General features: G+C 43.9%; 1 protein-coding gene across 1 annotated transcript; it reads right to left on the bottom strand.

The window, feature by feature from the left end:
* Nucleotides 1–4,476: 4,476 nt before the first annotated feature.
* LOC112260774 (GTP-binding protein REM 2-like) lies at nt 4,477–36,613 on the bottom strand. Its single transcript, XM_042328904.1, has 5 exons — nt 36,349–36,613; nt 34,533–34,848; nt 33,706–33,779; nt 21,894–22,071; nt 4,477–4,949 (listed from the first exon to the last, which is right to left on the bottom strand). The coding sequence occupies exons 1-5, from the start codon at nt 36,358–36,360 to the stop codon at nt 4,624–4,626; spliced, it is 906 nt and encodes a 301-aa protein (XP_042184838.1). The 5' UTR covers nt 36,361–36,613; the 3' UTR covers nt 4,477–4,623.
* Between the last annotated feature and the right edge of the window lie 20,729 nt (nt 36,614–57,342).

Below are 57,342 nucleotides of genomic sequence, written 5' to 3'. Positions count from 1 at the left end.
CGTCATCTTCTCTTATACAGAGCCTTCGGAAAGTATTCAAACCCCTTGACTTTTTCCACATTTTGCTACGTTACAGCCTTGTTCTAAAATGGATTAAATAAAAACAATTCCTCATCAATCTACACACAATGCCACATAATGAAAAAGTGAAAACAAGTTTTTAGAGATTTTTGCAAATGTATTAAAAATAATAAACATAAATACCTTATTCACATAAGTATTCAGACCGTTTGCTATGAGACCTGAAATTGAGCTCAGGTGCATCCTGTTTCCATTGATCCTCCTTGAGATATTAATACAACTTGATTGGAGTCCACCTGTGTTATATTCAATTGATTGTACATGATTTGGAAAGGCACACACCTGTTTATATAAGGTCCCACAGTTGACAGTGCATGTCAGAGCAAAAACCAAGCCATGAGGTCAAAGGAATTGTCCATAGAGCTTGGAGACAAGATTGTGTCGAGGCATAGATCTGGGGAAGGGTACCAAACAATGTCTGCAGCATTGAAGTTTCCAAAGAACACAGTGGCCTCTATCATTCTTAAATGGACTCTTCCTAGAGCTGGCCGCCCGGCCAAACTGAGCAATCAGGGGAGAAGGGCCTTGGTCAGGGAGGTGGCCAAGAACCCGATGGTCACTGACAGAGCTCTAGAGTTCCTCTGTGAAGATGGTAGAAACTTCCAGAAGACAACCATCTCTGCAGCACTCCACCAATCAGGCCTGTATGGTAGAGTGGCCAGACGGAAGCCACTCCTCAGTAAACGGCATATGACAGCCCACTTGTAGTTTGCCAAAAGGCACCTAAAGACACTCAGACCATGAGAAACAAGATTCTCTGGTCTGATGAAACCAAGATTGAACTCTTTGGCCTGAATGCCAAGCATCATGTCTGGAGGAAACCTGGCACCATCCCTATGGTGAAGCACGGTGGTGGCAGCATCATGCTTTGGGGATGCTTTTCAGTGGTAGGGACTGGGAGACTAGTCAGGATCGAGGGAAACATGAACGGAGCAAAGTACAGAGAGATCCTTGATGTAAACCTGCTCCAGAGCACTCAGAATCTCAGACTGGGGCGAAGATTCACCTTCCAACAGGACAACAACCCTAAGCACACAGCCAAGACAACGCAGGAGTGGCTTCGGGACAAGTCTCTGTCCTTTAGTGGCACAGCAAGAGCCCAATCTTAAACCCGATCAAATCAAATCAAATTTGATTGGTTACATACACATGGTTAGCAGATGTTAATGTGAGTGTAGCGAAATGCTTGTGCTTCTAGTTCTGACCATGCAATAATATCTAACAAGTAATCTAACTATTTCACAACAACTACCTTATACACACAAGTGTAAAGGAATGAATAAGAATATGTACATGTAAATATATGGAGGAGCGATGGCCGTGTAGCATAGGCAAGATGCAGTAGATGGTATAGAGTAGAGTATATACATATGAGATGAGTAATGTGGGGTATGAAAACATTATATAAAGTGGTATTGTTTAAAGTGGCCAGTGATACATTTATTACATCCAAAGTTTTATTATTAAAGTGGCTAGAGATTTGAGTCAGTATGTTGGCAGCAGCCACTCAATGTTAGTGATGGCTGTTTAACAGTCTGATGGCCTTGAGATAGAAGCTGTTTTTCAGTCTCTCTGTCCCAGCTTTGATGCACCTGTACTGACCGCGTCTTCTGGATGGTAGCGGGGTGAACAGGCAGTGGCTCGGGTGGTTGTTGTCCTTGATTATCCTTTTGGCCTTCCTGTTACATCGGGTGGTGTAGGCGTCCTGGAGGGCAGGTAGTTTGCCCCCGGTGATGCGTTGTGCAGACTTCACAACCCTCTGGAGAGCCTTGCGGTTGTGGGCGATGCAGTTGCCGTACCAGGCTGTGATACAGCCCGACAGGATGCTCTCGATTGTGCATCTGTAAAAGTTTGTGAGTGTTTTTGGTGACAAGCCAAATTTCTTCAGGCTCCTGGGGTTGAAGAGACGCTGTTGAGCCTTCTTCACTACGCTGTCTGTGTGGGTGGACCATTTCAGTTTGTCTGTGATGTGTACGCAGAGGAACTTACAACTTTCCACCTTCTCCACTACTGTCCCGTCGATGTGGAAAGGGGGGTGCTCCCTCTGCTGTTTCCTGAAGTCCACGATCATCTCCTTTGTTTTGTTGACGTTGAGAGTGAGGTTATTTTCCTGACACCACACTCCGAGGGCCCTCACCTCCTCCCTGTAGGCTGTCTCGTCATTGTTGGTAATCAAGCCTACCACTGTAGTGTCGTCAGCAAACTTGATGATTGAGTTGGAGGCGTGCGTGGCCACGCAGTCATGGGTGAACAGCGAGTACAGGAGAGGGCTGAGAACTCACCCTTGTGGGGCCCCAGTGTTGAGGATAAGCTGGGTGGAGATATTGTTTCCTACCCTCACCACCTGGGTGCGGCCCATCAGAAAGTCCAGGACCCAGTTGCACAGGGCGGGTTCGAGACCCAGGATCTTGAGCTTAAAGAGGAGTTTGGAGGGTACTATGGTGTTAAATGAAGAGCTGTAGTCGATGAACAGCATTCTTACATAGGTATTCCTCTTGTCCAGTATTCCTCTTATCGATCTAACTTCTCTGGAGAGACCTGAAAATGGCTGTGCAGCAACACTCCCCATCCAACCTGACAGAGCTTGAGAGGATCTACTGAGAAGAATGGGAGAAACTCCCCAAATACAGGTGTGCCAAGCTTGTAGGGTCATACAAAAGACTCAATGCTGTAATCGCTACCAAAGGTGCTTCAACAAAGTACTGAGTAAATGGTCTAAATACTTATGTAAATGTGATATTTCAGTTTTTTATTTTTAACACATTTGTAAAAAAAAAAAAAAAATGTTTTAGCTTCGTCATTATGGGGTATTGTGTGTAGATTTATGAGGGGGAAAAACGATTTAATCAATTTTAGAATAAGGCTTTAACGTAACAAAATGTGAAAAATGTCAAGGGTTCTTAATACTTTCCGAAAGGCACTGTATAATATATATTCCTGTGTTCCTCTAGCAAGCCAATGTGCTCTGACTCAGTCAGCAGTTATTGGAGTGGGTTCTACCAGTCTGTGGATTCTGCCAGTCTGTGGGTTCTACCAGTCTGTGGATTCTGCCAGTCTGGGGTTCTTGCCAGTCTGTGGATTCTGCCAGTCTGGGGTTCTTGCCAGTCTGTGGCTTCTCTCAGTCTGTGGGTTCTGTCAGTCTGTAGGTTCTGCCAGTCTGTGGGTTCTGCCAGTCTGTGGGTTCTGCCAGTCTGTGGGTTCTGCCAGAGTTTTCCCTGTTAGGTCTGGGCCCTAGTTACAAGTATTCCTTACTTCTATTAATTTAGAGTGATTTACTTATCGCTAGGCTCTGCAGTAGCTGCATATATATAAGTAAAGCCTGTAGTTTTTCCTGGTGAGGAAAATCTCCTTGCCCAATTAAATAGGATCATGATTGAGTGCAGGGATGTTTAGCATTGAGTCAATGTAAAGGAGAGTGTAGTGGGATACGTGGCCAGATTCCATATAACCGCAAGACTTGAGTTTGCATTCACTTTCAAAATAGCTCCTGTAATATATGACCTGCTCCAACCAAGTTCTCTCATCTATGGGATTATTGAGCACTACCTGCTCTACAGAAGAAAAAAAATCTCCAAAAGCAATACCTGATAGAAAGGGATTATGCATCAGCGACATTAAATCTGATCGGTATAAAAAGTGCAAGATGAGGCTTTTGAAAAGGGCATTGCATTGGAGATCACAGGGGAGGGATAGTATACCATAGCTTCCGGCCAATAAGAAGTAAATCCAGGATGTTGTTATTATAATTATATGAGCCTACTGGGCAAGTCTTATCACTGCAAATCTATTCACTGTGTAACATCATGCTTTTAAACAGGGACTTAGGTCTACATTAGATCTCTATCCGTCTCTACATAATCATTAGGTCTACATTAGATCTCTATCAGTCTCTACATAATCATTAGGTCTATATTAGATCTCTATCAGTCTCTACATAATCATTAGGTCTACATTAGATCTCTATCAATCTCTACATAATCATTAGGTCTATATTAGATCTATATCAGTCTCTACATAATCAGACACTACATGCCTCTTGGGTGTATTAATTTGTGAGCAATTCTTTTCCATCTTGCACATTTTCCAATCACCGTTTTTCCTTCTTGATTCATTAATCTTTCTCCAATATCACTCTTCATTGTTTTTTTCTCTCTCATTGCGTAATGAGTCGTCTCGTATCCATCTCATCTCGCAATTCTGATGACTTCATCTCTCTCTCTCTCTCTCTCTCTCTCTCTCTCTCTCTCTCTCTCTCTCTCTCTCTCTCTCTCTCTCTCTCTCTCTCTCTCTCTCTCTCTCTCTCTCTCTCTCTCTCTCTCTCTCTCTCTCTCTCTCTCTCTCTCTCTCTCTCTCTCTCTCTCTCTCTCTCTCTCTCTCTCTCTCTCTCTCTCTCTCTCTCTCTCTCTCTCTCTCTCTCTCTCTCTCTCTCTCTCTCTCTCTCATTTTCCCCTTCCATAACTTATCTCCCATCCCCTGTTGTCCTCCTTCATTCTATCCCCGTTTCACACACCTCCCATCCCCTCTCTCTGTCTGTCTGATGTGTCACATTGCACTGAGGTCATGGCAGGAGCGTGATTTCTGTCGGAGGATCTTGCTCCCCCGGTGCCTGCTCATCTCCCTGTATTGGCCTCGGTCCCTGTCTCCTCGGCCGTAGGAGCGTGGCACCAGGCCAGTCAGGAAGCGCTTGGCCTTGCTGGTCAGGCTCTCCCTGCGCCCCGCCCCGGGGTCCCCCTCCGTCCAGCCTGGCCCCACGCAGTCACCCCTGGCAGCCTTCACTGCCCCCTCCAGCAACTCGGTGGTGCCGTGGTCCAGGGAGGCAGACAGCTCCAGATATTGGCAGTCATACATCATGGCACTGGAGTGGGCCTCTGGAACACAGAGAGAGGGGCGAGGGATGTAGCAATAGAGAGATACCATGGCAGCCATGTTTAGTGGAAAGGTCAGTTGGGCTTATCCTAATATCTACTACATATAACAGCTGATTGAATGGAGTCTTAACCTGTTAAGAGCGGAATGAAAATGACATTTTTTTTTTATGGAGCTGTCACATACACAGCAGATGTTAATGCGTTCTCATTTCTGTTGAGCCGAGGCAGGGAGGAGCCACAATAAGATGAGACCACCGTGAGATTATAGTGTTGTGGTGGCAGTGGCTGAGGTGGGAAGAGGATAGGAGTAGAGGAGGGGAGTAGAGAGGAGAGTGAGCGAGAGAGAGAGCAAGAGGGAGAGAGAGAGCAAGGACAAAGAAGGAGAGAGGGAGGAGGGGAGGAGAGAGGGAGGAAGGGGGTATCAGAGGGAGGAGGGGTGACAGAGGGAGGAGGGGTGACAGAGGGAGGAGGGGTGGCAGAGGGAGGAGGGGGTATCAGAGGGAGGAGGGGGTATCAGAGGGAGGAGGGGTGAGGGGGGAGGGGGTATCAGAGGGAGGAGGGGTGACAGAGGGAGGAGGGGTGACAGAGGGAGGAGGGGGTATCAGAGGAAGGGGTGACAGAGGGAGGAGGGGTGACAGAGGGAGGAGGGGGTATCAGAGGGAGGAGGGGTGACAGAGGGAAGAGGTATAGGGAGAAGGCAGACTAAGCATTAGAGAGAGCAGTAGATATTAAACAACAGCATTGTGTTATTAATGATGGTTAGAGCTCAGTGAAAGCTGCTGTGGGGAGGATGGCTCATAATAATGGCTGGAACAAAGCAAATGGAATGGCATCAAACTATGTGTTGGATGTATTTGATACCATTCCCCCTATTCCGCTCCAGCCATTACCAAGAGCCTGTCCTCCCCAATTAAGGTGGTAGCGCTTCGACCCTCAATTAGCAAATGAATGAATAACATTTTATATATATATATATATATATATATAAAAAATGTTATATATACACACACACACACACACACACACACACACACACACACACACACACACACACACACACACACACACACACACACACACACACACACACACACACACACACACACACACACACACACACACACATTCGGAAAGTATTCAGGCCCCTTTCCTTTTTCCACAGTTTGTTATGTTACAGCCTTATTCTAAAATGTATAAATATCACATAATACCCATAATGACAAAGTGGTTTTAAAAATAACCCTTTGCTATGAGACTTGAAATTGAGCTCAGGTGCATCCTGTTTCCATTTATCATCCTTGAGATGTTTCTACAACTTGATTGGAGTTCACCTGTGGTAAATTAAATTGATTGGACATGATTTGGAAAGGCACACACCTGTCTATATAACATCCCACAGTTGAAATTGCATGTCAGAGCAAAAAAAGAGAAGGAATTGTCCGTGGAGCTCCGAGACAGGATTGTGTCGAGGCACAGATCTGGGGACGAGTACCAAAATCATTCTGAGGCATTGAAGGTCCCCAAGAACACAGTGGCCTCCATCATTCTTAAATGTAAGAAATGTGGAACCATCAAGACTCTTCCTTGGGCTGGCCGCCTGGCCTGAGCAATCAGGGGAGAAGGGCCTTGGACAGGGAGGTGACCAAGAACCCGATGGTACATTTTTTTATGTTATTTAACTTTTAATTAACTAGGCAAGTCAGTTAAGAACACATTCTTATTTACAATGACAGCCTACCAAAAGGTCTCCTTATGGGGATGGGGGCTGGGATTCAAAATAAAAATAAAGGACAAAACACACATCACAACAAGAGAGACAACACAACACTACATAAAGAGAGACAACACAACACTACATAAAGAGAGACAACACAACACTACATAAAGAGAGACCTAAGACAACAACATAGCATGGCAGCAACACATGACAACACAGCATGGTAGAAACACAACATGACAACAAGAGAGACAACACAACATGACAACAAGAGAGACAACACAACACTACATAAAGAGACCTAAGACAACAACATAGCATGGCAGCAACACATGACAACACATTATGGTAGAAACACAACATGACAACAACATGGTAGCAACACAACATTACATAAAGAGAGACCTAAGACAACAACATAGCAAGGCAGCAACACATGACAACACATTATGGTAGAAACACAACATGACAACAACATGGTAGCAACACAACATGGCAGCAGCACGACATGGTAGCAGCACAATAGATAGTACAAACATTATTGGGCTCAGACAATAGCACAAAGGGGAAGAAGGTAGAGACAACAATACATCACGCAAAGCAGCCACAACTGTCCAGTTTGAGTGTTTGTTGCAGCTCGTTCCAGTCGCTAGCTGCGGTGGTCACTCTGACAGAGCTCCAGAATTCCTCTGTGGAGATGGGAGAACCTTCCAGAAGGACAACCATCTCTGCAGCACTCCACCAATCAGACCTTTATGGTAGAGTGGCCAGACAGAAGCCACTTCTCAGTAAAAGGCACATGATAGCCTGCATGGAGTTTGCCAAAAGGCACCTAATGACTCTCAGACCATGAGAAACAAGATTATCTAGGTCTGAGATTGATCAGAGATTGATTAGTTGCTCAGCCCCCACCCTGTTTCTGCGCCCTCAACTTCTGGACCTGTCTCAGTGCTGTTGTGCTGTTTGTTGCTACTTGGCTATTTGTTTTTTGTTTTTTAGTTGTTTTACATTTAATACATTTACCAACATCTTAGTTTTTTCCTCACTCAAGTTTTTCACTCCGGACGCTTTATCTGCACATGGTTCTACAGGACCTCCATCAGCCAAAGCTAAGTAGTAACATTAACACTATGCCATCTAATTGCAGTCGCTGCATTCATAATATACAGGAGAACTATCACCTTATGGTGAGGATAGCCACGTTGCTAACACAGCTTCAAATGCAATTGTTAGGCAAGGGTCATTTATGTGTAGGAAAGGATGAAATAGCATCTGTGCCACCAGTAAGTACAGATAGTATATAAATCCCCTCGCACAGTCCCTGCAGCCGGACAATTTTCTCAAGGCTTCTGGAATGAAATGGTGTCGGCATAACCGGTATCGTTCAGCCGACAGCAACAAGTCGGAGTCAGGAGCCTTCTCAGGTCTCTCAACCACTGAGTCTGAGCTGCCGAAGCCTCCCACCATTAGCTCTGACAAATTGAAAACCCTAGTCATTGGCGACTCTTTTACCCGTAATATTAGACTTAAAAAGAATACACTGTTTACCAGGGGGCAGGGCTACCGGCATAAAGGCTAATCTGAAGATGGTGCTGGCCAAGGCTAAAACTGGCTAGTGTAGAAATGTAGGTTTGGCAAAAAAAACATTTTATGTTATTTAACTCGGCAAGTCAGTTAAGAACAAATTCTTATTTTCAATGACAGCCTAGGAACAGTGGGTTAACTGCCTGTTCAGGGGCAGAACAACAGATTTGGGATTTGAACTTGCAACCTACCGGTTGCTAGTCCACCACTCTAATCACTAGGCTACCCTGTCGCCCCACATGGTGGTGTTCGCCTTAGTAATCTCACTTGAATAAATACCTCCATTCCTGACATTATTGAAAGAGATTGTGATAGCTCGCATCTCAAAATAGGGTTACTTAATGTTAGATCCCTCACTTCCAAGGCAGTCATAGTCAAAGAACTAATCACTGATCATAATCTTGATGTGATTGGCCTGACTGAAACATGGCTCAAACCTGATGAATTTATTGTGTTAAATGAGGACTCTCCTCTTGGTTACGCTAGTGACCATATACCCCGCACAGCCCGCAAAGGCAGAGGTGTTGCTAACATTTATGACAGCAATTTCAATTTACAACCCAATTTACAGCCTAATCAGTCATTTTTATAGCTACTGTTTACAGGCCTCGTGGGCAGTATACAGCGTTCTTCACCGAGTTCCCTTAATTCATATCGGACCTTGTATTCATGGCAGATAATATTCACATTTTCGGTGACTTTAATATTCACATGGCTTTCGGAGCATTATCGACTCCGGACCTACTCATTGCCACAGTCATACCCTGGATCTAGTTTTATCCCGTGGAATACATATTGTGGATCTTAATGTTTTTTTCTCATAATCCTGGACTATCGGACCACCAGTTGATTACGTTTGCAATCACAACAAATAATCTGCTCAGACGCCAACCAAGGATCATCAAATGAAGTGCTATAAATTCTCGAACAACCCAAAGATTCCTAGATGCCCTTCCAGACTCCCTCCACTTACCCATGGACGTTGGAGTACAAAAATGGGTTAACCTAACTGAGGAACTTAACCTTGCGTAATACCCTAGATGCAGTCGTACCCCTAAAAACAAGAAACATTTGTCACAAGAAATTTGCTCCATGGTATACAGAAAATACCCGAGCCTTAAAACAAGCTTCCAATAAATTGGAACGGAAATGGTGCTCCACCAAACTAGAAGTCTTCCGACTAGCTTGGAAAGACGGTACCGTGCAGTATCGAAGAGCCCTCACTGCTGCTTGATCATCCTATTTTTCCAACCTAATTGAGGAGAATAAGATACTGTCGCAAAGCTAACTAAAAAGCAGCATTAAACAAGAGAGGATAGCTTTCATTTCAGCAGTGATAAATTCATGAACTTCTTTGATGAAAAGATCATGATTATTAGAAAGCAAATTACAGACTCCAATTTGAATCTTTGTATTTCTCCAAAGCTCAGTAGTCCTGAGTTTGCGCAGAACTGCCAGGACCTAGGATCAATGGAGACACTCAATTAAAAAAAATCCTGTATCTCTTGTCAAATTCATGGAAATAGTCATGGCCTCTAAACTGTCAAGCTGCATACTGGACCCTATTCCAACTAAACTACTGAAAAAGCTACTTCCTGTGCTTGGCCCTCCTATGTTGAACATAATAAATGATTCCCTATCCACTGGATGTGTACCAGTCATAAAGCCTCTCTTGTAAAAGCCAGACCTTGACCAGGAAAATGTATATCGGACTATATTGAATCTCCCATTCCTCAATTTTTGTTGTTGTTGAAAAAGCTGTTTCGCAGCAACTCACTGCCTTCCTGAAGACAAACAATGTATACGAAATGCTTCAGTCTGGTTTTAGACCCCATCATAGCACTGAGACTGCACTTGTGAAGGTGGTAAATGACCTTTTAATGGTGTCAAACCAAGGCTCTGCATCTGTCCTCTTGCTCCTAGACCTTAGTGTTGCTTTTGACACCATCGATCACCACATTCTTTTGGAGAGATTAGAAACCCTAATTGGTCTACAAGGACAAGTTCTTGCCTGGTTTAGATCTTATCTGTCAGAAAGATATCAGTCTCTGTGGATGGTTTGTCCTCTGACAAATCAATTGTAAGTTCTCTCAAGGTTCCGTTTTAGGACCACTATTGTTTCCACTATATATATATTCTACCTCTTCGTGATGTCGTTCGTATACGCAATGTCAACTTTCACTGCTATGTTGTACAGACAACACTTGGCTGTACAATTCGAAGCCCCAAAATTGCCTACCCTGGAAGCCTGTGTTCCAGACATAAGGAAGTGGATGTCGGCAAATGTTTTACTTTTAATCTCAGACAAAACAGCGATGCTAGTTCTAGGTCCCAAGAAACAAAGAGATCTGCTGTTGGATCTGACAATTATTTAGATTTTTTTTAACCTTTATTTAAAAATAGGCAAGTCATTTAATAACAAATTCTTATTTACAATGACGACCTACACCAGCCAAACCCGGACAATGCTGGGCCAAATGTGTACCGCCCTATGGGACTCCGAATTACGGCCAGTTGTGATACAGCCTGGATTCAAACCAGGGTATCTGTAGTGACACCTCTAAGGCAGTGCACTGAGATGCACTGCCTTAGACTGCTGCGCCACTTGATAGTTGTACAGTCATCTCAAATAAAACTGAAGGACCTCGGCGTTACTCTGGACACTGATCTCTCTTTTGATGAACATATCAAGAATATCTCAAGGACAGCGTTTTCCATATTCGTAACGTTGCAAAAACCTGAAACATTTGTCCAAAAATGATGCAGAAAAGCTAATACATGCTTTTGTCACTTCTAGATTAGACTACTGCAATGCTCTACTCTCTGGCTACCCAGATAAAGCACTAAATAAACTTCTGTTAGTGCTAAACATGGCTGCTAGAGTCCTGACTAGAACCCACATTTTTTATCATATTACTCGAATGCTAGCTTCTCTACATTGGCTTCCTGTTAAGGCTAGGGCTAATTTAAAACTTGTTAGGGCTAGGGTCCTTTTTTCTCAATTTCCGACTTACTGACGTGCCCAAAGAAAACTGCCTGTTGCTCAGGCCCTGAAGCCAGGATATGCATATAATTGGTACTATTGGAAAGAAGACACTTTAAGTTTGTAGAAATGTTAAAATAACGTAGGAGATTTTAACACAATAGATATGGTAGGAGAAAATACAAAGAAAAACCAACATATTTTATTTTTTGAGAGCCCATGCTCTTCCAATAGAATGTATAGGTAAAAGATGAAATCTAGCTCCCAGTATGCAATTCCTATGGCTTCCACTGGGTGTCAGTAGTCTTTGTTCAAGGTTTCAGGCTTGTTTCTTCCAAAACGAGGAAGAATTATGAGTTTTACCACAGGGATACAGACTTTAAAACTCATGTATGCGCCGTGACGAGGAGGAGACGCACCTGCTAATATCAGTTTTCCTATTAAACATACTTCTTTCCGTATGAAATATTATAGTTTAGTTACATTTTAGGGTATCTGAGGATTGCATAGAAACATATTTTGACTTGTTTTAACAAAGTTTAGCATTAGCATTTTGGATTCCTTTCTCTGCATGTTGAACGGGTGGATTACTCAAATCGATGGCATCAAACTAAACAGACTTTTTGGGATATAAAGGATTTTATCTAACAAAACGACACTACATGTTGTAGCTGGGACCCTTTGGATGACAAATCAGAGGAAGATTTTCAAGATATTCAAGTTAATATTTAATTGCTATTTGTGAATTTATGAAACCTGTGCTGGTGGAAAAATATTTTGATGTAGGGCTCCATCCTCAAACAATCGCATGGCATGCTTTCGCTGTAAAGCCTACTGTAAATCGGACAGTGCAGTTAGATTAACAAGAATCTACGTTTTTAACCGATATAAGACTGTATGTACCTAAATGTTTACTAAATGTTTACTATCCATATTTTTTTCCCGTGGAAGTTGTCCCGCTGGTGGGACGCCTAGCTATATTAATTAAAGGACTTACTGCTAACCTACAAATCATTACATGGGCCTTGCTACCTATATTTCCGATTTGGTCCTGCCGTACATGCCTAAACGTATGCTACGGTCACAAGATGCAGGCCTCCTTATTGTCCCTAGAATTTCTAAGCAAACTGCTGGAGGCAGGGCTTTCTCCTATAGACCTCAATTTTTATGGAATTATCTGATTATCCATGTGAGAGATGCAGACTCAGTCTTGACCTTTAAGTCTTTACTGAAGACTCTCTTCAGTAGGTCCTATGATTGAGTGTAGTCTGGCCCAGAGGTGCGAAGGTGAACGGCAAGGCACTGGGGTGCGTCACTTGAGTAGGTTGAGTCACAGACGTGATCTTCCTGTCCGGTTTTGCGCCCCCTCGGGCTTGTGCTGTGGGGGAGATCTTCGTGGGCTATACTCAGCCTTGTCTCAGGGATGTAAGTTGGTGATCTGTTGATATCCCTCTAGTGGTGAGGGGGCTGTGCTTTGGAAAAGTGGGTGGGGTTATATCCTGCCTGGTTGGCCCTGTCCCGGTGTATCGTCGGACAGGGACACCGTGTCCCCGGACCCACGCGGCTCAGTATCAAGTATCTACAGTGGGGAGAACAAGTATTTGATACACTGCCGATTTGGCAGGTTTCCCTACTTACAAAGCACCCATCTGGACAAGAGGAATACCTATGTGAGAATGCTGTTCATCGACTACAGCTCGGCATTCAACACCATAGTACCCTCCAAGCTCGTCATCAAGCTCGAGACCCTGGGTCTCGACCCCGCCCTGTGCAACTGGGTACTGGACTTCCTGACGGGCCGCCCCCAGGTGGTGAGGGTAGGCAACAACATCTCCTCCCCGCTGATCCTCAACACTGGGGCCCCACAAGGGTGCGTTCTGAGCCCTCTCCTGTACTCCCTGTTCACCCACGACTGTGTGGCCACGCACGCCTCCAACTCAATCATCAAGTTTGCGGACGACACAACAGTGGTAGGCTTGATTACCAACAACGACGAGACGGCCTACAGGGAGGAGGTGAGGGCCCTCGGAGTGTGGTGTCAGGAAAATAACCTCACACTCAACGTCAACAAAACTAAGGAGATGATTGTGGACTTCAGGAAACAGCAGAGGGAACACCCCCTATCCACATCGATGGAACAGTAGTGGAGAGGGTAGCAAGTTTTAAGTTCCTCGGCATACACATCACAGACAAACTGAATTGGTCCACTCACACAGACAGCATCGTGAAGAAGGCGCAGCAGCGCCTCTTCAACCTCAGGAGGCTGAAGAAATTAGGCTTGTCACCAAAAGCACTCACAAACTTCTACAGATGCACAATCGAGAGCATCCTGGCGGGCTGTATCACCGCCTGGTACGGCAACTGCTCCGCCCTCAACCGTAAGGCTCTCCAGAGGGTAGTGAGGTCTGCACAACGCATCACCGGGGGCAAACTACCTGCCCTCCACGACACCTACACCACCCGATGTTACAGGAAGGCCATAAAGATCATCAAGGACATCAACCACCCGAGCCACTGCCTGTTCACCCCGCTATCATCCAGAAGGCGAGGTCAGTACAGGTGCATCAAAAGCTGGGACCGAGAGACTGAAAAACAGCTTCTATCTCAAGGCCATCAGACTGTTAAACAGCCACCACTAACATTGAGTGGCTGCTGCCAACACACTGTCAACGACACTGACTCAACTCCAGCCACTTTAATAATGGGAACTGATGGGAAATGATGTAAATATATCACTAGCCACTTTAAACAATGCTACCTTATATAATGTTACTTACCCTACATTATTCATCTCATATGCATACGTATATACTGTACTCTATATCATCGACTGCATCCTTATGTAATACATGTATCACTAGCCACTTTAACTATGCCACTTTGTTTACATACTCATCTCATATGTATATACTGTACTCGATACCATTTACCGTATCTTGCCTATGCTGCTCTGTACCATCACTCATTCATATATCCTTATGTACATATTCTTTATCCCCTTACACTGTGTATAAGACAGTAGTTTTGGAATTGTTAGTTAGATTACTTGTTGGTTATTACTGCACTGTCGGAACTAGAAGCACAAGCATTTCGCTACACTCGCATTAACATCTGCTAACCATGTGTATGTGACAAATAAAATTTGATTTGATTTGATGTAGAGGTCTGTAATTTTTATCATAGGTACACTTCAACTGTGAGAGACGGAATCTAAAACAAAAATCCAGAAAATCACATTGTATGATTTTTAAGTAATTAATTTGCATTTTATTGCATGACATAAGTACATCAGAAAATCAGAACTTAATATTTGGTACAGAAACCTTTGTTTGCAATTACAGAGATCATATGTTTCCTGTAGTTCTTGACCAGGTTTACACACACTGCAGCAGGGATTTTGGCCCACTCCTCCATACAGACTTTCTCCAGATCCTTCAGGTTTCGGGGCTGTCGCTGGGCAATACGGACTTTCAGCTCCCTCCAAAGATTTTCTATTGGGTTCAGGCCACTCCAGGACCTTGAGATGCTTCTTACGGAGCCACTCCTTAGTTGCCCTGGCTGTGTGTTTCCGGTCATTGTCATGCTGGAAGACCCAGCCACGACCCATCTTCAATGCTCTTACTGTGGGAAGGAGGTTGTTGGCCAAGATCTCGCGATACATGGCCCCATCCTCCCCTCAATACGGTGCAGTCGTCCTGTCCCCTTTGCAGAAAAGCATCCCCAAAGAATGTTTCCACCTCCATGCTTCATGGTTGGGATGGTGTTCTTGGAGTTGTACTCATCCTTCTTCTTCCTCCAAACACGGCGAGTGGAGTTTAGACCAAAAAGCTCTATTTTTGTCTCATCAGACCACATGACCTTCTCCCATTCCTCCTCTGGATCATCCAGATGGTCATTGGCAAACTTCAGACGGGCCTGGACATGCGCTGGCTTGAGCAGGGGGACCTTACGAGCGCTGCAGGATTTTAATCCATGACGGCGTAGTGTGTTACTAATGGTTTTCTTTGAGACTGTGGTCCCAACTCTCTTCAGGTCATTGACCAGGTCCTGCCGTGTAGTTCTGGGCTGATCCCTCACCTTCCTCATGATCATTGATGCCCCATGAGGTGAGATCTTGCATGGAGCCCCAGACCGAGGGTGATTGACCGTCATCTTGAACTTCTTCCATTTTCTAATAATTGCTCCAACAGTTGTTGCCTTGAAGTGTACCTATGATAAAAATTACAGACCTCTACATGCTTTGTAAGTAGGAAACACTGCCGATTTTGCAGGTTATCAAATACTTGTTCTCCCCACTGTATGCTGCAATAGTCTATGTTCCGGGGGGCTAGAGTCAGTCTGTTATATCTGGTGAAATTCTCCTGTCTTATCTGGTGTCCTGTGAATTTAAGTATGCTCCCTCTAATTCTCCCTCTCTCCCTCCCGGAGGACCGGAGCACTTGGATCATGCCTCAGGACTACCTAGCCTGATAAATCCACAGTCCACCTGGTCATGCTGCTGCTCCAGTTTCAACTGTTCTGTCTGTGGCTCGGGAACCCTGACCTGTTCACCGGACATTCTACCTTGTCACGGACCTGCTGTTTTCGAATCTCTCTCTCTACCTCACCTGCTGTCTCGACCTCTGAATGCTCGGCTATGAAAAGCCAACTGACATTCACTCCTGAGGTACTGACCTGCTGCACCCTCTACAACCACTGGGATTATTATTTGACCCTGCGGGTCATCTATGAACGTTTGAACATCTTGAAGAACAATCTGGCCTTAAATGACCATGTACTCTTATAATCTCCACCCGGCACAGCCAGAAGAAGACTGGCCACCCCTCAGAGCTTGGTTCCTCTCTAGGTTTCTTGCTAGGGTCCTGCCTTTCTATGAAGTTTTTCCTAACCACCGTGCTTCTACATCTGCATTGCTTGCTGTTTGGAGTTTTAGGCTGAGTTTCTGTATAGACCTTTGTGACATCTACTGATGTAAAAAGGGCTTTACAAATACATTTGATTGATTGAACTCTTTGGCCTGAATGCCAAGGATTGCGTCTGGAGGAAACCTGGCACCATCCTTACAGTGAAACATGGCGGTGGCAGCATCATGCTGAGGGGATGTTTTTCTGAGGCAGGGATTGGGAGACTAGTCAGGATTGAGGGAATAATGAACAGAGCAAAATACAGAGAAATCCTTGATGAAAACCTGCTCCAGAGCACTCAGGACCTCAGACTGGGGTGAAGGTTCACCTTACAACAGGACAATGACTCTAAGCACACAGCCAAGACAACGCAGGAGTGGCTTCGGAACAAGTCTCTGAATGTCCTTTAGTGGCCCAGCCAGAGTTGGGACTTGAACCCGATCGAACATCTCTGGAAAGATCTGAGAGCTTGTAGCGTCATACCCAAGAAGAATCGATCGAGGCTGTAATCACTGCCGAAGGTGATTCAACAAAGTACTGAATACTTATGTAAATGTGATATTTCTGTTTATTGGTTTTAATACATTTGCAAAAATTTCTAAAAACCTATTTTTGCTTTGACATTATGGGGTATTGTGTGGAGATTGATGAGGGGAAAAAACTATTTAATCGATTTTAGAATAAGGCTGTAACGTAACAAACTGTGCAAAAAGTCAATATATAAATATATTACTTTATATATAAATATAAAGTTAATATATACATAGTAAGAGAAAGAGAAGGGAGAGAGAAATAAATGTGCCACAGCAATACCATATATTTTATGACCTACACCCATATCTCAACCACAGGCACCAAACAATACAGTCAATGGTAAATAGTCCTCCAGCCAGGCAAGTTTTCTTCCTTATTCAGGCTCAAATATCGGACAGGGAGACAGGGCTCAGAATACCGTAGATCGATGGATACAAAAGACAGATGTAGCATTTCCACATCAATGACCACATCATTACTGTGGTTCTCTCTGTCACACACACACACACACACACACACACACACACACACACACACACACACACACACACACTGTAACGGTTTTGACTTGAGGTTATTATTTATAGGGGTGCCAGGTAGGTTGTGCCTACCAGAGAAAACATTAGTTTCTCCTTTTAGTTTGGGTGGGGATGAGTCCCATCTGGTCCGTCAAGTCTACACCAATACAAAGGACTTATGTAAAAGTCAGGATGGAAATAAACTTTTCATAAACCCTTAAAACATTGGAAAGAACTTCAAAAACAACTATATTCTTTTGCGTGGGTTGTATTAGCAACAACAATGATTACACACATATAATAATATCACAATGAGTTCTGGTTCCTCCAGAAATGTCCTGTACCTCGGGCCTAAAAAGAGTCCAGCCCGGTAAAGGAGTTCAGTGAACTCAAGTGACTTTTGTCACGCAATGTTTGTCCGTTCATTCCGTGTAGCGTAAACCCAGTATTAAACATACAATCAATATAACAATTATTTTACCACAGAACTTTAAAGTGTTTCAACCCTTAACTCAGTCCTCAACTACAACTAACTACATAAATCAAAGTATACATCGCATCAAAACAAATGAAATACCGTATACAAAAAGGTGGTTGTCAGTCGGTCAGTCAGACAATCCAATCCGCCAATAGATCTCCAGCGGAGAAAGGCCACGAAGAACGGAGAGGTGTAGTCCATGGACGCAAAGAGTGGATCCGATCCTGGGTAAACTCTCTTAGGCTACAAAACACACGTTTAACGGCAACAAAACAAACGGAATAGAGAAGCTTCGGCACTGAGGGTTGAACACATCCTCATTCACGTCTCCATCACAACCCCACTTTTGCGCAGCTGATGCTGGCTATTTAATTGGGAATTAAAGGGAAAGCGCCCTATTGGAAGGAGCTGCACTGAGACGGTTCAGAATAATTCAGGGCCGTCACAACACACACACACACACACACACACACACACACACACACACACTTCCATTATCTTCTGGACAACCTATACGAAACAAAAAATGTTTCACCCAAAACAAAAGGTCTCACACCCACACTGTACACAAATACCAACTCACAACTGGTCCGATTTAATCACTTTTATTCACACACCCCTGCAGCAGCACCTTGTAGCATAGACACCGCAGTCATTTCTCGTCTCTCTTCTCTGACGCTCCTTATCACAGCCTTCCACACATGGCACAGGCAGTGTCACCACCCCCCACCCACACTGAGAGGGGAGAGAGAGGTGTGAGTGTGTGTGCATGTGATTGCCGGCTGGTGTTTGTAAGTTTGTGTGGGTGCGTGTGTGTGTGTGTGCTTGCATGAGTATAAAGATAGTGACACCAGTCCTCTGTGCTAGAGAGATACTCCAAATAACAACAGAAGACAGGAGGCATACAGCTGAATTCCCCCAGCAGGGGATGAGGAGGGAGGGAGAGCTACGTGTCCATAAACACCTCTACAAGTACGTAGAGGTCACTGCTTTCATTGATAGAACAATAATAGAAGGGTTTTCTGTTGCTTACTGTAGGCTATGTGACTGAGTTTTGCATTGTAATCACGGAAATGTATACAGAGACAGTTTCCATAACAGTTGCCATACCAGGCGGTGTTGCAACCGGTAAGGATGCTCTCGATGGTGCAGCTGTAGATCTTTTTGATGATCTAGGGACCGATGACAAATCTTTTCAGTCTCCTGTGGGGGAAATGGTGTTGCCGTGCCTTGTTCACGACTGTCTTGGTGTGTTTGGACCATGATAGTTTGTTGGTGATGTGGACACCAAGGAACTTGAAACTCTCGTACTATGGTGTTGAACGCTGAGCTGAGGTCAACGAACAGCATTCACACAAGGTATTCCTTTTTCCAGGTGGGAAAGGGCAGTGTGGAGTGCGAATGAGATTGTGTCATCTGTGGATCTTTTGGGGCGGTATGCAAATTGGAGTAGGTGTAGGGTTTCCAGGATGATGGTGTTGATGTGAGTCATGACCAGCCTCGATGTGAGTCATGACCAGCCTCGTAGGCTTGTGTCACTGGGCAGCTCGAGGCTCGGTTTCCCTTTGAAGTCCGGAATAGTTTGCAAGCCCTGCCACATCCGACGAGCATCAGAGCCAGTGTAGTAGGATTAAATCTTAGTCCTGTACTGATGGTTTGTCTGAGGGCATTGAGCGAGTCACTGTTACTTCCTGCTTTAGTTTTTTGTTTGTAAGCAGGAATCAGGAAAATAGAATTATGGTCAGATTTGCCAAATGGAGGGCGAGGGAGAGCTTTGTATAAGTCTCCGTGTGTGGAAAAAATTTGGTCTAGAGTTTTTTTCCCTCCTGTTGCACATGACATGCTGATAAAAATGAGGTAAAACGTATGTAAGTTTTACTGCATTAAAGTCCCCGGCCACTAGGAGCGGCTTTTCTGGATGAGCATTTTCTTGTTTGCTTATGGCATTATACAGCTCGTTGAGTGCAGTCTTAGTGCCAGCATCGGTTTGTGGTGATAAATAGATGGCTACAAATAATATAGATGAAAACTCTCTTGGTAGATAGAGTGGTCTACAGCTTACCATGAGGTACTCTTCCTAAGGCGAGCAATACCTTCAGACTTCTTTAATAATAGACATTGCGCACCAGCCGTGATTGACAAATAGACACACACCCCCACCCCTCTTCTAACCAGACATAGCTGTTCTGTCCTTCCGATGCATGGAAAACCCAGACAGCTCTATAGTATCCATGTCGTCGTTCAGCTACGACTCGTGAAACATAAGATATTACAGTTTTGAATGTCCCGTTGGTAGGATAATCGCGAACGGAGTGATTGCATTTTGGCCAATAGAACGGATGGTAGAGGCGGGATACCCACTCTCCAACAAATTGTAAACCCACTGGAAGACATTTCACAGTAAGGGCTCTTTTCAATCTGTATCTGTTACAGATTGTGCAATATACATTTAAAGGTCATTTAAGATTGAGCCACATATTCAGCATTTACCGTGAATGTAGTCTCCACCAACGCAGGAACATTGCCTTTAAATTACTCTGAACTTCCATAATATGGATTGAATAGAGCTTAACATCACCAAGCCAAAATGATATTTATGGGTTCTTGAGGGAACAATAACACAGTTCCATTTTTTCTCCCAAACAGTTTATCTGTGAAATACAGATATGAGAGATAATTGGCGTAATACAGAGGCCCAGAATAGATTAACCATGACGATGGCCAGCATCCCTGAGTCACCTCTTCACTGTTGACGTTGAGACTGCTGTTTTGCTGGTACTATTTAATGAAGCTGCCAGTTGAGGACTTGTGAGGCGTCTGTTTCTCAAACTAGACACTCTAATGTACTTGTCGTCTTGCTCAGTTCTGCACCGGGGCCTCCCACTCCTCTTTCTATTCTGGTTAGGGCCAGTTTGCGCTGTTCTGTGAAGGGAGTAGTACACCGTGTTGTATGAGATCTTCAGTTTCTTGGCAATTTCTCACATGGAATATCCTTCATTTCTCAGAACAAGAATAGACTGATGAGTTTCAGAAGAAAGTTCTTTGTTTCTGGACATTTTGAGCCTGTAATCGAACCCACAAATGCTGATGCTCCAGATACTCAACTAGTCTAAAGAAGGCCAGTTTTATTGCTTATTTAATCAGTACAACAGATTTCAGCTGTGCTAACATAATTGCAAAGAGCTTTCTAATGATCAATTAGCCTTTTAAAATAATAAACTTGGATTAGCTAACACAACGTGCCATTGGAACACAGGAGTGATGGTTGCTGATAATGGGTCTCTGTACGCCAATGTAGATATTCCATTAAAAATCAGCCATTTCCAGCTACAATAGTCATTTACAACATTACAATGTCTACACTGTATTTCTGATCAAAGTGATGTTATTTTGAATGGACAAAAATGTAGCTTTTCTTTCAAAAACAAGGATATTTCTAAGTGACCCCAAATGTCTGAACGGTAGTGTAGTTTACATAATCAAAACCTATAAAAAATGTATTGTCATTTCGCTGCAGTTGTAGCCATGGCTACTGCGCACTCACTACTTTACCTCAGATGCCAACGTATGTCAGTGAATGATGAAGCCTTTAAGAGAGGAATTTAGTTATTCCGACTAAGTAGTGAGGCTGCATTCATCGTAAAAATCTCATAATGTGGTTGTTATCGGCTGTGTGTGCAGGGCAGGCAACTGTCTCGTGAGCGCTAAGTGGCAGCCAAAATGGAGCAGTTGCTATGGCTACTCACATGCAGAGATGATATCTGCAGAGCTGATTTCTGCGTGTAAAATTGAGCACGGGATGGAATAGGAGTGATTTTTATTGGGCGGGACAGGGAAGTTCCTGCGTTATAAAACTGTTGCAGGATCAAGACAGTATGGTAAAAAAAGTGACAGGACAAGAAGGGACAGGAATGGATTTTCACTCCTGTGCCAACCTCAACCATACTGTACTGAGACATTGTTGGTGTTAAAGATGAGAATGGTTGGGAAAAGTGGTGGGGGTTATATGATATCGACTGTAAGTATGTATTTTATACATTTGCATGCAATACTGTATTATATCTGTACACTGCACTGTAGGTGATTACATGAGAATGGTGGCACAAGGTGGAAAGGAGAGACCCTTAGATTGATTGACAGGAGGCACGTTAAAAATATATGCCTTGGGCACTCATGTGATAACGGTGTGTATGTGTGTTACAGTATAGCGAGGATGTCCTCCCTACCCTCTGTGCTGATCTCTCGACAACGGACAAGGTCACTCTTATTGCCCACGAGGATGATGGGAGTGTGGGGCAGTGACTCCCTGAGGATGAGGCGGAGCTGTGCAGTGCGCTGGAAACTCCTCCTGTCAGTCACCGAGAACACCAGGACAACCACCTCACACTGCAGCGTGGACAGGTCCTGCATCACACACACACACACACACACACACACACACACACACACACACACACACACACACACACACACACACACACACACACACACACACACACACACACACACACACACACAATGATACTGATACACACTTGTTCTCTTCTCAAAAACCTACATTATGTTTATATAAATATATTTAGCATTTTTTATGTTTTCTTGGATAGTGTAGAGACTGAGAGAAAGAAAGGTAAAGAGTGGGCTGGATTCAAACATGTATATTGACCACCACACCACCCAGGCTATAACCTACCTTGTTTTAATGCATGTAACATAATGAACGCTTATATCAGAGGGAGGATTTAAGATGATTACCCAGCTCTGAAATTCAGAATTTGAATCATTCTAAATCAGTACTATTGTGCCAGTTCTTATCCCTCACCACCTGGCATAACGCTTATTTTAATCCTACTTTACGTTCTCTGCTGAGTGGACTCACAGGGGCTTTGTCCTAAATCCAACACAACACATTGTGCCCTTGTGAACTTCCTGCTTCAGTTTGAGGCTTCTGACCCTTTTAGTGGTGGCCACTCCCCACTGAAGCACTGGGCTTAAATGATGTCTCCCTCCCTCTAGTCCTGGCCTGTATACTAAACTGTGGCTCTGGAGGACAGGCCTCTCTGATTCACTCACTCACTCAGGCACACAGAAGGAGAAGAGCTGCCAGTCCCCTTTCTTAACCAACCATAGCCAGCCCTGTCTGCCTGTGTCTGACTGTTTCTGTTTCGGTCTGTGTGCCCTACATCCACATGGATCTGAAGGTACATTTCAGCCCTCTGGAGAGCCTCCGCCTGACAAATTCCCAGCTCCTACAAGCCAAAGAGGATTGTACCCCGCAGCAGGGAATCCATGGTCTCCGGAACACACTCCATCTCCCTCTGGAGGAGGGAGGGGAGTTAGCGGCGCAGAAGTGAGCCTGGCCACCTGTCACCGTCTGGGCTTGGTGCAGGGGGAGGAGAGGGGAGGGATGAGAGATGGGAGGAGGATGAGAGGAGGGAGGAGATGGGGTAGTGGAGTGGGACTAGCAGGCTTTGTGGAGCAGGGAGAGACAGCCACTAATCTTTGTAAGCAGCCAAGAGAAACACGGCCACGCCGGAGAAGGATGGGCAGTGTCATGACAGAGAGCTCTCCAGGGTAACTGTGACAAAATAAAAGGGCTTTTCATCAGTGGGATGCTTGATAACTCAACACTGTGTTTGTCTTCTAGTCAGTCAGCTCCTCTCTGTTCTGTTCCACTCAGACCATCTGTCATGGTATACTGCCCTCCACACACACACACAAAATTATTTTCATCTTGCATACGTGTACTACACTCTCACATGCCCACACTAATGCACACATACCGGACTCTCACAAGCTCACTTGTGTGTAACTTGTCACTTAGCGTATGTCCCCATATAATCACCAAAGATTATTGATGCACCAGGGCCTCCTGAGTAAAAGCCATAAACAGAAACAACTGAAACCTGATGTTTTCACCATGAATCTCATTCAGGATAATGTGTAAACGCAATACAGGAAAACGGTGAATATACATGACATTAGACATCATTTTGTCAAATATGTTTTGAAGTTAAAAGTGCAGTATATATATATATATATATATATATATATATATATATATATATATATATATATATATATATATATATTATATTATTTTACAAAGAAATCTGAATGATTTCCAATGCATTTCTAGACATACAGTTGACTTGTATGCTTACCCTCTCTGATGAAAGATTCCAAAAGAAAATAAAATTCATTCTCTTACTGTATATTAGTCTCTCCAAGACAGTCTGCATTCTCCTCCTGTGGTCCATTGTTCTTATTTTAAATGTGTGTAGTTCTGTTCTTGTCCATTAGTCTTCTGTATGATGTAATGTTTCATATTTCATGTGGACCCCAGGAAGAGTAGCTGCTTCTTCAGCAATAGCTGAATGAACTACTAAATACTGTGTCCCATGTTAAACTCTGAACTCTTTAAAAACCACTCAAATCTATTTGTTCTAGATACTGACCGCTCTATACAGACAGACACACACAACAATAGATACTGACCCCTCTATTCAGACACACACAATACTGCTCTACATATAAACTCAGCAAAAAAAGAAACGTCCCTTTTTCAGGACCCTGTCTTTCAAAGATAATTCATAAAAATTCAAATAACTTCACAGATCTTCATTGTAAAGGGTTTAAACTGTTTCCCAACTATTAATGAACATGCACCTGTGGAACGGTCGTTAACCTCTGCGCACCGAACCCGTTAGCGGGATTAAATTCGACAACATACGGTGATCGCTACATAAATAGTCATATCAAACAGTCATAAAAATACAAGTGTCTCACGTGTTTCGAAAGCCTAGAATCTTGCTAATCCAACTGCGTTGTCAGATTTAAAAAATAATTTACTGCAAAAGAATACGATGCGATTATCTGAGGATGGAGCCCCATAAAAAACAACTATTTCAACCAGCACAGGCGTAACAGAATCACAAACTGCGTTAAAATAAATTGTTTACCGTTGACGATCTTCCTCTATTTGCAATCCCAATGCTCATTGTTACACAATGAATGGTCTTTTGTTTGATAAAATTCATTTTTATAGCCGAACACGAAACCTTTTGTGAACCGATTGTGTCGTGAATTCCGTCCCATTCCATTTGACGACACATTCGATGTAAATACACACACAAAACGTGACTTTTCCAGTCATGTTTGGTTTCATTGCAATCAACTGTTTTTTTTGTAACACAACCAAATGCGAAAAGGTCATTTCTCGGGACGTATTGACTGAAAGAAACCGATTTGAAGACAACAAGTATTGACATCATTGTGCACCAATGATATGACCGCTGTTTCGTTGATTGACTCTATTTTAACCCAATGACCACTGATCGTCTTGAAATCTAGCTGGGTAGATAAACAATGAGCTGAGGTAAACGGCAATATGTAATGTTTATGTATTTGGAAGACCAACCCATGTAGTAAACTCCGGCGTAAAGAGGGTCATTCGCCATTGAAGTTTCATACCGGAAGGAGCAACGCATGTTACGTTGTGGTAAAGCGCATCTTCAGCTGTTTATATATCAATCAGTATGGCGACTAAGTCAGGGAAAGCTAAATCTAAGTCTAGATATACAGATGTACACACAATTTTAGAAGAAATTGATCAGGAAAGTGAGACAGAGATTGTTAGAGGATGATTCATTTAGCGATTCCCAAATGGAGGACTATTTTTTGAACGGAGAGAACATTGTTTTGCAAATTTTTGTTTTTTTGTTTTTGTTTGTTTTGCTAATGCCGTTGTTTGAAATTACCACCAGGGTAGCCTAGTGTTTAGTGGTTAGTGGTAGACTAGGGTAGCCTAGTGGTTAGAGCCGGAAGGTTGCAAGTTCAAACCCCTGAGCTGACAAGGTACAAATCTGTCATTCTGCCCCTGAACAGGCAGTTAACCCACTGTTCCTAGGCCATCATTGAAAATAAGATTTGTTCTTACTGACTTGCCTGGTTAAATAAAAAATAAAAAATGTGTGATTTCTTAAAATTTTAGTAGCAATATATAAAAATGTAATGTAATGAAATGTGAGATGCGTGTGTCTGCCAACCCACCCCCGCATGAAATAGCCTATTTGAGGCTGTTGAGGGAAGGGCAGGCCCACATCAATGGCCAAAGTGAAATGGAGACAGTAGATACAGCTGGTCTGTTGTAATATAATAAAGACAGTAGATCTAGCTGGTCTGTCATAATATAATAGAGACAGTAGATCTAGCTGAAATGTCATAATATAAAATAGACAGTAGATCTAGCTGGTCTGTCATAATATAAATGAGACAGTAGATCTAGCAGGTCTATAATAATATATTCAACCTTATGTTCCCTGTACTCTATATATATATCTGTTTATTACACCTGTTGATACAGGGCTCATATGTGAAACTATTCTAACTGAAGATTTTCTTTCACAGTGACAGTGACTCCGAATGGCAGCCCCCAGGGCCAAGGTTTCCATCCCCCACTGAAGCTGGTTCATCCAGCTCCTGCCACAAGTGGTGTTCATCTGCCCAAATGTATTTCTGCAGGCATGGATGTGCCTCAGGGCCAAAAGGGCACAGCATGGAGGCGTCGCTGTGTTCTTTGCAAAATGAAGTCCCCCATCACCTGCACCACATGCTTGGTGACCCTCTGCTTTACAGCAGAAAGAGACTGCTATGGCACCTGGCATCAGCAGCACAATATTGTGTAGAGGACTGAGGGTCTTCCAAATATTGAAAGTGTTATTTTGTAAATGTATATTTTTTTCATGTTTTTTCTCCATTTTTTGGGGGGTGTGTTAGAATACCATCTGGTATTTTGTATATAGTTATTCCATTCAAAATGTATAACTTCACCAATTTGGCCACTTGGGTACATTTGGGCTACTTGTGAGGGACACCTGGGTGACTTCATGACAAATGTCATGTAGCGCACTCATTTTGGAAGTTATCATTCTGAAACTTTGCGCAAGAACTGTTGCCCTCTTATGTTTTTCACTGAAATTGTCCCCATCATCCTATCTGAACGTTTGTTTTGTCTTGTTCATTTTAAAGATGATGATACAACAATAAAAATAAAAAACATATGTTTTTTTCATTGTATTATCTAAACCAGATCTATTGTGTTTTATTCTCCTACAATTCAATTCACATTTACACAAACTTCAGAGTGTTTTCTTTCAAATGAAATCCAGAATATGCATATCCTTGGTTCTGGGCCTGAGCTACAGGCAGTTAGATTTGGGTATGTCTTCAGGTGGAAATTGAAAAAAGTAGGGGGGGGGGTAGCTGTAAGAGGTTGTGACACTAACAGCTTGCAGATGGTAGGCAATTGAGGTCACAGTTATGAAAACTTAGGACACTAATGAGGCCTTACTACTGACTCCTTACTACTGACTCTGTGTGAACGTGCCTTAGGCATGCTGCAAAGAGGCATGAGGACTGCAGATGTGGCCAGGGCAATAAATTGCAAAGTCCGTACTGTGAGATGCCTAAGACAGCACTACAGGGAGACAGGATGGGCAGCTGATCATCCTCGCAGTGGCAGACCACGTGTAACAACATCTGCACAGGATCGGTATATCCGAACATCACACCTGCAGGACAGGTACAGGATGGCAACAACAACTGCCCGAGTTACACCAGGAACGCACAATCCCTCCATCAGTGCTCAGACTGTCCGCAATAGGCTGAGAGAGGCTGGACTGAGGGCTTGTAGGCCTGTTGTAAGGCAGGTCCTCACATACATTACCGGCAACAACGTTGCCTATGGGCAAAAACCCACCGTCGCTGGACCAGACAGGACTGGCAAAAAGTGCTCTTCACTGACGAGTTGCGGTTTTGTCTCACCTGGGGTGAATGTCGGATTCGCGTTTATCGTTGAATGAATGAGCGTTACACCGAGGCCTGTACTCTGGAGCGGGATGGAGGTGGAGGGTCCGTCATGGTCTGGGGCGGTGTGTCACAGCATCATCGGACCGAGCATGTTGTCATTGCAGGCAATTACAACGCTGTGCGTTACAGGGAAGACATTCTCCTCCCTCATGTGGTACCCTTCCTGCAGACTCATCCTGACATGACCCTCCTGCATAACAATGCCACCAGCCATACTGCTCGTTCTGTGCGTGATTTCCTGCAAGACAGGAATGTCAGTGTTCTGCCATGGCCAGCGAAAAGCCCGGATCTCAATCCAAATTTTATACAAATTTTATTTGTATTGTTGTCGATCACTTGTTTTCTTTGGTCAAAATAAATTTAACTAAAATTAAACTAAACGAGCTCCAGCAGTAGAAAATATGAGGTACCGGTACTCGGCTCCCGTGAGCTACTGCCCAAGTCAAGCAGTGAACACCACCAAATCACACACATCCTTGTCTCCTTTCAAGATAGCTACCTACTTCGATTGGCCTCGGAGTGCTTCCAAGGTTTTCTACCATAAATGTTGCACTTTAGTTGTCAAATAACTATAGACACTTGCAGCAGACATACAGTGTGTTTCGATAGGCTTGCCGGTGCAGTAATGAATGGCTCTACACTTAGATCCATTCGCTCACAGCTGGCTCAGACCTCCAGCATCGAAAAAGCCTGGTGGTGCAGACATGTGTGTTCAGCCTGTTAATAGAGAGAGGAAGTGCTAGAGAACCAACTCACAACCATCAAAACACATCCCACTGGCCCTGAAAGATGGTGGCTGATTGTCTGCATGAGTGATCTACACAGAAGATGGCAAATAGTACAGTAGAGGACATCCAGGTCCCGGCCATGCATGTGCCGGCTATTTTAGGAAGCTGGATGACTTATTTAAGCCTGACGTCAAGACTCCCAGTCCCAGGGCTAGCTGAAGAGAAGCTCAGAGCGCCGCTGTGGGTGTGTAGACTCTCTGAGCGCTTTGTGTGTGTGAGTGTACTCTGTGAAATGTTCTGTGATGATGTGGCTGTATGGCTGCTGATAGTGTAGGACTCAGGTGCTTTGACATGGAAGAAGGTACAACTAGCAGCAGGTGTGAATCAGCTGGGAACCAAGGAACCACTCTAAAATCACAATCTAGTTATTATAAATGTTTTATTATCCAATAAAATACTCCAGATGATTGGTTGGGTTATGATGAGGCACATGCAGCTACAGTAAAACCAGTGGTTCCCACCGACTCTGGGAGCCAGAAGCTTTATAGCCCACTGCTTCTACAACTACATGATGTAATCCATGTTGGGGATTTGTTCAGTCCACTGGTCACCATGGTAACCTGGGGAGGGTGGAGCACAGATGGAATAGGGGACTAGCTAGAGTTAGGCAAAATCCTCTGGGGTCAGTGCACACTGCACGCATGCTACGCATACAAGTACGCACACACACCCAGAATTCATTGCAGTGATGCTGCTATCAGGGTCAACGTGGCATCAGCAGTGAAAGAAGTGTGTTGGTGAGTGTGTTTGAATGACTGTGTGTGTGTATGTGTGTGTGTTGGGGCGAGCGGGAGCTGGTCCAGTCTGCTCTCTCTCCTTACTGCTGCTGGGCTGGAGCAAATCCAAACCCCACTGGCCTGCTCATGGTGCCATGGCGTAACACCTGCACTTGTATAAACATGCAGAGAATAACACATGTAACTGACTTTCAGAGAGATTTAACTACACTAAAAAAGGGTCAGTTCTGAGTAAGAAAGGGAGCACACAAACGAGAGGGGAAAGAGAGAAGGAGAGAGAGAGGAGATTAATTTTAAGATGAAAACGGCATTATTGGTTAAGGGCTTGTAAGTAAGCATTTCACTCTAAGGTCTACACATGTTGTATTTGGCGCATGTGACAAATACAATTTGATTATATTTTTTGTAGAAAAGAGGGAAAAGATGGAGGGAGGAGAAAGAGACATCTTTACTGAAAAAAGCAAGACCAGAGAGATAAAAAGGGGTGAAAGCTTGAAAGTTTATTCCCTTTTAGAGAAATGCCTTAAAATGGAGTTCCCCTGAGCGAAACGACACTACCGATGTAAAAAAAAACATTTTTTAATGTAACAGCCTTATTATAAAATGGATTATATTGTGTTTTTCCCCCATCATCAATCTACACACAATACCCCACAATGACAAAGCAAAAACAGGTTTTTAGATATTTCTGCAAATTGCTTGGCACACCTGTATCTGGGTAGTTTCTACCATTCTTCTCTGCAGATCCTCTCAAGCTCTGTCAGGTTGGTTTGGGAGTGTCGCTGTACAGCTATTTTCAAGTCTCTCCAGAGACGTTCGATTGGGTTCAATTCCAGGCTCTGGCTGGGCCTCTCAAGGACATTCAGAGACAACTCCTGCATTGTCTTGACTGTGACTTTGGGTTGTTGTTCTGTTGGAAGGTGAGGTCCTGAGCACTCTGGAGCAAGTTTTCATCAAGGATCTCTCTGTACTTTGCTCTGTTCCTCTTTCCCTCAATCCTGAATAGACTCCCAGTTCCTACCACTGAAAAACATCCCCACAGTATGATGCTGCCACCACCATGCTTCACAGTGGGGATGGTGACAGGTTTCCTCCAGACGTGATGCTTGGCATTTAGGCCAGAGTTCAATCTTGGTTTCATCAGACCAGATAATCTTGTTTCCCATGGTCTGAGTCCTTTAGGTGCCTTTTAGCAACTCCAAGTGGGCTGTCATGTGCCTTTTACTGAGGAGTGGCTTCTGTCTGGCCACTCTACCATAAAGGCCTGATTGTTGGAGTGCTGCAGAGACGGTTGTCCTTCTGGAAGGTTCTCCTATCTCCACAGAGGAACTCTGGACCTCTGTCAGAGTGACCATCAGGTTCTTGATCACCTCCCTTAACCAAGGCCCTTTCCCCCTGATTTTTCAGTTTGGTCGGGCAGCCAGCTCTAGGAAGAGTCTTGGTGCTTCCAAACGTCTTCCATTTAAGAATGATGGAGGCCACTTTGTTCTTGGGGACTTTCAATGTTGCAGACATTTTTTGGTACCCTTCTCCAGAATTGTGCCTCGACATAATCCTGTCTCGGAGCTCTACAGACAATTCCTTCGACCTCATGGCTCGGGTTTTGTGAAGAGTGAAGAGGCGACTCCGGGATGCTGGACTTCTAGGCAGAGTTCCTCTGTCCAGTGTCTGTGTTCTTTTGTCCATCTTAATCTTTTCATTTTATTGGCCAGTCTGAGATATGGCTTTTTTTCCCCAACTCTGCCTAGAAGGCCAGCATCCCGGAGTCGCCTCTTCACTGTTGATGTTGAGACTGGTGTTTTGCGGGTACTATTTAATGAAGCTGCCAGTTGAGGACTTGTGAGGCGTCTGTTTCTCAAACTAGACACTAATGTACTTGTCCTCTTGTTCAGTTGTGCACCGGGCCTCCCACTCCTCTTTCTATTCTGGTTAGAGCCAGTTTGCGCTGTTCTGTGAAGGGAGTAGTACATAGCGTTGTACGAGATCTTCAGTTTCTTGGCAATTTCTCGCATGGAATAGCCTTCATTTCTCAGAACAAGAATAGACTGATGAGTTTCTGAAGAAAGTTCTTTGTTTCTGGACATTTTGAGCCTGTAATCGAACCCACAAATGCTGATGCTCCAGATACTCAACTAGTCTAAAGAAGGCCAGTTTTATTGCTTCTTTAAATCAGTACAACAGATTTCAGCTGTGCTAACATAATTGCAAAGAGCTTTCTAAAATAATAAACTTGGATTAAAATAATAAAATAATAAACTTGGATTAGCTAACACAACGTGCCATTGGAAAACAGGAGTGATGGTTGATGATAATGGGCCTCTGTGAGCCAATGTAGATATTCTACTATAGCCGTTTCCAGCTACAATAGTAATTTACAACATTAACAATGTCTACTCTGTATTTCGGATTAATTTGATGTTATTTTAATGGACAAACAAATTAGCTTTTCTTTCAAAAACAAGGACATTTCTAAGTGACCCCAAAATTTTGAACGGTAGTGTACATTTGAAAAAATGTGTCACTATGGGGTAGTGTGTAGATGGATGAGGAAAAACATGAATTTAATTAATTTTAGAATAAGGTGGTAACGTAACAAATTGTGGAAAAAATCAAGGAGTCTGAATACTTTCTGAAGGCACTGTGCTGTATCTACCTCAGTTACCTCATACCCCTAAACATTGGCTCATTACTGGTACCCCGTGCATAGCCAAGTTACCGTTACTCATTATGTATTTATTACACCCGTTATTATTTCTCTATTATTTCTCCTGTTTTCTCTCTGCATTGTTGGGAAGGGCCCGAAAGTAAGCATTTCACTGTCCGTCTACACCCGTTTTTGTCATGAAGCATGTCACAAACACTATTGTATTTTATTTGACGCAGGATCTTAATTTAAACCAGTTTGTTACAGCAGGAACATCATTCTGCAACAGGAAATGGGAATTATTATGTGGATTACAATTCATGGACATTTTTGTATGGGTTGACACATTTTTCATAAGGGAAAATCAAGTCTGACAATTCATAGTGGAAATTACAAAACCTTTTCTGGCCTTTTTATACCTCAAATACACTACACATTGTAAATGTCCTGTATTTCTTGAAAGTTATCCTGCAACAGGGTGATAAAATTAAGATCCTACATCTGTAGGTTTAAATAACTCACACTTAGTAAACTAGGGAGTACTCCTGGACATCTGGTATAAAGTCCATGTGTACACACTACAGCATTGAGTGTACCATCATCATAGAAGGCTATTACCTGGTTAATATTAGACTATTACCAAGTTTACTTTATCATAATGAAATCCTCAGTGTCCCCCCCCCCACACACACACACAGTATTAACACAGATCAGCCTTAGTACAGCTGTGTTTCTCTAGCTTCTTTATAACTCAGATATTTGAATACGACAAAACAATCTCATTCATGTTTCAATTTTTCTGTCTGATATTTGCAGGGTGGTAATGCTGATTCATGTCTTTATTACATATTTAAATAATTAGCCTGAATGTTTACAGTCCTCTCTCTTCTGGCAGAATTTGGAAGGGATTTTGAATGGGCTTTGAAAGCAATTTCAAGTTTTCTAAGTAAGGGAAATAAAAAGGACTAGTAAATTATTGGCTGCCACTGCCTCAGCGTAGCTACATACACTTACACCTGTGCCCCCCCCACACACACACAAAAATCACCTTAGACCAGCTGTGCTCCTCTAGCCTCTTTATAACTCAAATATTTGAATAGAACAAAACAATCTCATTCTAAGACCATTCAAAATCCCTTCAAAACCTGCCAGAAAAGAGAGGACTGTACACAAAATCAAAACATGCAATGAAGCAAATCATCTGAAAAGTACTCAGACAGAAATTAGGCAAATCATCTGTTACACATTCAGGAACTTAGAGCAAATCATTATTACAAAACTGTACTGACAGAAATTAAGCAAATCATCTGCATTACCACCCACCACATATCTGTACTCAGACAGAAATTAGAGCAAATCATCTGCATTACCACCCACCACATATCTGTACTCAGACAGAACTTAGAGCAAATCATCTGCATTACCACCCACCACATATCTGTACTCAGACAGAAATTAGAGCAAATCATCTGCATTACCACCCACCACATATCTGTACTCAGACAGAAATTAGAGCAAATCACATGAATGTGAAAGCAATTTCAAGTTATCTAAGTAAGAGCTAAAAAAGGCTAAAAGGCATATAATCTGTGGCTGCCACTGTCTCCGGGTGGCTTATCTATTCAAAATGTAGCGGCATGAACAGGAATGCAATCAGTGTCATAAAGGCAAAGTGAATTAGATTCAGAGAGAAAGAGAGAGACCAAGACAAGACAGACAGTACAGAGAGAATTAGTTGAATATATTGACAGTAGTAGAATGACAGTGTAGAGCAGTGGTGTCAAACTCATTCCATGAAGGGCTGAATGTCTCCTGGTTTTTGTTATTTCCATTCAATTTGGCTCCAATTAAGGCCTAGACAACCAGGTGAGGGGAGTTTGTAACTAATTAGTGACCTTAGTTGATCAATCAAGTACAAGGGAGGAACGAAAACCCGCAGACACTTGTCCCTCCGTGGAATGAGTTTTGACACCTGTGGTGTAGAGAATGCCTTAAATACCTGTTTCCAGTTGTCATAAATGATGACTGAACTCTCCTCATCGTCAACTGACACTGTGCGCTCGTAGCCTTCTCCTGTAACCAAACATGACACATGAACATACACAACAATGCAACAATAAAGTGATACACAAACACATGATAACACACACTCACAAATGGTTTGAGGTGGATATGCAAGAAAACATTCAGCCTATTGATTAGGTCGCAGTTGTAAATGAGAACTTGTTCTCAACTAGCCTACCTGGTTAAATAAAGGTGAAATTTAAAAAAATAAAAGTTAACCGAGGCCCATGTCTGGTATTACACAATGATAGGCTGAGGAGTTGGAAGCACAGATATTGGACAAGGTTATGGTAGCCTACAGTACGGTGGCCCACATAGAGCATTAAGGTTCCAGAAATAGCTATGTTGCAAATACCTTGACTCTCCAGGAGTCTAGGAACCATAATGAATACTTTGTGGTCTGACTCTTCATGACATGTCTCTTGCAGTACCTCTTACAGAGCAGTGTGCCCATCACTCTGCTGGAGCATTGATTGGTTGAGTGATTGGCCCAAGACTGCTGTTATTATCACCCTGACCTTTCAGACAGCCTAGTGACACAGAGTGCTTTTTTGGTTTATCTTGTAATTTCTCTGCCTTTAGAGTGCACTCAGAAAATGGGAAAAGTAACTCTTAACCTCACGAATCAGAATGATGTTGGTCTTTTGTGGTGGATGATGTAATGCGATTGACATAAAGTAGATACCACGTGCACACTGCACACACACTACAATCCACACACGCACGCACACACACAAATATAAACACATTGAAGAACTTTACCACAGGCTGTTTCAGAGTCCACCGAAAGAGATCTGTCTGACAGTCCAGCCAGAGACAGAGCCAGCGATGATTTTCCAACCCCATTCTGCCCAAGTAGTACGATCCTTATAGCACTCCCATGATACCCCTCCGCCGCCTGACCAAATGATTCATCCTGGCAAAGAGTGTCACTGATTGGCAGTGTGGATGGTTTGTCAATCCCTGGTATCCAATCACGGTCCTCTGATACGGCCTCCTCCCGCCTCAGCTGGTGCTTGATTGGTAGAGGTGTGCTTCCTCTTCTCAGAGGGGGAGCGGTGGTAAGAAACATACTGTACTGAGAGAGACAAAAAATAGGTAGTGAGTACAAGCCCCAAAGGACATGACCCTTATGAGCATGGAACTGAGTGAATGTTAATGCAGGAGAAGAAGAGTTACATTTGACACAAATAGCTGACACAGTAGGCCTATTACTATGGAAGCAAATGCTGTGTTTAAACAGTAGTCGGTCTTCTGACCAATCAGATCAGCTCCAAGGCTTTCGTGGAGTGAAATGTAATGATGCTTCGTGGGGGGGCGGTTGTTGATGTGTTCAGAGGGTCCCTGGTTCAAGCTCAGGTTAGGGCGAGGACAGGGATGGAAGCGAGACTGTTACAATGGGACTCTGGGATGCATTAGCAGAAAATAGGTCCAGAACATAAATGTCCATGAGCCCTCCTCCTGCATGTCACACACAAAAGCAGTTCAACATGTCTAAAGTAAGCTATAGGCTCTATGCACGCAAAACGTAAACACATATACCTACGTATAGGCCTACCTAAACCTTTGTGTGTGTGTGCATATGCACAACACACACACAGTATACAGACTTCAGTGTTCTCAGAACAACAACCAAAGCCATCAGTTTGTGTTGCTGGGAGCATTCAGCGTGTGTACTGCAGCAGATCAGTCAGATGACCTCCATCAATATTAATACAGCAATTCATATAGCTGGAGCACTCACCTGGGAGCCAGCAAACAGCCAGCACAGAGCCAGGAGCAGGTGTGCCTGTGGCTGAGCTCCACTCAGTGACACACAAGGATAGAGTGTATTGCTGGACTCAGGCACAGTACCAATAAGAGTAATTGAAAGGGTGCAATTAATGAATCAAGGTCTTTGTTGTCAAGGAGATGCAGGAGAGCAATAAAGAAAGACACCGAGAAGGATCGACTGACAGGTGAGAAACTAGGGCAAACCGTAACACACAACATTGGGCAATAACAAAATAATACAGTACAATACTGTAGGCCTACAGGCAATGCTTTGTTGCTATACTTCTGTTTGCTCATTGTATTACCACTGTAGAACATAAATTGCTCTGGCTTCTAGGCCACTGTTGGTGGTGTTGCCACTATAGTGTAACTATTAGACCCGCTATTATTTCGCCCACTGATGATCACATTTTAGTTTCGAATTCAACATGTCGAGTAATTATACTGTAAAAATATCATAATAATGATCCTAATTTATTATAGAAGAGAGATGAGCCTGCTTATGAAACAAATACTAATTGATGTGTCCGCACCTTTCGGGAGATGACAGACAACGCTGATTGAGAGTGGGAGTTGTGCGCGTAAACATAGTGACAGCTTTGTCAGCGTGCACGTGCTACTAGAATTCCACATATCGCGAAGCTCCCAAGCCAGCTCCGTAGTCTTTCTGCTAAAGACGTTATGTAGCATACAGCGCACCGGTATGTAGTTTAAAGATGCTATTTGTTATAGTCTACTGAACTCAAAGAAAACGTTTGGCACATAAAAAGAGTGAGGTCAGAGCTGATTTTTTTTGTCACCTTACCTGGTCAGTCATCGTGTTAAATTCTTCCTCTATTTTTCACAAATAAAGTCCCTAACAGCGACCACAATCCATGTCAAGTCATTTGCGCTCGGGAAGTATGGATGAGAGAGAACAAAATAACCGCACCAAATATCAATTAACATTGCGAAACCATTCTTCGGCTGGTAATTCCTCCCGAAGCTCCTTGGTCTCGAAGTGTAGGTATTGATCGAAGAAGAGTGCAGAGCATATGAATAGGTAGCCTGGTCTACACCTGCGTCTGGGAGTGTTATGAATAAACCGCCCTTCTTGTGCACAGAAAAAAACGTTAGCACGCCCCCTTCTCATAATCTCCTCTTGTCCCAACGCCAAAGAATGCCCTTAGTGTATACATGAGCTACACAGCTCATCTCTCTCTCTCCTACTCTTTCTCTCTCGCTCTCTTTCAATTCAATTACATTCAAGGACTTTATTGGCATGGGAAACATTGCCAAACAGTGAAGTAGATAATAAACAAAAGTGAACTAAACAATAAAAATGAACAGTAAACATTACGGAAGTTGAAAAATAATAAATACATTTTAAATGTCATATGCCTATATGCAGTGTTGTAATGATGAGCAAATAGTAAAAGTACAAAAGGGAAAATAAAGAAACATAATTGTGTGTGGTATTTACAATGGTGTTCATTCTTCACTGGTTGCCCTTTTCTTGTGGCAACAGGTTACACATAATGCTGCTGTGATGGCACACTGTGGTATTTCACCCAGTAGATATGGGTGTTTATCAGAATTGGGTTTGTTTTCGAATTCTTTGTGGATCTGTATAATCTGAGGGAAATATGTGTCTCTAATATGGTCATACATTTGGCAGGAGGTTAGGAAGTGCAGCTCAGGTTCCACCTCATTTTGTAGGCAGTGTGCACATAGCCTGTCTTCTCTTGAGAGCCAGGTCTGCCTACGGTGGCCTTTCTCAATAGCAAGGCTATGCTCACTGAGTCTGTACATAGTCAAAGCTTTCCTTAAGTTTGGGTCAGTCACAGTGTTTGTGAACAGAGCACCAGGACCAGCTTGCTTAGTTGACTCTTTTCCAGGTTCATCTCTCTGTAGGTAATGGCTTTGTTATGGAAGGTTTGGGAATCGCTTCCTTTAAGTTGGTTGTAGAATTTAATGTCTCTTTTCTGGATTTGGATAATTAGTGGGTATCGGCCTAATTCTGCTCTGCATGCATTATTCGGTGGTTTCCGTTGTACAGAGAGGATCTTTTTGCAGAATTCTGTATGCAGAGTCTCAATTTGGTGTTATCCCCATTTTGTGAATTCTTGGTTGGTGAGCGGATCCCAGACCTCACAACCATAAAGGGCAATGGGTTCTATAACTGATTCAAGTATTTTTAGCCATATCCTAATTGGTATGTCAAATTTTATGTTCCTTTTTATGGCATAGTAGGCCCTTCTTGCCTTGTCTTTCAGATCGTTGACGAATTTGTGGAAGTTACCTGTGGTGATGATGTTTAGGCCGAGGTATGTTTTATGTGCTCTAGGGCTATGGTGTCTAGATGGAATTTGTATTTGTGGAGCTGACGACTGGACCTTTTTTGGACAGGCATTTCCTCTGGGAGCTAACATGAGTCTGCAGGTCTCAGCCAAGGTTAGTTTACTCATCACATGAACAACTGTTTACTGAACCACCTCCAACACACTCACTACACCCCAGGGATAATTAGCCCCAATTAGCCTCCTTGTGGTTAATTGTTACACACTTATGGGCCTGATAAAGCAATGTCCTGTGTCTGTCTATCTCTTTGTCTGTCTGGGCCCAAGCCTCAGTAGCAGTGGCAGCTAGAGCGGGTGTTATGAGTGTTATGAGTGTTATGTTATGACTGATGCAGACTTATGACTGATGCAGACTGAATGGGGACTGAAATATAACAAAACCGTTTGAAATAGAAACATTGGATTTATAAAAAATAAAAATATATAAATAACATTCCACCCATGAGGCCACTAGAGGGCGATTTGTTCATTTGACTGCAGGAAGTACTGAAGTCACAACAGTACATCAGAGCGAGCATCGTGTGTGCGTGTGAATCACAGTGCAGGCAGATCACTGAGATAACTGCACTCATTAACAGCAAGCTCAGCCTGACAAAATGCTTCCTGCTCCTCATGTTAATAGGTTGATTGATTAACAATAGTGTGCAGGATCTTTCCGGCTGAAATAGGTTAGAGGGGTCAAGTGGCAAATAGGGCAGATTTCTGTTTTTCTCAGAGTGCGTTTTCAGACTAGTCATTGAACATTTGGAAGTAAGTGTTCCATGTCATTGCGTTGTTAGATTACACTGGGTTTTGAACGTGCTCTCTCAAACTGAATTTGAGTGCAATTGAAAACACACACAAACACCTGCACACACATACACACTCAGCCTGATGCAAAACAACTGATTATATAATCAATCTCGGGCTCAAGTAATTCCCACCATGCCAATGAATTTTAAATACCACTTTTGCTGTCTCTAAATATGAATTACCTCGCATTCAAATCCAATTATCCTACTTTAGAGAGTCTGCTTGTCAAACCATGCCATTTTAAAAACATGGGATGCTCTTTACTATAATATTACAGAGTCAGACCCAAGTATGGAGATTTGATTGGTCATTCCTTGTTAAAATGACATCTCCCTCTATTCATCAATGTGCTCCTATTGTCCCTGTCCAAGTTATTTTGTCCAACCTCCAGATAAAAACAAGCAATTCTCTATTAACACTTATAAGTCAAGGAACGTCTTTCGTCAACGTTACACGGCTGTTGAAGGAGATTATGTCGACTGAAGGCCTAACAAATAGCCTATATGACCAGCCAGGTCACTCGAGATCCAAGGTGACATTTGACATTCTTCCACGTCCCTAGGATGTCGGGAGATGCCTTCAAAACCGGTCACTCGAGGTAACAGTGAACGCTATTATCATGAAGAAGGCTTGCGGCTTGCTAGGGCGTTGTGGACAAGGATGGCGGATGGGGGTAAACCGCAAGCTTGTTCAATCCCAGCGCTAGGCACTCATTTTTTTTACCCTACCCCAAACATTAACCCTTACCTTAATCAGTGGTGGAAAAGGTACCCAATTGTCATAGTTGAGTAAAAGTATAGTATACCTTAATAGAAAGTTGCTCAAGAAAAAGTGAAAGTCACACAGTAAAATACTAAAAGTGTAAAAGTATATGGTTTTAAATATACTTAAGTATCAAAAGTAAATGTAATTGATAAAATATTCTTAAGTATCAAAAGTAGAAGTAAAAGTATAAATAATTTTATATTCCTTATATTAATCAAAGCAGACGGCACCATTTTCTTGTTTAAAAAAATGTACACATAGCCAGGGGCACACTCCAACGCTCCAACAATATTTATAAAAGATGCATTTATGTTTTGTGAGTCCGCCAGATCAGAAGCAGTAGGGATGACCACATGTTCTCTCGATAAGTGTGTGAATTTCACAAATTTCCTGTCCTGCTTAGCATTCAAAATGTAACTAAGTACTAAGTACTTTTGGTTGTCAGGAAAATTGTATGGAATAAAAAGTACAATATTTTCTATAGGAATGTAGTGAAGTAAAAATAAAAGTTGTCAAAAATATAAATAGTCAAGTAAAAGTACAGATACCCCAAAAAACTACTTTAGTACTTTAAAGTATTTTTACTTAAGTACTTTACACCACTGACCTTAATCATTCGGAATCTACATTTGATGTTTAAACCCCCCATGACAAACGTTGAATACAGAAGTCAACCTGTGTCAAACAATGAGATATTGTTGATATGACATGCTGTGCGATCTGAATGGGTGTGTGTTATCAAGTCATTTTCACTTGAAGGCTTTGACAAGGTTTTACATCTGATGTGCAAAAAGGCCCTTCCCTTGTAGTTTAGAATTCAGTTCATTCATGAAATGATTGCCTCGCCTGGTTCACAAACTACTTCTTTGATAGAGTTTAGTGTGTCAAATCGGAGGGCCTGTTGTCCGGTACTCTGGCAGTCTATATGGGGGTGCCACAAGGTTCAATTCTCGGGCCGACTCTCTTCTCTGTGTACATCAATGATGTCGCTCTTGCTGCTGGTGATTCTTTGATCCACCTCTACACAGACGACACCATTCTGTATACCTCTGGCCCTCCTCATGCCTTTTGCACACAATGTATATAGACTCCCCTTTTTTTTCCTACTGTGTTATTGACTTGTTAATTGTTTACTCCATGTGTAACTTTGTGTTGTCTGTTCACACTGCTATGCTTTATCTTGGCTAGGTCGCAGTTGCAAATGAGAACTTCTTCTCAATTAGCCTACCTGGTTAAATAAAGGTGAAATAAATAAAAATAAAATTCTTTGGACACTGTGTTAACTAACCTCCAGACAAGCTTCAATGCCATTACAACTCTCCTTCCGTGGCCTCCAACTGCTCTTAAATGCAAGTAAAACTAAATGCATGCTCTTCAACCGATCGCTGCCCGCACCTGCCAACCCATCCAGCATCACTACTCTGGGCGGTTCTGACTTAGAATATGTGGACAACTACAAATACCTAGGTGTCTAGTTAGAAGGTAAGGGTTAATGTTTGGAGTAGGGTAAAACTTTTTTTTAACATGAGTGCCTAACGCTGATTGAACAATTGAACAAGCTTGCGGTTTACCCCCATCCGCCATCCTTGTCTGTAAACTCTCCTTCCAGACTCACATTAAACATCTCCAATCCAAAATGAAATCTAGAATCGGCTTCCTATTTTGCAACAAAGCATCCTTCACTCATGCTACCAAACATACCCTCGTAAAACTGACCATCCTACCGATCCTCGACTTCGGCGATGTCATTTACAAAATACCCTCCAACCCTCTACTCAACAAATTGGATGCAGTCTATTACAGTGCCATCTGTTTTCTCACCAAAGCCCCATATACTACCCACCACTGCAACCTGTATGCTCTCGTTGGCTGGCTCTCGCTTCAAACTCGACGCCAAACCCACTGGTTCCAGGTCATCTACAAGTCTCTGCTAGGTAAAGCCCCACCTTATCTCAGCTCACTGGTCACCATAGCAGCACCCACCCGTAGCATGCGCTCCAGCAGGCATATCTCACTGGTCACACCCAAAGCCAATTCTTCCTTTGGCCGCCTCTCCTTCCAGTTCTCTGCTGCCAATGACTGGAACAAACTGCAAAAATCACTGAAGCTGGAGACTCTTACCACCCTCACTAGCTTTAAGCACCAGCTGTCAGAGCAGCTCACAGATCACTGCACCTGTACATAGCTTATCTGTAAATAGCCCATCCAATCTACCTCATCCCCATACTGTATTTATTTATTTATCTTGCTCCTTTGCACCCCAGTATCTCTACTTGCACATTCATCTTCTGCACATTCTACCATACCAGTGTTTAATGGCTATATTGTAATTAATTCGCCACCATGGCCTATTTATTGCCTTACCTCCCTTATCCTAACTCATTTGTACATACTGTATATAGACTTTTTCTACTGTATTATGGACTGTATGTTTGTTTATTTCATGTGTAACTCTGTGTTGTTGTATGTGTCGAACTGCTTTGCTTTATCTTGGCCAGGTCGCAGTTGCAAATGAGAAGTTGTTCTCAACTGGCCTACCTGGTTAAATAAAGGTGAGATGAAAAATAAAAAAAGGGCCATGATGTCCAAGGGGGAAGGCAAAAACCATTCTTTATCTTGCAGTTCAGGGAAATCCACATATTTTCCTTTCATTTGCAAAAACTTAGCAATCTCCGACTTCAAGTCCCACACCCTTTTAAGCACCTTCCCCAAACAGCCATCTCACATTTGTGTGATATGCATGACCCGACTCTGTTTTTTCCAACAGTGAGACAAACTGCCTGTGGTTAACAGATTTTGCTCTTAAGAAATTTACCACTTTAGTGACTATATCCACGTGGTTCATTTTCAGAACACATTAACAGAGCACCTCTTGATGAATGCAGGAACATACTTTTCTGATCTGGGTTCAGCTCAGCTACTTGATGTTGTATCCTTTTCAAAAGGCCAACATTTTGTCCTGTCAAGTTTGGTCACACTGGATAACTTTTCAAAACTCAGTCCCAGCTTTGCCACACACTTATTAACCTCCTCCAATAAATATTTCCCTGTGGTTGTGCCCTTCATTGACTGCACTGAAGCAAGCTCCTATGTAATTTAAAAGTCTGGGGTTATGCCTCGTAAGAATATCAACAGAATACCTAACCAGAAACCGTGGATTGATGGCAGCATTCGTGTGAAACTAAAGGCACGAACCACTGCTTTTAATCAGGGCAAGGTGTCTGGTAACATGACTGAATACAAACAGTGCAGCTATTCCCTCCGCAAGGCTATCAAACAAGCTAAGCGCCAGTACAGAGACAAAGTAGAATCTCAATTCAACGGCTCAGACACAAGAGGTATGTGGCAGGGTCTACAGTCAATCACGGACTACAGGAAGAAACCCAGCCCAGTCACGGACCAGGATGTCTTGCTCCCAGGCAGACTAAATAACTTTTTTGCCCGCTTTGAGGACAATACAGTGCCACTGACACGGCCTGCAACGGAAACATGCGGTCTCTCCTTCACTGCAGCCGAAGTGAGTAAGACATTTAAACGTGTTAACCCTCGCAAGGCTGCAGGCCCAGACGGCATCCCCAGCCGCGCCCTCAGAGCATGCGCAGACCAGCTGGCCGGTGTGTTTACGGACATATTCAATCAATCCCTATACCAGTCTGCTGTTCCCACATGCTTCAAGAGGGCCACCATTGTTTCTGTTCCCAAGAAAGCTAAGGTAACTGAGCTAAACGACTACCGCCCGTAGCACTCACATCCGTCATCATGAAGTGCTTTGAGAGACTAGTCAAGGACCATATCACCTCCACCCTACCTGACACCCTTGACCCACTCCAATTTGCTTACCGCCCAAATAGGTCCACAGACGATGCAATCTCAACCACACTGCACACTGCCCTAACCCATCTGGACAAGAGGAATACCTATGTGAGAATGCTGTTCATCGACTACAGCTCGGCATTCAACACCATAGTACCCTCCAAGCTCGTCATCAAGCTCGAGACCCTGGGTCTCGACCCCGCCCTGTGCAACTGGGTACTGGACTTCCTGACGGGCCGCCCCCAGGTGGTGAGGGTAGGCAACAACATCTCCTCCCCGCTGATCCTCAACACTGGGGCCCCACAAGGGTGCGTTCTGAGCCCTCTCCTGTACTCCCTGTTCACCCACGACTGCGTGGCCATGCACGCCTCCAACTCAATCATCAAGTTTGCGGACGACACAACAGTGGTAGGCTTGATTACCAACAACGACGAGACGGCCTACAGGGAGGAGGTGAGGGCCCTCGGAGTGTGGTGTCAGGAAAATAACCTCACACTCAACGTCAACAAAACTAAGGAGATGATTGTGGACTTCAGGAAACAGCAGAGGGAACACCCCCATCCACATCGATGGAACAGTAGTGGAGAGGGTAGCAAGTTTTAAGTTCCTCGGCATACACATCACAGACAAACTGAATTGGTCCACTCACACAGACAGCATCGTGAGGAAGGCGCAGCAGCGCCTCTTCAACCTCAGGAGGCTGAAGAAATTCGGCTTGTCACCAAAAGCACTCACAAACTTCTACAGATGCACAATCGAGAGCATCCTGGCGGGCTGTATCACCGCCTGGTATGGCAACTGCACCGCCCTCAACCGTAAGGCTCTCCAGAGGGTAGTGAGGTCTGCACAACGCATCACCGGGGGCAAACTACCTGCCCTCCAGGACACCTACACCACCCGATGCTACAGGAAGGCCATAAAGATCATCAAGGACATCAACCACCCGAGCCACTGCCTGTTCACCCCGCTGCCATCCAGAAGGCGAGGTCAGTACAGGTGCATCAAAGCTGGGACCGAGAGACTGAAAAACAGCTTCTATCTCAAGGCCATCAGACTGTTAAACAGCCACCACTAACATTGAGTGGCTACTGCCAACACACTGTCAATGACACTGACTCTACTCCAGCCACTTTAATCATGGGAATTGATGGGAAATGATGTAAATATATCACTAGCCACTTTAAACAATGCTACCTTATATAATGTTACTTACCCTACATTGTTCATCTCATATGCATACGTTGATACTGTACTCTATATCATCGACTGCATCCTTATGTAATACATGTATCACTAGCCACTTTAACTATGCCACTTGGTTTACATACTTATCTCATATGTATATACTGTACTCGATATCATCTACTGTATCTTGCCTATGCTGCTCTGTACCATCACTCATTCATATATCCTTATGTACATATTCTTTATCCCCTTACACTGTGTATGACAGTAGTTTTTTTTGGAATTGTTAGTTAGATTACTTGCTCGTTATTACTGCATTGTCGGAACTAGAAGCACAAGCATTTCGCTACACTCGCATTAACATCTGCTAACCATGTGTATGTGACAAATACAATTTGATTTGATTTGATTTGATTTGATGATTTGATTTGAACAACTGTGCCGTGTCACGTTCATCACTGTTCTCATCCAGGGCCAAGGAGAAATAGGTGAAATCCTTCACCTTGTCTTTCAACTGTCGTTCCATATTCTCTGCAATGTCCTCAACACGTCGTGTCACTGTTCATCTTGACAGGGAAACATTTTCAAACAGCTCTTCCTTGTCGGGGCAAAGTATTGCTGCAGATTCAATTAAACATTCTTTTGCCCTCAGCGAATGGCTTGATATGTTTAGCAATTTTGTTTGACAGTACATAGCTAGCTGTCACAATTCTGTTGTTCGCTGAATGCAGTTTTGTGAAAAGTCTCTGCTGGTTTTGCAAGTGAGAACGAAACTCTTTCAATGCAATTGCCCTCTTGTCACGCGGGACTAGGTGTGTGAGGAAGAATCAGGCGCAGAGAGCAGAGAGTTTCACAGGGAAAAGTGCACTTTAATACGACACATTAGCAAGGCCCACAACGCAGGGCGCGGAAATAAACGGACCACCCAAAACACAGGGTACCAGGTCTAGAACACGAACACACCTAAATAACGCACACACGTAACACAAGAATAATCCCACACGAAACAAGGGCGGGTAAATGTACTTTAAATAAGGAAGCCCATCAAGCACACAAATAGACACAGGTGCAACTAATAAGACAAAACAAACAGACAACGAAAAAGGGATCGGTGGCGGCTAGTAGGCCGATGACGACGACCGCCGAGCACCGCCCGAACAGGCAGGGGAGCCAACTTCGGCGGAAGTCGTGACACCTCTGCTCAGAAGACATATTCCTATATTTCTCTGCATGCTTCATCTGGAAGTGTTGGGACAAGTTGTAGTCTTTCAATACAGCGATGCTCTCTTTGCACACTAAGCACACAGCTTTCCCTGAGACCTGAATAAAGACATATGTCGATGTCCACTCTATCTGGAACACCCTGCATTCATTGTCTACATTGTTAGCTTAGAAAAACTTAGCTTTGACATTTTTTTTGCACAATTTCTAGCTAGCTACTATTTGTAACTGTGACATGTGTGTCAGCCTGTCCAGTTACTGTCTGTCCTCGTACAGTTGTTATTTATACGTGCCTTCAAAATAAATGTCCTACAAACGGTGGGAGTTAAATCATTACACGAAGGCGAGTATTCATTGGCCTTTTAATTTGAATAACAAATATGTTTTTCAAAACTTTACTATTGCAAATTCTTTATGTGATCTAAGCATGATTCCACAGGCCAAATTGAGTCAGGTCGCAGGCTGCATGCAGCCCCCAGGGCCGACCTTACACTAAAAGGGCATTGTCATACTTTGCACAATTTCACAGTATTTTTCCAATCTCAGTGTGTAAATATATATAAAACACAGAAAAAATATGTTTTTGGCTACACTGGGCCTTTAAGATTATGCACAGCATGCAATTAAGGCCCAGTTAGATGAAGGATCAATGGTATGTCCACTTATATCAGTATTCTTCATGATTGTTTGTATTATTGGTTTTGGTAGGCTACTAACTGTGTTGTTCAATGATGGCATAAATGGTTCTCACCTGTCAATCATGTTGTTGTCTTCTCTGTGAGAGAAACACTAACAATATATTTCATGCCCTTCTGCCTTCATTACTGTAATTTCATTCCACACACTTTACCACTTGATCAGCCCCCTGAAATTACACTCTCTTCATTTTTTTCATCCTCTCCCTCTCTCTGCCAGGCCCCCCACCTAGCCTCTCCTCCCTGTGTGAGGAGTCTGAGTTGCTAAGTGACAATTGCAACGTGATTGGAAATCTAAGATTCTAAGACTCTGCTTTTATGACACATCACATTTATGATGCTTTAACTCTTCTGTTTAAAGTGTCTCAAACACACACACAGTGACATATGTAGGCTAAAAGGTATCGCCTGTTAGAAGAAAAGTAATTGCGCCACAAACTGTGTAAGCATGCATGTAATCAAAATCGGTTGTGTAATTGCATTGTGTGTGTGTATGTGCTCATCTCACTGGATCAGCCTGAGTGGCAAGGTGTGCCGGGAGGAAAACGTGGTGGCAGCGCTGGGGTGATACGCGGGTGCAGGCTTCCCAAGCATTTCCTCTGATGGTAGGAGGGCATGGAGCTGACGCACCGCTGGGCAAGACAACAGGAAGGAGAGGGGTGGGTTTCAGCAGGACGCTAAACACACCAACATGATGTCCGACAGAGACGCCACCTCCCAGAGTAGAGAGTCCTATGTGTCGGGGAAGCAGACGAGTTGAGGTAGGAAAAGGGCAACGGGAGACCCCTTCACGCCTGAATGATTGTTGGCTGATAGGCGAGGCAGCAGAGCTGACGTGTGCGAATTCCAGGCTGTATTAAGGCAGCCAGATGATGGCGAAGAACAGCGTAGAGAGGATTAGGAGCGCCGTGGCCTTCTTGTTGCGGCGGTCTGCAGTCATCGTGCCCCGGCAGCAAATGAGGTGGTTGATGATGAGTCCAGAGTTGAGGGCAATGCAAAGGAGCGGAGCCACGTAGTAGACCAGGAAGGCTGGCACCAGGAAACCCAGCCACAGACTACATACACCCACCGTAAAAATGGATAAAGGTGGGGAATAGCCATGGTGACAGAGACTAGCGAGATCACTGCCACGATGCCGGCACCAGAAGAGCAGGAGAGAGGAGAATATATAGCGGAGGTGGGTACAACTGAGTGTAGATGAGTAGTGTAATTCCATAATTCCTATACTTCCACTTCAGTGGGGCTGGTGGGTGTTCTAGCAGGTGGAGCCACTATGCGGTACCTGAACATCGACAAGGTTTCCAGACTAAATATAAAATATAAATACTGTATATGCACTCCGGCCGTCAGGGAGGTGATGGAGCGCGGCAGCACACAGATACGGTCCCCTAGCTCCTAGGCCTGGGAGCTGTCGCTTAGAGGGACGCAAGGCAGGGTAAGCAGCATGCCCAGGTTGGCCAGGCTCAGGTTGAGGAGCAGCACGGAGCTGGGCTTGGAGCGTCGCCGTGGGTTACACATCAGCACCAGCCACATAAGCAGATGACCCCCGACCCCCACCAGGAGGGAGAGCACTCTGACCAGGAGCAGCACCAGGGAGAAAGAGATGGTGGTGTTGGTGAACATGGTGTTGAAGAGCAGGTTCATTATGGCCGGCATGGTGGTGGAAGACACTGCACTATAGAGGAGGGGTTATAGGAATGGTGGAAGGAAAGGTTATAGGAGGGGTGGAAGGAAGGGTGATAGAAGGGGTGGAAGGAAGGGTGATAGGAGGGGTGGAAGGAAGGGTGATAGGAGGGGTGGAAGGAAGGGTGATAGGAGAGGTGGAAGGAAGGGTGATAGGAGAGGTGGAAGGAAGGGTTACATCTCAAGGAGGATCAATGGAAACAGGATGCACCTGAGTCCAATTTCAAGTCTCATAGCAAAGGGTCTGGACAATGATGTAAGTAAGGTATTTCTGATTTTATTTTTTATCTAAAAACCTTGCTTTGTCATTATGGGGTATTGTGTGTAGATTGATGAGGAACATTTTTATCAAATCCATTTTAGAATAAGGCTGTAACGTAACAAAATGTGGAAAAATGGAAGGTGTCTGAATACTTTCTGAATGCACTGTAAATACAGAATCTTGGTGAGAAATTTCATTTGGAATGGGAAATGTCCTGGAATTAGTCTCTCCACCTTACAACATCCCAAAAGGTTTGGAGGGCTCTCTTTACCCTTCTTTAAACTCTACTATTAGCCAATCCAGTTGAGGTCACTGGCTATTTGTCTTGACTCTTCATCTGATATGTCTTAGTGGAAAATAAAGGAAGTCAAGTCACATCCAATTAAAATTCAGGACCTTCCTTCTTCTGGGATAAAGCAAAAAAACGTCCTAATCTTTTATGGGATCTATTATAAAAAAATGAATTGACTGTTTGGTACCAAATCAATAATTATCTGGGCATAACTTGCAATTTTAATGAGTCATCTCCTTTTTGGAACAACAATTTTATTTTATCTGGCTTCATGCCCTTTACATTCCCTCATGATCTCAGCAAGGTAGTGAAGGTCATCTTCAACATGCAAGGGCTTCTTTCCTTTCAAGATCTGAAAGTCATATTCTCTCCCTGGTTCTTCCTGTTTTTTGTATTATATATTTTTTATTATCTCAGACTCCGAACAGCATTGAAAACCTACTATGTGCCATGGGACACCAAACCAAACTCCCAATCTTTATTGAATTCACTTTCATGTCCAGTGGTGTCCTCATTGTATGCTAGGTTAGTAACTCATAATATAAAACATCTACTTGTTATGGAGAAGGACCTACAAAGTGCAGGGTTTGAATGGGATTGGACCACGATATGGGGCAATATCTTTACCTCTTGTAAGAGACTTGCCCATCAACTTATTAATTTCAAATTTACTCAAAGGTTTTATTTTACCCAGAGCCAAGGCTCAAAATGAAGCTTGTGGAAAGTGATTTCTGTAATACATGTGCCCAATCTGAAGTGGGCAATTAAATGCAAATGTTTTGGAGTTGTGTACAGGTCTCTTTGGGTTCATGTTGTTATTGTTTTAAATTATATTCTTGGCAGGATCCTACCGGTTTGCCCATCCCTCCTCCTGCTGGATTGTAGCCCTAGCATTTCCTTATCTTATCAAGAGAGGCAGATTGTTATGGCTGCATTAACAGCAGGCAAATAAACTATTCTGAGGAGTTGGTTTGAACTGGGTATTGCCCTTTGCAGATGTTGGTTGCTTATGTACTTGGACATTGCGCAGCTGGAAAGATCCACTGCCAGACTGCGTGGGGCCAAGCCCAAAACTCTGGTCAATTTGTCACATGCTATCTCCCACTGGCAAGAGCTAATTTAACAACAATGTGAGATAGCATTACCCTGCTCTGTGTTTTTCTCAGTTTACCTATGCAGATTTGGGTTGGTTGGGAATTCAATTTAAATGGACCTTTTTAATTGGGAAATACTGAAAACTATTTGTTTTCAATCTATTTTGTTTAATTGTTTTTCATTTGCATGTTGTTTTTACATTTTGTTTGTTTGTTTTCCCTTATTGAACTGTACATTGTTCAAACATTAGAAAGGCACGCACATTGATTTGAGGGAAGAATCAGACATTTTTTAATCATTTATATTATTATCACATTTATTATTAATCTATTTATAGTTTCCGTTTGTCTGGTGCCGGTTGGCTGCAACCTATTATAGCATCTCTCAACTGAATCACATCACAACATAGGCCAGTACACATCATCACACAAGCACAAAAAGACATCACATCTGCTCTCAGGGAAAGCAGCAGTGCAGCAGCACAGCACGGACACAGACTGTTTAGACTACCCATCAGCCATAACAGCATTATGTGTCTGAATGAGATTCAGGCTGAGGAAGGGAACAGGAACAAGCTGACCACTGGGAACCGACTGTTACTGTGGTAAACAACCTCCAGTTTTACCTGGTCAGCTTTTGTTGAATGGCGATGTAGGGAATGGTTGCCGTTTTACGGTCTCCGAACAACTTGTGCTATTTTGTGTGTTTTTTTTCGCATTATTTGTAACTTATTTTGTACATAATGTTGATTCTACCGTCTTTTATGACTGAAAAGAGATTCTGGATATCAGAACAGCGATTACTCACCTCAAACTGGACAAAGATGATTTATTTAATGAGTCTGACGCGAAGGATATAATCTTGCTCCCAGACAGCCCAAATCCCTGTCATTCACACGAAGAAAAGGAAATACAGGGGGCGCAGATTTTGTCGGTGAGTGGGTAACTCGACTCTACCATCCATTCTATTAGCCAACGTGCAGCTGTATGTCAGCTAATATTAAGGTGATCTTGAGGTATTGCTCGCCTGAGGTAGAGTACCTCATGATAAGCTGTAGACAACACTATCTACCAAGACAGTTATCTATATTTTTCGTAGCCGTATATTTACCATCACAAACCGATGCTGACACTAAGACCGCTCTCAACGAGCTGTATAAGGCCATAAACAAACCAAAAAAATGCCCAAGCCGCACTCTTAGTGGCCGGGGGCTTTATTGCAGATAAACTTAAATCGGTTTTACCTCATTTCTATCAGCATGTCACATGTGCAAACAGAGGAAAAAAACTCCAGACCACCTTTACTCCACACACAGAGACGTGTACAAAGCTCTCCCTCGCCCTCCATTTGGAAAATCGGACCAGATTCCTGCTTACAAGCTAAAGCTAAAGCAGGAAGCACCAGTGACTCACTCAATAGGGAAGTGGTTAGATGACGCGAATGCTACGCTACAGGACTGTTTTGCTAGTACAGACTGGAATATGTTCCAGGAATCATCCAATGGTATTGAGCAGTATTCCACCTCAGTCACCGGCTTCATCAATAAGTGCATCGATGACGTCATCCCCACAGTGACCGTATGTACATATCCAAACCAGAAGCCATAGATTACAGGCAACAACCGCACCGTGCTAAAGGCGAGAGCTGGGGCTTTCAAGGAGAGGGACACTAATCCGGAAGCTTATAAGAAATCGCTATGCCCTCAGATGAACCATCAAACAGGCAAAGCGTCAATACAGGATAAAGATGGAATCCTACTACACCAGCTCTGATGTTCATTGGATGTGGCAAGGCTTGCAAACTATTACGGACTACAAAGGGAAACCCAGCCGCGTGCTGCCCAGTGACACAAGCCTACCAGACGAGCTAAATGCCTTTAATGCTCGCTTCTAGGCAAGCAAAACTGAAGCATGCATGAGAGCACCAGCTGTTCCGGACGACTGTGTGATCACGCTCTCCATAGCCGATGTGAGCAATACCTTTAAACAGGTCAACATTCACAAGGTCGCGGGGCCAGACGGATTACAAGTATGTGTACTTAAAGCATGCGCGGACCAACTGGCAAGTGTCTTCACTGACATTTTCAACCTCTCCCTGACCGAGTCTGTAATACCTACATAATACCCCCAAGCCATAAGACTGCTGAACAATTAATCAAATGGCCACCCAGACTATTTTCATTGACCCCCACCCCCTCAACCAACCTGTAACCCCACACATTGACTTGTACCGGTAGAGGGGGTAAATATTTTCTTAATTCCATTTTCTTAAAACTGCATTGCTGGTTAAGGGCTTGTAAGTAAGCATTTCACTGTAAGGTCTACACCTGTGTGACAAATAAAAGTTGATTTAATTTGATGAATGGAACATCAAACAACATCAAACATATGGAAACCACGTTTGACTCCATTCCATTTACTCCATTCCAGCCATCCCATAGCTCCTCCTCACCAGCCTCCTCTGCTAGAAATACACTGGACAAAAGTATGTGGATAACTGCTCATCAAGCATCTCATTCCAAAATCATGGGCATTAATATGGAGTTGGTCCCCCCTTTGCTGCTATAACAGCCTCCACTCTTCTGGTAAGGCTTTCCACTAGATTTTTTAACATTGCTGTGGGGACTTGCTTCCATTCAGCCACAAGCACATTAGTGAGGTCGGGCACTGATGTTGGGCGATTAGGCCTGGCTCATAGTCAGCATTCTAATTCATCCCAAAGCTATTCGATGGGGTTGAGGTCAGGGCTCTGTGCAGGCCAGTCAAGTTCTTCCACACTGATCTCGACAAACCATTTCTGTATGGACCTCACTTTGTGCATGGGGTATTGTCATTCTGAAACAGGAAAGGGCCTTCCCCAAACTGTTTCAACAAAGTTGGAAGCACAGAATCATCTATAATGGCATTGTATGCTGTAGCATTAAGATTTCCCTTCACTGGAACTAAGGGGCCTAGCCCGTACCATGAAAAACAACCCCAGACCATTATTCCCCCTCCAACAAACTTTACAGTTGGCACTATGCATTCGAGCAGGTAGCGTGCTCCTGGCATCCCCCAAACTCAGATTCGTCCGACGGACCGCCAGATGGTGAAGCGTGATTCTTCACTCCAAATGAACGTGTTTCCACTGCTCCAGAGTCCAATGGCGGAACGCTTTACACCACTCCAGCCGATGCTTGGCATTGTGCATGGTGACTTTAGGCTTGTGTGCAGCTGCTCGGCCAAGAAAACCCATTTCATGAAGCTCCGAAAGAACAGTTCTTGTACGGAAGGACGTTGCTTCCAGAGGCAGTTTGGAAGTCAGTGTTGCAACCGAGGACAGACAATTTTTACGTGCTACGCTCTTCAGCACTCAGCGGTCCCGTTCTGTGAGCTTTTGTGGCCTTCCACTTCGTGGCTGAGCTGTTGTTGCTCATAGACGTTTCTACTTCACAATAACAGCACTTACAGTTGACTGGGACAGCTCTAGCAGGGCAGAAATGTTATGAACTCACTTGTTGGAAAGGTGGCGTCCTATGACAGTGCCACGTTGAAAGTCACTGAGCTCTTCAGTAAGGCCATTCTACAGCCAATGTTTGTCAATGGATATTTTGTACACCTGTCAGTAATGGGTGTGCCTGAAATAGCTTAATCCACTTATTTGAACAGGAGTCCACATACTTTTGTATATATTCTGTACATTGGGCCTAAATTGATTTGTTCCACATATTGGTACATTGAAATAACATCCATTCTCCATTAGGTACATTTAATAATAATAGTAATAATAATATTACTAGGGTAGCCTAGTGGTTGGACTAATAACCGAAAGGTTGCAAGTTCAAATCCCCGAGCAGACAAGGTACAAATCTGTCGTTCTGCCCCTGAACAGGCAGTTAACCCACTGTTCCTAGGCCGTCATTGAAAATAAGAAATTGTTCTTAACTGACTTGCCTAGTTAAATAAAGGTAAAATAAATAAAAATTCTGTAGGCAGACCAATACATACAGATATGCTATATCTCTAGTTCCCCAGCAAAAAAATGCAAAAATTGTCACTAACAGAAAGGGTAACAAATAAAGAGTCACTGACTATAAACAAAACAAACAGGTGGGTTTATATGCTCCCGAGCGGTGCAGCAGTCTAAGCCACTGCATCTCAGTACAAGAGGCGTCACTACAATCCCTGGTTTGAACCCAGGCTGTATCACATCAGGTCGTGATTGAGAGTCCTATAGGGCGGCGCACAATTGATCAAGCGTCATCCGGGTTTGGTCGGGGCAGGCCGTCATTGTAAATAAGAACTTGTTATTAACAGACTTGCCATAGTTAAAGGTTAAATAAAATAAATAAACATATAGGAGTGATTCTGAAAGACACTCATGCGGGTGTCCACTGCAAGTTGACTAGAAACCACAACTGGGACCTAAAAGACACCCACCATGAGCACCCACTAAATTTGCCAAACAGGAAAACAAAATTAAAACTCACTCCAAACTTAAAGGAAGGAAGCAAATCACAAAGTGGAGCAAAACAACAGGGAAGATCAGATAAACGATTGTTTGCCTAAAAATCAAATACGGAGAACAAACTAAAGATGCTGACCTTCCACATCACTCAAGACAACTGGAGCACTGGGCCAGCCACTCTTCAATAGCACCTGGGCCAGCGCAGGTGAAATGCCTAACCATTAACAAGATGCCAAACCAGCACAGGTGTAACACATACTGACTAACAAGGTAACACCAATCGGTGCGCACGATGTGCTGACGTCCAACCTCTAAATATAAAAGGATAAACCAAAGCCTGTAACAAGTTGAATGTTACAGTACCAGTCAAAGGTTTGGACACACCTACTTATTCAAGAGTTTTTCTTTATTTGACTATTTTCTACATTGTAGAATGTTAGTGAGGACATCAAAACTATGAAATAACACATATGGAATCATGTCATCACAAGAAAAGTGTTAATCAAATCAAAATATATTTTATATTATTCAAAGTAGCCACCCTTTGCCTTGATGACAGCTTAGCACACTCTTGGCATTCTATCAACCAGCTTCACCTGGAATGCTTTTCCAACAGTCTTGAAGGAGTTCCCACATATACTGAGAACTTGTTGGCTGCTTTTCCTTCACTCATAAATAGCCCTTACACAGCCTGGAGGTGTGTTGTGTCATTGTTGAAAAATAAATGATAGTCCCATTAAGCGCAAACCAGATGGGATGGCGAATCGCTGCAGAATGCTGTGGTAGCCATGCTGGTTAAGTGGTGCTGTAACGGGATTCTTCCGTCGAAGTAGAGGAGGACCAAAATGCAGGGTGGTTGAAATTCATGTTTGTTTTTAATAAGAAAACTATACATGAATAAGCTACAAAAACAACAAACGTGTAAACACGAAACAGTCCCGTGTGGAACAAACACTGACACAGGAGACAATTACCCACAAAACCCAACACCAAACAGGCTACCTAAATATGGTTCCCAATCAGAGACAATGACTAACACCTGCCTCTGATTGAGAACCATATCAGGCCAAAAACAGAAACAGATAACCTAGACACATAACATAGAATGCCCACACAGATCACACCCTGACCCAACAAAACAGAAACATACAAAGCAAACTATGGTCAGGGTGTGACAGTACCCCCCCCGCCAAGGTGCGGACTCCGGCCGAAAAACCTGAACCTGAACCGGGTCTGGGTGGGCATCTGTCCGCGGTGGCGGCTCTGGTGCTGGACGTGGCCCCCACTTCACCATAGTCTTAGTCCGCCACATTGTCTGCTTCCTTGGCCTCCTAACCACGGCGACCCTTCTAAATGACCCCACTGGACAGAGGGGCAGCTCGGGACAGAGGGGCAGCTCGGGACAGAGGGACGGAAGCTCTGGCGCCTCTGGGCTGAGGGGCTCTGGCGCCTCTGGGCTGAGGGGCTCTGGCAGATCCTGGCTGACTGGCGGCACTGGCAGTTCCTGGCTGACTGGCGGCACTGGCTGCTCCATGCTGACTGGCGGCTCTGGCTGCTCCATGCTGACTGGCGGCTCCATGCAGACTGGCAGCTCTGGCTGCTCCATGCAGACTGGCGGCTCTGGCTGCTCCATGCAGACTGGCGGCACTGGCTGCTCCATGCAGACTGGCAGCTCTGGCAGCTACTTGCAGACTAGCATCTCTGGCAGCCTCTTGCCGACTGGCAGTGCTGGACAGGCGGGAGACTCCGGCAGCGCTGAACAGGCGGGATACTCCGGTAGCTCTGTAGAGGAGGAAGGCTCCGGCAGCGCTGGACAGGCGGGAGACTCCGGCAGCGCTGGAGAGGAGGAAGGCTCTGGCAGCATTGGACAGGCGGGAGCACCTGTAGGGATGAGATGGAGAGACAGCCTGGTGCGGGGGTCTGCCACCGGAGGGCTGGTGCATGGAGGTGGTACCGGATAGACCGGACCGTGCAGGCGCACTGGAGCTCTTGAGCACTGAGCCTGTCCAACCTTACCTGGTTGAATGCTCCCGGTCGCCCTGCCAGTGCGGCGAGGTGGAATAGCCCGCACTGGGCTATGCAGGCGAACCGGGGACACCATGCGCAAGGAGGGCTGGAGACGCACTGGAGACGCACTGGAGACCGGGAGCCCAAGGAGACGCACTGGAGACCAGATGAGTAGAGCCGGCTTCATGGCACTTGGCTCGATGCCCACTCTAGCCCGGCCAATACGCGGAGCTGGTATGTACCGCACCGGGCTATGCACCCGCACTGGGGACACTGTGCGCTTCACAGCATAACACGGTGCCTGCCCGGTCTCTCTAGCCCCCCGGTAACCACAGTTTTGGGGCTGACTCTCGGGCTTCCATCCACGCCGCCGTGCTGCCTCCTCATACCAGCGCCTATCCGCCTTCGCCGCCTCCAGCTCTTCTTTGGGGCGGCGATATTCTCCAGGCTGTGCCCAGGGTCCTTTTCCATCCAACTCATCCTCCCATGTCCAGTACTCCTCGCGCTGCTCCTGCTGCCGCTGCCTGTCACCACGCCGCTTGGTCCTGTTGTGGTGGGTGATTCTGTAACGGGATTCTTCCGTCGAAGGAGAGGAGGACCAAAATGCAGCGTGGTTGAAATTCATGTTTGTTTTTAATAAGAAAACTATACATGAATAAACTACAAAAACAACTTCTTAATGGTGTCCTTTAGTAGTGGTTTCTTTGCAGCAATTAGACCACGAAGGCCTGATTCACACAGTCTCCTCTGAACAGTTAATGTTGAGATGTGTCTTTTACTTGAACTTTGTGAAGCATTTATTTGGGCTGCAATTTCTGAGGCTGGTAATTCTAATGAACTTATCCTCTGCAGCAGAGTTAACTCTGGGTCTTCCTCTCCTGTGGCGGTCCTCATGAGAGCCAATATCATGATAGCACTACACTTGAAGACACTTTAAAAGCTTTTGAAATTTTACTGATTGACTGTCCTTCATGTCTTAAAGTAATGATGGACTGCTTATTTGAGCTGTTCTTGCCATAATATTGACTTGGTCTTTAACCAAATAGGGCTATCTTCTGTATACAACCCCTACCTTATCACAACACAACTGATTGGCTCAAACGCATTAAGAAGGAAAGAAATTCCACAAATGTACTTTTAACAAGGCACACCTGTTAATATAAATGCATTCCAGGTAATTACTTCATGAAGCTGGTTGAGCGAA

Source organism: Oncorhynchus tshawytscha, linkage group LG10, assembly GCF_018296145.1.
Source record: "Oncorhynchus tshawytscha isolate Ot180627B linkage group LG10, Otsh_v2.0, whole genome shotgun sequence".
Lineage (NCBI taxonomy): Eukaryota > Metazoa > Chordata > Actinopteri > Salmoniformes > Salmonidae > Oncorhynchus > Oncorhynchus tshawytscha.
This window is presented reverse-complemented; position numbering and strand designations above follow the sequence as displayed.

Bases quoted from the DNA above. Each gene is read 5' to 3' on its own strand.
- LOC112260774 (XM_042328904.1), bottom strand. The intron at 33,780-34,532 runs GTAAAGTTCTTC...GTTTGGTTACAG, and splicing joins GGACTCTGAAACAGCCTGTG to GAGAAGGCTACGAGCGCACA. The intron at 22,072-33,705 runs GTATTTAAGGCA...TGTGTGATGCAG, and splicing joins TTTATGACAACTGGAAACAG to GACCTGTCCACGCTGCAGTG.